This window comes from Lepisma saccharinum, chromosome 11 (assembly GCF_977018435.1).
Source record: "Lepisma saccharinum chromosome 11, izLepSacc3.1, whole genome shotgun sequence".
NCBI lineage: Eukaryota > Metazoa > Arthropoda > Insecta > Zygentoma > Lepismatidae > Lepisma > Lepisma saccharinum.
Window position 1 is genome coordinate 46309818 of NC_139239.1, and position 72089 is coordinate 46381906.

Consider the following 72089-nt stretch of genomic DNA (forward strand, 5'->3'; position numbering starts at 1 on the left):
AGATGAGGTGGTGAATTTTGCCGGAGCTACTACCACCGCCGTCGTGGAGATTAACGTATAATAAATAACAATCATGGAGCAAATCGAAAGTTACGAGTTGCAATCTTTCCCACCCAATCGTCGCACGTTCGCCAATTTGAACGAACCGAACAGGGAGATCGAATACGATGTGGACGTCGGGGATGGGTTCATTCACCCTCACAGAGCTGATTTGTATATCAAGTTTGATGTGGTGAAGAGAGACAACGGGGAAGCATTTAACGCCAATGCAAATTTAAAACTTGTGGACAATTTTGTGCCGCATCTGTTCTCGCAAGTGGAAGTTAGAAAGCATGGCACCGTCATCGATAGGGTTGACTACCCCGGGATTACTTCTACAGCTGTGGGAACACTGAAACTCTCCAAGAGCGATGCGGCATATTACCAGGCAGGGGGATTCGAAGCAGATACAAAAATCAAAACTCGAAGCCACACAGTACTGTTTCCCATGCGCTTGCTTCCAGGCTTCTTCTCCGACTACACGGAGATTATGTGGAAGGGTGGCTTGCGCGTCACTTTTCGCAGAAGCGCCAATGACAACGATGTGCTGATGCGTTACAGCACCTTGGGTGCAGACGGTGCAGCACTTGCCAACACACTACCCGACGCAGCCAAGTGCGTCATCCAGTTCATGGAGCTGCGCATGCCTGTGGTAGAATACGAATCTAACTACGGTCTCAAGTACAAAGCCGATATTTTGAAGAACCCCCAAGTACCCATCCAATTTTACGGCTACCAGTGCGTGCAGAAACCTGCTTCTGGCAGCCATTTTGAATTTGATGTTACTACGCAGTTCAACAGCATCCGGTACGATATGCCAGAGTTTACCGTCGTGCTCTTCCAGACGGGGAAAGATAATAACCAAGAGAAAGATTCTAGCCAGTTCGATAATTGCAAAATTAAGAATGTTTACCTCAAAAATGGAAGGAATGAAGTTTTTCCACGCGAGAATTATAACTTAAACATTACAAACGATGATTACCTGAAACTTTACGAGGCGTACACAGCTTACAAGAGAGTGACCTCCGGCAATGTGGACGTGTACTACAACCCCGACGAGTTCATAGCTCGCAGACCCATGTTTGTCATCAACACATCTAAAAGAAAACAGGTGGTTGTTAACGATCGTACCAACATCAAGATTGTATGCGAGTTCCACGACGCCTTGCCTGCAGATACTCTGTGCAGTGTCATTCTTATTGCAGAGAAAACATTTGTGTATGACGTCAAGAATGAAAGAGTAACTGAACAGTTTTAGATACAAAAAAAAAAATTAAAAAAATAGCACACAATAAGAAATGTGGAATTTTATATACACAAGTACAAACTACAATAAGCAGTTTCCCAGAAGTTTAATTTTGCTGTGCCATGCATGTAATCGAGGAAGTTGAAGTAAATTAAAATTGATTTTTTTTTTCATTTTGCATTGCCTATTACTTTTTGTTGCACTCTGGGCAGGCCTTACTAGTTTGCAGGCGATAGTGGCCCCACGGAAGTGTATGGACCCCACATTCAAGAATACACCTCTTGTCGTCGTGTGCATCCAGAGCAACTTTCCTGACAATATTAGTTGTAAGCACATGATCGACGCTTTGGATACGATGCTCTTTTTGTAGAATGGGCGATTTTGTTCTGAGGCACTCGAGGTAATCCTCAAACTTGAGGTGCTCCCGAACCACTTGCCTGCTTACACCCTTTGCCTTTTTTGTTACAGAACCCTCAGCCCGGATCGCATAGGCTTTGGCACGAAGTCCAGCAAAGTCCACAATCACATCCCCGTCTTTCTCGTCCTTGAGTTTGCCGGGTATTTTTTTGTTTCGGGGCAGAATTCCATACCGGTTTGGCTGGGGATAGCCCGATGTGTCGAAGAGCTTGACAAGAGCTGGAACTTTGGCTATATCACCATACGCATCGGCCGTGCGAACATGGTACACCAAGCTGTCTGTGTCTGTGTAGAGGAGTGAGATATTGTGGTTGTAGTGTGCACGTAGTATGTCGTAATATGTCTCGAACATGCACAACTTGCTCAGATCCAAAACTGCAGCTCCCACATAGATGGGCTTGTTGAGTAGCACCTCGCCCCGGTTCATGTGAATCAGAGACATCTGTTCGTTGTAAATTGTTCGAGATCTGAACAGCGAGCTTGCAACAAGTCGACGACACTGTGTTTTCTTCGTCACCAACCTCACATCAACGCGATTTCGCACATTCTCCATGGTCTTCCCAAATACCGCATTGTTCATTAATTTGAAAAAATCGCGATCAAGTTCCGAAGTGGCAGCAGTGCGATGTTCGGTGTTCAGTTCGATGTACGGCTTCAACCATGGAGACTGCCTGAACAAGAGCACGCGGTGAACTGCTTTGACCGAGACCCCTTGCTGCATTAACCACTGGAGGTTCCGGTAGTGTAGCACATAACGCTTTTTGGGCTCCAAGTCCATGACGAGCTTTGGTTGATCTGAGCCAGGTGGACACTTGAATTCCGGAGCAGGCGAAAGGTCACAGAATGTATCCTGCAGCTTCTCGGGGAAGTCAAGGTCCACCTCGGCAAAAAACCCAAACTCGTCGCACTCTTTTTCGATGTCGTGGTATAAAGGATCAACCCACTCAAACTGTCCTGTTGGGAGTGGCTGCATCATGGAGTGCCCGTAAAGATTATTCACATCAGTGTACATGATGTAGCTTGATGGTTGGGAGCGGTCGTAACCAGTGGCCATGTGCTGATTGTTGGCGTGTGCGAAGCGTTGCGACACTTGGACCATGCCGCCCCGGATAGCTCTCTCGATGAAAAGCATGATATTAATATCGGAGATAAGGGAAAGTTTAACTTTAGTCAGCAGGAGCATGGCCGACCATGCCAGTCCAGGAAGGCTGTAAAAATATACAGGGTCCAGGTTGTAAATGTTTATCGCAGTCGCCCGGAACGCCTGGAACACATCGCCAAGAAGCGTCACATCAAGCTTCAGGTATGCATCGTGGTAATCACCAAAAGTTCGGCAACCCAACTTGACCCACATAGACTGAGCATGCTTGTACTCCTCGTCGGTAATACCTGAACCTCTCAGCTGGCTGTAGAATTTATCCTGGGGAGGCAGCAACTCTTCTTCGAACTTGGAAGGGTCGGTGACGTATTCGTAGGGGTAGACCCCTTTACGTCTGATGAGTGCGACATCTAAGTTCGGGAAACTTGATGTGGTAATGGCTAGTTGGTCGTCTCTGAGCTTCCCAGCAAGAGCATCCAGGCTTGCCTGGAGGAACCTCAGAGAGTCGAGGAACCGAAGCTCGATGCTCCTGTTTTTTGAGTCGCCGGGGATCGGCACCCACTTGCTGACGCTAATATAACGCTCCTCGTTTTGTGCCAGGACATTGATTCTTGCATTGTCGTACCCTAGATGTGTGACCAAGTGATGAAAATCATATCCCGAGCCATTGTGAAAAAAGACCGGTATGAAGCGCGGGTCCCTGGCTCTCAAGTTACACCTGCTGCACCACGGGCCAATGTAGCTTCCGGTCCCATAATGGTCATGGTGGTGGACCTTTTTGTTATCGTCAGTGAAGACCGAGTTGCAAACAGGACAATTTAGAGCTATTTCGTGCTGATGCTTGTCTTTGGGAGACAGAGGCAGCATGGGCTTGGGGGCCAACAGCACCTTCCCTATCTTGATGGCTTCCTGTTGCATTCTCTCCAGGAAGTGTTTGACCGGGTCGGGACCGCGATACACATAGGGCTCGGAGGCAATATGTTGGTCTCGCCACACCACAACATAGGAGTAACTCGAGGCCTCGTGGATTTGGAAAGGAATGGTAGAGGATGTTTCGGGGTTGGGCTCGCAGTTAGACAGAGGTTGAAGAAAGGCCTCGAAGTCTGCTACAATATAGGCAGGATGCTTCACCATAGCACTGTGCCTGCGAAAGCACTCTACTGCACCAGGTTCGGGCAGGATAGTTCGTGCAGGCTTGTTGGTACCACAGTAGAGCATGTGGCGAGCTAGCTTCTCAGCAGCAATGTTGGGACCTCTGATGCGCCGGTAATCCTGCTGTTCTCGATTGCGAAATATAGACAAGCACCTGCGACACACCTCGACGTGGTGACTATCACTGCTCCGTTGGCTCGAAACAAGCCGAGAGAGCGAGCGAATGAGGGTGTAATGGTGATGGGTTTCGTCCTTGATGAGCAGGAGGTTGATTTCTCGTGCCTCGTTGTTGTTGCTCACGTTGCTCACGCGAATGGGGTAGACCTCATGTTTGTTCTCGAGACCGTAAACATTGATGGCTAATTGCAGGCCCAACAAGTCACGAGCACGAACCTCAAACTTGCGAATATGCGAGACTTCTACAGGGTAGGCAATCCCCGCCATTGCATCCTCCAGTTCCAACTCATACTGCTTGTAGTGTGCAACACGGCGTGGACTCTTTTCCCAAGGTATAGGGTGCAATGCTGCCAGCACCGACCAGAGGAAGCATTTGGTGTCTTTGTTCTGAATATTGAGAATAGCTTTTTTTGCTTTAACCTCGGGTGGCAGGGCAATATAGCTAGACCCTGCCAGTGGCAGGAATTTGTTAAGTTTCAAACAAAGTTTGTGGGGGTCGCCACACAGCGAACCGCCCGAGCCTTCAGCCTGATGCTCCTCGTGCTTTGCCACAAGCTCCTCGACAAACTTGTCGTAGATGCTGTCGAGGTCAGTGACATCTGCCTGATGCAGTGTTTTTGCTTTTGTGGCATGGAAGAATTTATATATTTTATCAGACGGTTTCTTATACTTGCAGCATAGCACAGCATAGAATTTAGTGGAGTGTGTGGCCAATGCATCGTTGAGGATGGATATTATCTTAGCTCGCTCGCTCCCCAGAAAACTACGCACATCGCAGAAGCTGTCTGATGTTATGTCAAAGTCTTCTAATAAATGCTCAAACGCAAACCGGTCTGCTTTCTTCGCCAGCTTGACGCGTTTGGCAGGTGGCGATGCATCGAGAGAGGTTACTTCTACCTTTCGCTTGGAAGGTTGCGATAGAGATGTTCCAGTGCTCTTGCAAGTAAGCTGGTGTCGCTTGAAGTTGGGAATAGAAATATTTTTTCCACACTTAGAGCACAGTTTGGTCGCACATATTTGTTTTCCCGGCACACAAGTACGACAGTGCCTTTGAAAATGTTTACTTGACACAGCAGTTTGGCACGTAGGGCAATTTTTTACAGAACGCATAATGCAGAGATTTTTTGGGGGTATGTTATTTAATATCCAATGCTGTGCAATGCAAAATATAATTGTTAACTTTTTTTTTTAAAAAAAATCTTTTTTTGAAATATTCTCTATGACCTTACTTAGGTTTTTTCGCCAAATTATATGCTTCTAGTCTCCTATACTTTGGTGGAGCCCGTTCAGGTTCTATCCCCCGCCATGTGGGTTCCTCTGCCAATCCAGCAAAGGTGAGAAATCAGCGCTGTGCTCCGGCTTTAGACAGCCAATAGAAATTTTGCTTACTTAAACCAATCAGAAAACACCACGTATAAATTATTAGCCAATCAAAATCTCTGTTATTTTAGCTATCATATAAAAAAAATGCAAAATATCCCAGTTTCAATTCGATCCATTTATCTGAATCGAAGAAACCGACAATTCACATATCCCCATATCATTGTATGCTTGCCCTATTAGCACCTCTTTTGCTGTTGTGCTCAATTAGTTTTCACTAATTGGCGATTTTCTTGAAGAGGTCTAATAGAACAAGATACGGCGGTATGAGAAATATGCAAATTTAAAGATATTTTAGCGAATTACGCCGGCATAAGCTAAGTTCGTATTGCTAGAAGGCCTTCGTCGTTGCAAGTCACCTAACCCATTCACTGGCAAAAAAAATTAAAAATGTTGACGTACTGAAAAAAAATAACTTGTCCCACTCAAGCATTCATCGAGTTCCAACATTTGTACAGAGATGGCTCTGTTGTTGTCGCTTATCAAATATATATATAATTTTGGAATATCTCTTAAACGGTACGAGATAGCCAAAATCTGTTTGCAGATTTGTAATGTACACTCGAAGATAAGTAAAAGTGTGAATACAACCTATGCTCGGAAATCCAAAATGGCGACCGGAAGTAGGTTCATCTCTTAAACGGTACGAGATAGCCAAAATCTGTTTGCAGATTTGTAATGTACACTCGAAGATAAGTAAAAGTGTGAATACAACCTATGCTCGGAAATCCAAAATGGCGACCGGAAGTAGGTTCATCTCTTAAACGGTACGAGATAGCCAAAATCTGTTTGCAGATTTGTAATGTACACTCGAAGATAAGTAAAAGTGTGAATACAACCTATGCTCGGAAATCCAAAATGGCGACCGGAAGTAGGTTTATCTCTTAAACGGTACGAGATAGCCAAAATCTGTTTGCAGATTTGTAATGTACACTTGAAAATAAGTAAAAGTGTGAATACAACCTATGCTCGGAAATCCAAAATGGCGACCGGAAGTAGGTTCATCTCTTAAACGGTACGAGATAGCCAAAATCTGTTTGCAGATTTGTAATGTACACTCGAAGATAAGTAAAAGTGTGAATACAACCTATGCTCGGAAATCCAAAATGGCGACCGGAAGTAGGTTTATCTCTTAAACGGTACGAGATAGCCAAAATCTGTTTGCAGATTTGTAATGTACACTCGAAGATAAGTAAAAGTGTGAATACAACCTATGCTCGGAAATCCAAAATGGCGACCGGAAGTAGGTTTATCTCTTAAACGGTACGAGATAGCCAAAATCTGTTTGCAGATTTGTAATGTACACTCGAAAATAAGTAAAAGTGTGAATACAACCTATGCTCGGAAATCCAAAATAGCAACCGGAAGTAGGTTCATCTCTTAAACAGTACGAGTTAGCCAAAATCTGTTTGCAGATTTGTAATGTACACTCGAAGATATGTAAAAGTGTGAATACAACATATGTTCGGAAATTTACAGAGTTCATAGGAATTGTTATTTTATAGAACATTGTCAGCCATAAGGTTAATTCACCCTCTTCTCCTCAAATCGCATTACATACATGTGGAAGACAGAGGTAAAAAAAAATTAGGTTAAATTAACCTCTCTCCGAGAACTGACCCCGAGCGCCCATTTTTAGCGAGCGCTATTTCAGCGAGTGTTTTTGTAAAGCGAGTTGGCAACACTGCTTGTGAGGTTAACATACACCGTGAAAGGCTACGCCTCGCCCGAACACATGTACACTCACACACAAAAAAAAGCTAAAAAAATTATACACCGTGAAAGGCTACGCCGAGTTGGAAACACTGCTTGTGAGGTTAACATACACCATAAAAGGCTACGCCGAGTTGGCAACACTGCTTGTGAGGTTAACATACACCATAAAAGGCTACGCCGAGTTGGAAATACTGCTGGTGAGGTTAACATACACCATAAAAGGCTACGCCTCGCCCAAACACATGTACACTCACACACAAAAAAAAAGCTAAAAAAATTATACACCGTGAAAGGCTACGCCGAGTTGGAAATACTGCTGGTGAGGTTAACATACACCATAAAAGGCTACGCCGAGTTAGCAACACTGCTTGTGAGGTTAACATACACCGTGAAAGGCTTCAAAATATCAGTTGGTGAAATTTTCGGGGGGTGAGTTGGCACCACTGCGAGCCCCACATGATGATTCGAGCCCCAAATGAGGATTTAGAACCGGGCCACCTGTACTACTATTACATTATCAATCAACCATTGCTGCTATATAGATATCAATTTGTAGACTTCCAAGGGAATTGTTGTTGAGTTGAGTTGGTGTTTTAAGTCCACTTTATGCACAGTAAGGCTAATCGGGACTGGACCTACAGTTTAAAGTGGGATCCGAACCACTTTTGCCTCCACCGGGTATCGAACCCGGGACCCCAAGGGAATTGTAATGGGTAATATGTATTATTGGGGGTGGGGGGCAATATCCATATCTTATATACCTGTATTAGGCCTTAAATTGACACTTGGATTCTGGGGAGGATTGAGAATTAAATGTTGGGGGGACACTACATCCAACTCTTCAATATCAGTGTTAAGCCTTCGATTATGGCAGGTATTTTAGTTATACCCTGGAGCAAGAGAAGGAGACGGCTCCACCAATGAACACGTGAGAGTATTGGAATTGCATGGAGGGGGAGGAGGAAGCGACTGCTTTTACCAGCCTCTACTGCTTCGCTCTGCCTAGTCGATTTCCCCCACTTGCCTGACGCTATGCACGACCTTGCTCCAGAGATTCCCGGGACAGAGTATAGGGGCAATTGAGCATTAAATTGAAGAGGTATCCAATTCTTGTGTATTTCTCTTGTCTTAGACTGTTGCGCAAATTCTGGTGTGGGGACTGAGAATTATTTGTTTTGGAGGAGGCAATATCCACTCTTCAATATAAACAGTAAATCTAAAATTGTCATGGAAATTTTGGTGAGAGGATTGAGTATTAAATTTAAGGGGGGGGGGAGATATGAAGGTCTTGATAAAGAGTTAAGTCATGGATTATCAAGGGATTTCTCTAGTAGAGGGAGAGTTCGAATATTATATCACAGACAAAAAACACGTTTTCGGCGCCGAACTTTCGAAAAGAGTAACTATCGCGGGACACTAAGAAAGTATTGATACCCCATTAAATTAATATTCTTGAAAGCCTACAAAGAAATGGATGTAAAAAATTTCTTGCTCACTTCGCTCGCAATACCGTCCTAAGGCAATGTGTGTTTCACGTTTTACTCGGGTGGATGTGAAGTTTTATGCAATCGCTACATTACGAGACATTGACGATATTCTCGATATTGATTAATAAAATCACTTCGTGAAATATAATGCTTAGTGTTGGTATACTGCTTCTTAATTTAAAGCAGGTGCATCATTTGGATGGTGTACTTCTATTAGCAACATTATTGTATTATTGATTTCCTGTATGCTGTAATAGTTGTACTAAGTGCACTTCATATGTTAACACCTTGCACGTTACCCGATAAAACAGAAAAATAAATATTATCAAATTCACATTTATAACTTCTTGGCACAGGACAATGTTACGTTAACAAGTGAAATTTGCATTGAAGATAAAATCCACGAAATTATTGCTATGGATTACCAAAATAATTATATTTACCTCAAGCAAAGGGGGAGAGTTCTTTGAAGGAGGAATCGTATTAATTTCTTGCCCTGAGCTTAGAAATTTCTAGGTAGGGCTCTGTAATGTCTCGTGAAACAATAATTGAATCGGTCATGCGGCTGCAGCGTGTTATTTGTTTGCCCAGGTTGAATTTTCTATCCTAAGATGTGTAACAATTTGTGTTAAATGTGTGGATTTTATAAATCTTATTCTCCAATTCACAAGCACTGTTTAAATGCGTTACATTTAAGCAATCAATGTGCTAGCTTTCCGTTATTTCGAAAAGTGAACAATTAATAAAATAAGGACAGTTCAACATGGTATTGCATTCAAATAAACCCCAACTATTACGTATTCATTCAAACTATTGTGGGGGATTTTGATGAATGATTTGGGAGGGGGGTAATGCATCCATGATCGTGGGGTGATGGGCTTCCCTGTTTAGGGAGGAGGAACAGATAAATTATAGTGTTCAGTAAAGCTAAAAAATGTTACCGTCAGTAGATACGCTGTCGTAATTAAATACTTTATAGATATTCAGCGTAATTTAAATACGATAGAGATTATAACAAGATTTGAGTGGACGAATGACATGATCGGGGCCCGGGAGGACGCATTATATGATTTGGGGGGGCGGATTGCGCCATTGGCCTTGGGGGTATGGGCACCCCTTTATATAAAGCTGCTGATATCAAAACACAGATTGTGATCGAGAATACAGCAAACAGCATCGAATAAAATTAATCAATAGATAGAAACAAGCCGTTCAAGGACTAAGAACGGAAGATTACTACCTGTATCGCTGGCAACGGGTAGCGATACCTGTGGAGTCCAAAGTAGCCGGACGCTTACGTACGTGACATATTCGAGGGGGCTCGACCAATAAACGCGTGAGAGCAAAAGTGAGTGCATGGAGGAGAAAATGCGGTTGCAGCTACCAGCCGTTTGCAGCAACACGTTCTGCTTTGTTCCACCCACTCGCTTTTTCCTCTTCTCTACCGTTATGCATGGTCTTGCTTCACAGATTTCTGAGACAGAGTGTAGTTGTATCAATGAAAACATATTTTAAGCTGTAAAGAGAGGTATGGCCCTATGAATGCAATAATTTCAAGTACATTAGATTATTGACTCCGACGTACACTAATATTTCCCAGTAATTTGAATTAACCACTACAGGACTATTCCGAAATGTTCTTAATAAATAAACAAAATTCAGATCTATTGTATAGATGAATTATTTACAACCAAAAAGTGTAATGTGCCGTGATCAACACCACTACCTTCAGTTATCCTTTCCTCCAATTCCAAGGGGAGTCCTTTCAGGGCTGCCAATATTCCTATCAGCACATATCAACAGGTGAATGACTATGAAGAGCGACGCATAGCGTTACGCAAAATTGGGAAGGAAAACATAACAACTGATGAGGGAAAACGCTCAAAATCAAAATAAAACAAATACAATCCCTTTGAAATCATCATTGCTTAGCTGCATGGCTGGGGAGAGACCTGCGCTCGATCACCAGCTCTAAACTTCGAAGGAGACGAAGAAAGTGAGCGGAAACATCCATCGCGACACTTTAGGTTGCTCTCATACTGAACTAGGCTTCGTGGCGGTTCCTCTCTCGAACCTTCAGGCCACCCTCTGTCGTCAGCGTCCTCGAGCATAAATCGCCTTCGAAAAACTATACAATCGCAGCTATTACGTTAAAAAATCACGAAGACAAAGCGTCCATCCTCATCTTTACCTTCCTGTTTCCTTCAATCACCTTTCAATATCCCTATGTCATCTGTTTCTTCACCTCGGCTAAAACTCAGTGGGCTAATGGGATACTCTGACCCCTCTCAGGTACGGGTATAGTAGTACAAATACGTGGGATATGAAGCTTCGACTGTTATGTACTAAATCATTTGATAGGCTATGGAAAAAGGAGATTTTATCAATGAATAACATCTGTTTCCGAAGAAAGGTCTGCGTCTTCAGTAGGCTTCTTTATGGGCAATTATTTTCCTGAAGATGGTTTATTTTCAAGATACTTTTATAAATTTACATCTTAGTTACAGATCTCCATAAATAAAGGACAGAACAGATTTCCTTCTTATAATTAAATCTAGGCGACTTTTGCAGTTTATTTACATAATATGGATCAAGCTGTCTTATCAGTTATATAAAGACGACCAGGCGCTTGCTTGAAACTTTATGAACGCTCCTTGACATAATGAAGCATGACTTTGACGTGACTGGCGAAGGTTTTAATTATTGACTCCGATCTTAATATAAATTGGACATTATGGTCTGGCTTCAAGATATATGCAGAAATACAAACGCCTATAATTCGTAAAATATTAGAGACATCGACTTGATATCGGGTATGGCAACATATTAGCATGTTCACAGGGCGAAACCTAACCATGCCAGATATCAATAATGAATAACCTGATCAATAAATAATAATCATGGAGACGAAATAATCTGAACTTATTCTTCCGTATGATGGCATGTTGGCATGCCCACAGGGCGAACCTACTCATACGGCAGAATAACATTAAGTCCTGTTGCATTATGCAAAAATTGAAAATATATTACGTATAAGTTTCGAAGAAATGAAACTGAACTATCACAAAGGTTGAAAGAAATCGTAAATTAACTTATTCTCACGCATGGTGACATGTTAGCATGTCCACAGGGCGAACCTACCCATGCGTCAGAATAACAGTAAGTTCTGAGTCGAAATTTAACATTATTTTGTGAAGATTTTATTTAAAATTTCAGAAAACTTCAAAATAAAGTTGAAATGAACTTATTCTTTCGTATGGTGACATGTTAGCATGTCCACAGGGCGAACCTACCCACACGACAGAATAACTATGTCTCTAAGCTAATTTGGGAACGAAGACTGAGTTCTTGAACCCTCCCATAAAGGGAGCTGAGTATTTAAGATGTTAATCCATCGGAGTCGGTGATGAAAATGCCCCGGAATTAGGTTCCGAAGCTGTATTTATATCCTCGCATGTCAAGCAGAGCGCCTCCCGTGACACAAAAGATAAACATAGCTACAGCTGTGATATGCAGAACTAATTTGTGTATAATGGCAATATTCTAAAGATTAAACGGTATGTTCCATAAGGTTCATTTTTCTATGTCTAAAACAACAGTTATGATCCTTAAAGTTTCTATAATATTCTCTACTATAAAGTTGTCACATTCTTAAAAACTTCTTCCCAATGTCCATAAGGCTTATATTACTAATAACTCCAACTGAAATTTAGCTCTTATGGTTTTCATAATAGTTTGATTCTAAAACTGAGAACACATATTTTTGACTAATTGTCAACAATGAAAGATTTTGCTTTCAAGAAGCTTGCAAATAAATTCTAAACTTCTCGAATGACAGAATTAGGTCATTAGTTCAACTATTAAATATCTCATCTTTCATAACGTTTTCATAGTGAATATAAAAAGTAAAATAATTAAGAATAATATTAAATATGACCGAATCTTTGATATGGTTCGGGAGGATCATATCAAAAGTACATATTAATTTGTCAGACTGCAGTACGTGAAAGGTGTAAATAAATAAAGGAACGTGAAATTTCAAGAGGAGTCTCAAGTGGGATGCGTAATTATTTTTAAATGGGTAACTGCATGCGTGTCAACTGGTATAAAACGTGAGATAAAATTGGGGTTATATATAGTGTGAGTGTACGTATCTGCAGTGTGTAGTCTTGGCAAGGTGCACCAGGGGTCCACCCAGGTACTTTTATTCATGTAACCAGGCGCGCCCTGCCTTACAAAGTGATAGTAAATATTATTATTTTTAAAATTTACCTGCCTTACAAAGTGGTAGTAAATATTAAATTTTTAAATTTACTTTATTCAACATTAATTTGTTATGCGGCTATCTAAACAGAACCTAACATACAGATGGCGACATTCTCGTCCACCTTCTGCCATCTAGCGACCTGCAGAATGTGTTTCGTTGCTGCCTTCTTGACACTTGGCAGGAAGAGTGGGGTGCTGCAACAGGGAACAAGCTTAGAAGTCCTCTTAACATGGCTCCGAATCGGCCGATCGTCATTTGGTGCAAGGACTAGACATTCCGCTGCGACATACTTGCAATGTTGTATGTCACCGGTCGAATTGGTCGATTTTAATTACCTAAGACAGGGTTTTAACCTTCTCGACCTTTGTCATCTGTTCTGGGAGATGATGACAGTGTTTTAGCCAATGTTTTTATCGTTTTGAAAAGAGCAGGCTTTTCCACTGTTACTGAGGTAGATTTTTAAACTATCCCTACATTTTTAAACCTTCGGGTTTAAGAAGGCTAGAGAGTTAGTTACTTACTTGTGTCTCCTATGCAGGTCCTTTAGAAGTTGCATTTTTTACCTTTCTGTGATTCTTTATACCACCGATAAACTAATAGGAGCTCTACACCTATTTTTAAAATTTTAAGGTAAGGGTTTTTGATAAGGGTATTTTTCTCCGTATATATTGAAGGGTGCAAAATGGCCATACGTGCCATCAATCACTCAACTAACACAGTACAACTATTCCTTTCTTTATAACAATAATATAATAATAATTTTATTGGGAGACATTTGATACAAAACTATGCTATCACACTGCCTTCGGCTTGGAGATTTATAATCAGCTGAGACATCTATTAGTCAGTGTTATACGTTAACTGTAACTAGTTATATGTGATAAGGGCCCGGGACTTTATGTCCTATAAAAATGTAAAATATGTATGTAATTATGTCATAAAAATTGAAAAATATGTCAGAAAAATGCACAAATACTCCCATGTTTTAGTTTGCCTGCTCCAAAGATGTCCAGGACAGAGTGTACACACTGATACGTGCGTGGCTTAAACGACAAATGATCTTGAAACTCCCGTACTCGATTGCCTATAGAGTAGGAGCTGTAATGTACCGAATGTTATTTTCACTATTGACTAAATGTTGTGAGACGAGAAGAAAGAGATAAAGACATGAGAACAATTGAAACTTGTTTACTTGTTTACGATGATTATCGTGCCCGCACAACAATGACGAAGAACACTTTTCCTCAATAATGTTCGCACGGCTAATTAATTGTCGGCGGGATAAAAAAAATGGGGGGGGGGGGTATTATTGTTCTGTACTATGGCATGGGCTTTTCATTTCTTTGTCCGTAATTTCTTTATCCTGCCATCGATAATATAAACTATCCGTTGCGCTAAAGTTACGAAGAATAAATTATAAAATAACCGATTATATACAAGACAATTACGAAATTATGCAGAAATATGTCTTATATTTAAAAACGCGAAATTGGTAAAATATGTGAAAATATACTTTATCAAGTTCGTCTATTTCGGATAATTTTTATCAGGTACGTACAGATCTCACACTAGTATTCGATCCGATGGCAAATAAAAAATATATTATAAAAAGTCACGGTCCCTAGTGATAACAATACTAAACATCATAATAATATCAACTATGGCATCATATTGTGTAGCTTAACATATTTACTACTAGCATTTTATGTCATTGCGATGCAGTTTGTAAAGGGCCTCGTCCCGGTACTACAGTATTTATTTTACAACTGCACCACTGCTTATTTGGGACTAGATAAATATGTTATGTAAATATTTAATACTTTACTATCATTGTGGCCAGGTTAGCGTTAAGCCTGAAAGTCACATTTGAATGAATTAACCGCTAATTGTCTGTGTCTGCTGTGAATGTTTACAATTTTAAATAAACTTAATATCTGTTCATCCTGCAATTTTCTTTGCGACTTTCTTTTCTTGTGCTTCTCACTTTCGGTCAAAGTAATTATTTATACGTCCAACAAGGTCTGACGTTCCGGCAGTATGATAATATCCTGGCGTCACACATGATGAAGCCTCCCCGATGGCGCAGTGGTAGCGTCGTTGCCTTGTAATCAAGGGGTACCGGGTTCGATACCTGGTGGAGGCACATAGTGGTTCGGATCCCATTTTAAACTGTAGGTCCAGTCCCGATTAGCCTTACTGTGCACAAAGTGGACTTAAAACACCAAATCAACCGACCAAAGTCACACACGATGAGAAGGCTAGTTACAAGGCAGAGAATGCAAGGAGGAAATTATAACAAACTATTTATTAGAAAACAACATTTTTCAGATAAATGTGTTACATATAATCTACAAAAGTAGGTAATGATTTTGTTTATTTTTGTACTTAGCTTTGTCATCACATTGTACAGTCATGGACACTTCTTGGTTGTAACGCTACCAGTGACTTTCAATAGACTCATTACAACATAGAACTGTTCGTGACTGTATATGACACAGAAAATGTCAAGACAAGTATTATTTTTTACCTTTACAGCTAAAGGTATTCCATACAAACTCAACATAAAATTGCATTAGGACATTTACATAACTACACAATTAACAATTAAAATACAATTGTATTATGTACATTTATGTTTTTCAAAACAGAACAAGTATGTTATTTAGCTATACATTACGGAAACAGGGAGCTCCTCTCAGTCCTTCCCATTTCTATATAATAGAAGTGTATAATCAAACTTGGTGCCCAAATACAGAACTAATAGTATATGTTACATTGGTGGAAACAATTTTTACAAAACAAATAATACAAATAAATAGTCCTTATTCCATTCATAAAATATGAAACTAGGTTATTTCTACACTACTCTCTTGTTTTACTCAAATTAAAGCTATGTATTACATTTCCATAGTTAAAGCTTCCATTAAATTCAAGGAACAGAGCAGGAACTTTCATTGTAAAAACCTTAAGGAAACCATACATTTATGCATATTTATAAAGAAGGGTAGAAAATTTGATTGATGAAAAATATAAACTTGCATATTTATGTACGCGAATTCATCTACAGTTAAATAATAGAGAAAAATACAAGTACCTTTCTGTGTTTAATAAATTCGCACCCTCCTCTATTTGTACAATAACTTCTTTGAAATATCTTGGACACATTTCTCAGAAATAGTACGGATTTACAGTAAGTTTATTTTCCTTAACTGTTACTAATATCCAAGAATTACGCGGCAATTTTCTAACCAATATCAATCTCTAAGTTCTTTACACTACTTTTCAAGATTTCATTAATTGTACAAACGCTATCACAGGTTTTATCACAGGTTTAGGTATTTTTTGTTCTTGAATTCTAGCTTTTAAAATATATAATGAAATCCCATTCTTTTATATATATATATATATATATATATATATATATATATATATATATATATATATATATATATATATATATATATATATATAAAAATATATATATAAATATATATATATATATTTTTCGAGATGTTGAAGTTGTTTCCAGTTTGCAAGCTTCTTTGCACACTTTCTTAGAAGAGAAGAATGAACCAACTATTTCTACTGAACTACTTATGAATTTCAATTATTCTTGCAACATCTATGTTCTTTCCTTTGGCCATATCTAATGCTCTTTTATTATCTTGATTTGTGATATCAACATCGGCATCAGCTTTAAGTAAGATTTCAACAACTTGCAAATGGCCATTTTCTGCAGCTAAGTGAAGTGGCGTATTGCCTATCGTTGTTTTAGAGTTAATGTTAGAAGAAGGTAACAATAGTTGAACTACATCTGCGTGACCTTGTTGTGCTGCCAAGTGCAATGGAGTAAAGTGCCCATTATCCAGAGCTTGAGGATTTGCACTTTTGTTCAGGAGATTTTTCACAATCTGTAAATGACTTTCCTTTGCTGCAAAGTGTAGAGGTGTGAACTTGAATTTAGTCACAGCATCAACAATAATCCTATCAGTTTCCAACAGGGCATCGACAATCTCCATGTGACCATTCTCGGCAGCTAAGTGTAACGGTGTATATCTATAATTTGTTACAGCATTAATATCAACCTTGTTAGTAGCCAGCAATTCTCTGACGATTCCTAAATAACCATATTTTGCAGATATATGCAGAGGCCTACTGTTAATTCTGTCACGAGTATCTACATTGGCTTTATTTCTTATTAGCAGTTTCACAGTTTCTTCTTTGCCTCCTTGAGCTGCATAATACAAAGGCGTTTTCTTATAATCACCCCTGAGGTTGATTACCTTATTGAGAACTTTTGAGCCTTCCTTCTGGTTTATCTGGGTTAATATGGTTTCGACAGTTTTAGAGTCGCAGCTTCCACAAATCCGTGGAAAGTATTTCCACTTCTTAGCATCAACATCATCAACAATGAACTTTGCGACTAATTCATAATGCTTGCATGCACTTTTCCAAACTGTCACAATGTGTGATTCCTGATCTTCTGTACTATTCATCTTTTCTATTTGCTCGTTCAGAATTCCAAGAACTTTTTCCAAAACCTTTTCTTCCTCCTTCTGTTCCTCTAACAAAACCCTTATAACTTGTTGCATCAATCCATGAATACTTATGGTACCGCCTTTGTTATTTCTTACCAACAAATATTCCTCTAATAATAATATAACAGATCCCAGTTGACTTTCATCGTCATCTACTAAATTTAGAAGCATTTGTTTAGGTATTCGATCCGATGACAAGTAGGCCATTATATCCAATATTTCCACAGCTTTCGATCCAACTTCCTCATTTAATTTGATTTTGTCTCTGGTAATGAGAAAAGTTGTAAAAGTCGTTTGATCATAATCACTGTTACGTATTTCGTACTCCAGTAGGTCCTTAGTTTTCCTATCATATTGACTTATGTATTCAGCAACTGTGAACTGTTTTTGGTCGTTTGCTTTCTTCACAGCCTTGTCTCTCTGCCTTATGTATGCAGCAGCCTGTTGCAAAGTAAGTGGAAAATTGTGCAATTTCCGTGCTAATTTTGATATGCTTTCACACTGAGAGGTATCCTGTTCTTGCACAGAAAGGAATACTTTCAGAAATTGTCTCGCTTCATCTTCTGCTAAGTTTTCTAACTTATGAACAGTTATCCCATCCTGATCCCATTCTCGTTGAGAGGTAATTAAGATATGATGCTTCTTGACATCTGGAAGTAGGTTACATGGCAAAATGTTTTTCACCTCTTTGTAATTTTCTACGTTGTCGAAAATGAAGAGGGTCTTAGAGTCTGGAAATTGTCTATAGATATCTTTTACTATTGACCCTATGCTTCTATCTTCTCCGTCTTCATCTTTAACCTTGATTTTTGTTTCCTTGGCTAATCTATGGAAAGACCATTTCCCCTTATCCTCATTAGTAAAATCAATCCACAAAACATTCTCATAACATCTCTTGTATTGATCACTCGCGTACTTTGCAACTAACTCACTTTTACCAACGCCTGGTAGACCGCTGATAACAAGTATTCCTCGTCCAATATCTGCAGTAATATTGTCTAATTGTTCCTGTCTTCCAGTAAAAGAAGGACTACTCTTTCTGACCTCAAACCATATCGATTCCTCTTTTGCTTCTTCCTTTCTTTGCCCTTCTTTTAAGATATTGTCAATGCTGTCCAGTTTCTTATCCATTTGCCTTATTTCGTCCTTAATTTCAGAAAAACCCTGCCTATTTTCCGCCTCCAATTTAGAAAACCCCTCTTCAATTTTATTGCTGTTATCTTGAATATAGTTTAGGAGTTCGTTGAAATTGCTCTTTATGAATCCTTCCAATTTATTGAAAGCCTTCCCAGCATCCTCAATTATTTGCATCATTTCTTCTGGGAAGTCTGTTGGTAACTTTTGTTTTCTGCTATCTGACTGATCATTCACAGCAGCTAGTAAAACTGCTCTCAACTCAGTTTTTTCTTCTACGCTTTCCTTCAACGTGTATACGTATTTTCTTTTAGGGGATTCTTCACAGTAATCAGTTTCTAATGAAATTTCTTCAGTCTCGAACATGAACCTTCGACGATAGCCATATTGACCAGTGTTGCTGCCTCTACGTTTCCTCTTCTTGTAGTACTTTTGTTCATTTTCATCATTGTTTACTGTGACCAGTCCTACTTTGTCGAAACATCCTGCAGTATTCAATGGATTTGCATTTTCGTCTAGCAGTGAATGCCCGGCCTTTATGTGAAATAAACAATTAGATGTGTGTCTGTATGTTTTGGACTTCCCGGAGAGAACACCCTTGACGTTTAAATGAGCTGAAAATTCACCTTCGTTGTTTTCTCTTAGGTAACTTATCACTCTATTTACAGCGTCGTGCGCCAACTTGAAAATAGCCCGCTCCCAGCTTTTGTCAGCAGTCACACGAACAAACTGGCTCTCAAAAGCTGTAAAAATTTCTACACCAGATTCTACTAGCACTTCTCTCACTTTGCTCTGATCATTTTTAAACTTATGCAAAAAATTTGTTAGTTTCTTTAGTTTATTTCGGTTAAATTTATTGCCCACAATAGACGCCACATTTGGAATAACGGAAAGCAAAACTCTAAAAGGTAGAACTGATTCACCTGCAACATACTTCCCTGTCTTAGATACTTTATTAATTACATCTGCAACTTTACCAGGTTTGCTGGTTTGGTTTTGTAATCTATCTAAATATTCTGAGAAAAAACTTTCAAATATGCATACATAATTTATTACGAACTCCTTTAGTCTTTCTTTTACGAAACGTATTCCCTCACGATAAGTGTGTTCTCCACTCTTTCTTCCATCATCATTCAGCATCACCTTACTTTCTTCTAGCTGCTGACGCAATGCATCACCTTCTGCCATCTTAGAAAATGACGTTATTTCTGGTAGACACTAAAATGATAAGGACAAATTGTTATTTAGTAAATCTTGGGCGAATAAAACCTTTAAACTATAATTGATAACACTTTAAAATGTGAAAGAAAAATATTAAGGAAACAGACGTGCATATGCAAATTCACAGAAATGTTATTAAGTGTTGCAAAGAGAAATTGACTTCAATTCATTTGTTTGTTTGAGCAGGTGTTTAAAGTCCACTTTATGCACAGTAAGGCTAATCGGGACTGGGCCTACAGTTTAAAGTGGGATCCGAACCACTATGTGCCTCCCCCGGGTATCGAACCCGAGACCTCTTGATTTTAGAATATAAATGAAGCGTTGACACGAGGAAGATTCAACGAGAGGTCAAAATTCGTTAAAATCAATTTCTATATGGAAACACGGAGCCACAAAGAATCTGTACTTTTCTTATTTAGCTCCGCTTTTCTTCAAGTTTTGATAAATTGTGGCAACCCGGATGAATGCTGATGAAATATAATTGATGACACTACAATTTCTTTAAAAACATCAAATTCAACAGCTTCTTATACCTGTTGCATCTGTGATATTTTATATTTAGGAAAAAATGAGTTAAAACTATATTCTATGTATGATAGAAGATTGGTTTCGTCAGTAAACTGTGAATCATTCGAGAATAATTTAGATCGTTGCAGCGTGGAAAGATGTTACGTAGCGGGCGCTAAATGTAGTTAGTGCTATAGAAGAAAAGGCGCCGGAAGGAAGCGATAATCAAAACATAGCAAGTAATTTCCATAAGGAGCTCTTTCCTCGGACGATCTCGAGTTAAAATTCCTGATAAGGGCAGTGCTCGAAGAAAGGGGAATGCGAGGGGATGGTATCCCCAAGCTAACAAAATTTTCGCAAAGTTTCCTCCCAACTGTCTCTTTGTCACCATACTAAAATGAATACGAGCAACCCCCCCCCCCTCCCCAAGCTAACCCCAAGGCTCTACCAAACATACCTCCAGCTAACATTTTACACTTCAAACCCTGCACAAGAGATTCTTGTCAACCGAGGAACCACATCTTAAAGATATAAAACCTCAAACATATTTTAATAGTGAAAGTGGACATGTTAAAAAAAAAAGTGTGGGTGTACTATAAGTTGTATTTAACCTACTTCACAAACTGTTGTATTGTAGCTCGAACAGCCATGATGGAGGCCAGTTCTTATAAACATACGGAATTCAAGCGGGCAGGCGGGAGATTTGAACATTATGATGGTACATTGTGCAGTATTCGGTTGTTCAAACAGAAGCACATGTTATTTCACGATATTTCCTTGCACACGACAAATAAAATTGGCCGCAAACTCTGTATAAATTCTGACGTCACCTGAAACCTACCTATATCTCGTCGAATAAGGAAAGATTTCGGTCCTGTAGAGCGACCATGTATTTCAGTAAGCTTTTGACAACCAACGGTGAAGCCAAGTTATAGGATCAGACTTCTTTTTACATAAAGCTTAGTATATCAAGAATTATTTGTTATTGAACGCACAAGTCTAGAATAGCGAACCTCGAGGAGGGATACACTGATTAACATTGGTGTGCAAATTAATAATGAAGGAGCCATTGATAATATCTGCAGGAGGGCTAAAGTTTTTTTTTTTTTTTTTCAGTTATATGCAGTGGCTCTCTATGCCACTCTATGTTGTAGTCGCTGACAGGGCCGGATACTTTACTATGTAAACTGTTTAACGTAAAATTGATAGTATTAACTTGAAATCTTCGGTGAACAATAAACACAACGACGTTATAGTTAAGTCACAGCGAAAAGAATAATAGTAACTGTATAATAAGTAACGCTGTGTCTAGGCGTCCGAAACTGGGCTACAAATTTCATTCCAAGATTTATTTTCAGGTTAATTTAGCAAACGAAAACTGTTCAGCTTTCGGAAAATTCTCGTCTGTTTTCACCTGGGCCTATTTCAGGAATGGACCTAATGCTGTAGCATCAATAGCACCCACCTTAATCCGTCAGTGGTCGCTGAAACATGTTATTTCAAATAGCGGTGCGATTTGGACACCCTATGGTGAGATTAAGAGACTTGGTGCAAAATCGCACCATTTGCAAGGGTTTGCAATTTATTATTTTTTGTACTTCCAGTTAGAATGGGTAAAATATCCATTTATGGGCTGGAACGTTAAAACTTACATGTCACTAGTTTTCCAGTTACGCCCGATTATTTGAAAACAGGTGAGGTTTGGGCAGATCTCTCCTACATGGGTCAGTCCACGTCAAATTACAGACCATATTTCACAATCCCTTAAAATTTTGACCAAATTATTTGCATTTGTTCCTTCAGGTCGCTTGACCGTGCATGCAAATTTTATGTGAGGAAAACGCACCACTTTCTGAAATAAAGTATTTTGAAAATTTTGGCTTTTAAAATAACGAGTCACGATTTTCGTGTATTTTCTCAGCTTATATATGAGATTCATAGTCGGCATAGCAGTCATAATTTAGGTCCTACAGACGTGCAGTAGTACCAAGACCTAAACTTCAAAATTTGAAAACGTTACAATCATTTCTTTCTTTATTTTGAACATACTATTAATCGATTTGTATATACGTGTATTCGCATAGTTCGTGGAAGGTAAGTTTTATTTTAAGATAAAGTTATGCATTTTGCCCGAGCATTGCCATCTTTTCCATAGAAGCATTGAGTTTAACCCACAGCGATTCTTCACTTTCAGTCAGTATTGGACCTGCGACGTTAAACTTTTATGGGTGTTGTTCAAAGATTCATCGACACACATTCAGTGTAGCATGAACTGTTTTTATTTGTAATTTTAAATACATTTAGTTTGGCAACTGAGCAGAGTTGGTTAACCAAAAAGTTGACCAGATATTGAAAAACTGCCCATAAAAGGTCAAACTATCAGTTGGAGTTCCCCTCCATTCTTAATCAGCACAGGATGTTTCAATGTGAAAGTAAGCTTAATTACCTGGGGCATGTCGAGTATGAGCGATGCTCGTTGAGCAGACAGATCATTTACATGACGGTGTGTGCTCATTGTTCAAAATATCAGTGCCTTTGAGTAATCTGTGTTCAATATGGCTTCTCAAAACAATGATCGGGTGCTTTATTTTTCTCACACTTGCACAACTTTCCATAACTGCGGTGTATATTTGGAATAAACAACACTTTCATTTTAATGCAATCACAAAAAGTGGAAAATTATATTACCTTCAGTTATTTGAAGTTCCTCTGTAATGACGCTATATCGCAAGCCGTTAACAACAAATACTTCTTCATTAGCCGCCATCCTCACACAATTCTCCTCTTGTTACTCTTTGCCTCACGAGATCGAAACACAAAAACGATATATTCTGTCACTTAAGCCTGTACCGAACAAGGTTCAAATTCGCTCAGCGAGCAAGAGAGCAGCGTTCGGCGACCAGAATGAGCGATCACGTTGCTCGCTGAGCGCTCAGATACTCGACGCGTCCCTGACCGTAAGTTAGACAATGCTGGGTTAAGAATCAATTATTACACATTTGCGTTTTCTTAAACAGACCTATTTCACAAAACGCAAAATGATATTACGGAGTATAAACATTTATGCTTTCTTAGAGAGCAAAGGAGAAAACAAGAAAATATAAATAACTCCCATTAGGTGATGTAAGTACGAAATATACAGTATATGTGAAAATGTTACACATATCTTTTGACTACAAACTTTATACCCGCCTTGTGCATCTTTCATACTCCAGGCGATCGTAAGATGGTTTCATTGACCATTCCTTCTTTGTAGGCAACTGTATCTCTACCTGACGATGATATAAAAAAGAAACATTTTTTATTACACAGTTTAGAATCGCGTGAAAATAAAATGTGTGTTGTAAAAGTAGCATTGTCATACAGTAAAAAGTACGTGACGAGGCATTGGCCAAATATCCATTGGTGTCGTGATTCTTTTCATACTTCGTATCGTATTGTTCACGTAAAATTATTAGTGTTGATGTATTTAAGTTAACAGGACCAGAAACAGGAATATATTATTAATCACACCAGGGTTCGTGCGCTTTTGGTGCATCCATTGACGCGGTTAAACGTACAATTTTCGTTTCTCTAAAATGATTGTTTCGGACATTCTCAATTGATGCATGCATTTAAGTGTTTCACACGGAACAGCAGTTGATACAAGTTCCCTTCTATTTTGAAGCAATAAAAGTCCATGATTAGCCGTTTATGCGCTTTAAAGTGTTGCTGGGGTAAATATATTTGCTTCAATTGACACATTTTGTGTTCTGTGGATACCTTGTCAGTGGCGTACAGAGGACTTTCGTAGGATTGGGGGCAAGGTTGATTGATTGAAATCATGTTGATTTAAAGCGCGATTTCAATCAACATTTAAATCAGGTGATTTTTTTTAAATGGCTGATTCAAATAACTAAATAAATAATTTATAGAATAATGTTTATAAGGATTTATTTGTTATTTTATTTACTTTTACTTGCTACTAATCACATCAGGGATGTGACGACCTCATCGCCCAGTGACTTGTTCACTGCAGTTAGTCAACCAACAGAGTGAAATGGTCAACATTTTGCTCTGTTGGGATTTACAGAGCTGTCTGTATGAGCGTCCCACAATCGGCAGAAGTGGGGTATGGTTGGTGGACTACAATGTGATCCTCCCAGCTAGATCTGAGGGATCCGCTGACCAACGACAGGTGCGGTCCTCCATTCATATTGGGGGTTAGGCGTAGAGCTGTAAAAAGACATGTCAAGAAACAGCAATATGAGGCCATGGATGTTCCCAAGGTAAAATATTCCGGAGGTAAAATAGTCCCCCATTCGGATCTCCGGGTGGGGGCTACTTTGGGAGGTCCCTGGACTAAGGATAAGTTCTACATTAGGAATAAGGATATTAAATTAGGCACCTGGTATGTTCTGAGCCTTTACCGGCCTGGGGCATTTCAGTGTACAGTTAATGAGATAGTGAAGTATAAATTAGATGTAGTATCTGTCCAGGAAGTTAGGTGGCCAGGAGAAGGGAATTGTAAAACTAAAAATTATACTTTTTTCTATGGTGGTACTGAAAATCATAATTTTGGAACAGGCTTTTTCATAAATAATAGAATTATCTCGGCTCTTAAGACAGTAGAATTTATTAATGATAGGATATCATATGCAGTTTTACAGGGTAGGTGGTGTAAAATTATTTTAATAAACATACATGCTCCAACGGAAGATAAAGATGATAATACTAAAGATGATTTTTATGCAGAGTTAGAACAGGTCCTTGATAAATTTTCTCAGTATGATATGAAAATTCTGTTAGGTGACTGTAATGCACAGATTGGCAAAGAAGAGACATTTAAACCCACGATTGGTAAAGAAAGTCTTCATGAATTAAGTAATGATAATGGTATAAGAATGATTACTTTTGCAACCTCAAAGAATTTAATTGTGAAAAGTACCACTTTTAAACATAAAGATATCCATAAATATACCTGGTCTTCTCCAGATGGTAAAACTCATAATCAGATAGATCATATTCTCATTGATAAGAGAAGGCATACTAGTATAATTGACGTTCGTACACATAGAGGTGCTGACTGTGCCAGTGACCATTATTTAGTAATTGATAAATTAAGAGAAAGAATCGTAGTGATAAATCATAAGCAACAAAATCTAAAAGTTCTAAAATTTAATACAGGAAAATTTGCTGATGAAAGAATTAAGAAAGATTACCAAATTAAACTGTCAAATAGATCTGATGTTTTGCAGGATTTAAATGATGATGAAAATATAAATGAAACAGATGTAAATAAGAATTGGGAGCACATACGTAATGCAATAGAATCAGCAGCTAAAGAAAGTATAGGATATCATAAACCAAGCAAAAGTAAGCCATGGTTTGATAATGAATGTCATAATCTAATAGAAATAAGGAATCAGGCTAGACTTAGGTGGTTAAATAACTCTGATGATACAAATCTAAGCAATAATAATAGAATTAAGCGAGAAGTTAACCGCACATTTAGAAGTAAAAAAAGAGATTACTTGAAAAGCAAAATTAACGAAATTGAAACAAACAGCAAAAACAAAAATATCAGAGATTTATATAAAGGTGTAAATGAATTTAGAAAAGGGTGGCAACCTAAAGTAAACTTGATAAAAAATAAAGACGGTGATTTTCTAGCTGACCCAAGCGATATTCTAAATAGATGGAAGAACTACTTTAATGACCTTTTAAATGTTCATGTAGGAGATAAATCAGAAGTAAATGAAGTGCACACTGCAGAACCTTTAGTTCCAGAACCTAACTTGACTGAAGTTAAAGATGCTATTAAAAGGTTAAAGAATAACAAAGCACCTGGCATTGATTTAATACCAGCTGAGTTAATTAAATATGGTGGAAATTCGTTAATATGTCAAATTCATAAATTAATTTGTTTAATATGGAATAAAGAAGAAATCCCTCAACAGTGGAAAGAATCCATAATTGTTCCTGTGTTTAAAAAAGGTGATAAAATGAACTGCAATAATTACCGTGGAATTTCTCTACTCTCAACAACATATAAAATATTATCTAACATTATTTTAACAAGACTAACCCCATATGCTAATGAAATTATAGGTGATTATCAATGTGGATTTAAACGTAACAGATCAACTACAGATCAAAATTTTCACATCAGACAGACACTTGAAAAAAAGTGGGAATATAATCAAAATGTTCATCAGCTATTCATTGATTTCAAAAAAGCATATGATTCGGTCAAAAGAGATAAATTATATAATATATTAGTCGAGTTGGGAATACCTAAGAAGCTTGTTAGTATGATAAAAGTATGCACCAGTCAAACAGAAAGTAAAATTCGTGTGGGTATTAATGTGTCTGACAAATTTACAATTCATGATGGGTTAAAACAAGGCGATGCATTATCTCCATTGCTCTTTAATTTTGCCTTAGAATATGCTGTTAGGAAGGTAAAAGAACTAACGAAGGACTAAAATTAAATGGTATGACTCAGTTGTTAGCATATGCAGATGATGTAGACTTACTGGGGGATGATGTGAATACAATTAAGAATAATGCTAAAATATTTTTCAAAACTGCTAAAGAGATAGGTTTGGAAGTTAACAAAGAGAAAACTAAATATATGCTTACAGGCCGAAACCAAGTGTTAGGTAATAATCAAAATCTAATTATTGATAACAACTCGTTTGAACCAGTTTCCAAATTCAAATACTTAAGAGTAATATTAACAAATGAAAATCATATCAAAGAAAAAATAAAAAGTAGGCTTAATTCAGGAAATTCATGTTACTTCTCTCTTCATAAACTTTTGTCTTCTCGTTTAATATCTAAGAAACTAAAAGTTAAAATATACAAAACAGTAATTTTGCCTGTATTATTATATGGGTGTGAAACTTCGTCCCTTACATTGAAAGAGAAACAGAAATTGAGAGTATTTGAAAATAAGATCCTTAGGAAAATATTTGGACCTAAAAGGGATGAGGAGACAGGTGAGTGGAGAAGGTTACATAATTTAGAACTACATAATTTGTATTCATGTCCAGATATTATTAGAATAATTAAATCAAGAAGACTTAGGTGGGCAGGTCATGTGGCACGAATGGGAGAAGAAAGAGGAGTTCACACGATTCTTGTTGGAAAACCTGATGGTAAGAGACCTATAGGAAGGCCAAGACGAAGATGGAGGGACAACGTTGAGATGGACCTAAAGGAAATCGGTAGGGATGGAAAAGAGTATATAGATCTTGCTCAAGATAGGGACAGATGGAGGGCCTGTGTTGCTGCAGCCATGAACCTTCGGGTTTAAGAAGGCTAGAGAGTTAGTTAGTTAGTTAGTGAAAATAAAACACAGAATCATTGGTAAAATCGAAGTAAATATAACGAAAATAACAACAAATTGCTTTATGGAAAAGAAAGTTAAATAGGCTCTATAAATAAAGTGAAGAAAGTGAAAATTCCTATCTTGCACTACATAGGTTACGGTAAATATCGATAAATATAAGTTTAAAAAATATTTTTGAGTGTCTGGTCAGCAACCAATTTTATAAGCAATAGAGTAGAGCGTCGATTATCCGAACGTCGGTCAACCGAACGACCGCTTAACCGAACTGTGTACTCGCTCACTTTCAGATATCTGTAATGAAAAAAGTACGTGACTTAGCTGCTCGTAAGCGTGTAGGCTTGCTTAGACAGACCAAAATAAAGGATTTTTTTAAACGTTAATTTTGTGTACTGTGTGTATTGTTCATGCAAAATGCGTATGTAATATGTACATATTTTTGTTTAATAAACTGTACCACATACTATATATTCCTACTAAAGTTGCCTTTGTACGTTACTTTGTAATACATACTTAAAGAGATGCCTGTTTTTATGAATAAATTTACTGTACAGTACTTCTTTTTGGCAAATAAACATGTACAGTTCGATTATCCGAACAAACCAGTATTCCGAACACCCATGTCCCCCAATTACTTCGGATAATCGACGCTCTACTGTATTTTTCGTATGGCCTGAGAACACACACGCAACTGAACCCTTCCATTTACCTTGCACGTGAGCAGCACGGATATTTCATAGAAGAATGATCATTACAAAGCATAGCTTTCCTTTCTCCTATCGCTCCTCCTTCCAGTATTTAAATCGGTACAGATTTGTGAAACTGCTGCACGTGTTCGCTCACCGTGGGCTACCCATCCGGAACTGGACCCTCGAAGCAGACGACAAACGAGCTCTCCCTAAGGAGTGACGTAGTAACATGGTGGCGGCGTGTTTTCAGCGCAACGCTAGCCTCGCAACTTTGGAAGTCTCGTTTCTGCCTTAAACTGGACGCAGAGAAACGCGAGAACTTGCAGGGGTCATTTTTCCAGTTTGTAGTTTTTAAAATTGTTGTAAAAAAAATTGAGTGAAAATGTCCATTAAGGTGCGTATTTTGAATGTAATTGTAACCATAATCGCGATTTGACGAGAGTGTCGCCGTCAGGCGCACAAAGGGGAAATAAAGTTTGTCGTGGCCATAGGGGCGTTTGCCTCTCTCTCCCCCGGACCTCCCTTAACGATGTCTCTGTCGGTAACGTAACCTAACAAGCAAATTTGAAAAGACGTCCGAAATGCATACAAAAATTGAATTAATAAAACTGAAGTTATCTTTAATCTAAACAAGTCTGTATTGGGATTTTTAAAAAATATGCTCATCCTACAACTTTCATGTGACCAATAAATGACAGGCTCGGGTGTAAAACATGGTAAGTGACATTTTGTTCATTTCTGAGTTTATTAAGATAAAGGGTTAGAAGCTATACTGTAGATAAATTGTTTTCGTGTTGTGTTTACCAATTTCAGAAGGCATCACTGAGTCCAATGCAAATTGTATGACATGGTAATTTCACTCGAAAATTTAAGGATGACACATTTTACTTTGTGTCTAAAACACTACCAAAATGTCATTTACCATGTTTTACATCCGAGCTCTTCAAATGTGTTAAATACTAAAGCGAAAAAAATATGCTTTCACTTACATTTTCAGCTTCCCTCGATTTCTTCCTAATGCTCCTGGTTATGGATTTTCGTCTGACTTAAAGCTTTCTCTATGGCCTCATCTGGAAGAAACAAAATTATTCGTTTACTACTTTGACTGATAAAGGTGTTTCATGCAGATTCCCGTTATTTCGCAAATCAAGGAAGAGAACTGTAAACTGCTTGTGTTCTAGTCATTAAATTTTAAATTTTTAAAAGTTTTGAGCAGAACATTTAATAATAAATTCATTTTTTTCCTATACACATTTTCATACCGTGTAAATGTCATTACGTCAGGCAACTTTTCTTAATTACATTCTTCTGTCTGACGCATCGTTTAGACGGTACCAACCCTCGAAAAACGGAATTTTATTCTGAATCTATATGCAATGCAACAACGTAGCGCAAGTTCACAATTGCCAGTGGTGGATTGACATTGTTGATTGATTAATTTATTTTACTTCGCTTTTCTACCACTTTCGCTAGTCGCAAAAGATGAGGATGAATGGTGAAAAGATGAAATAGATGAATGGGAAATGACAAACATATATGACTAACTCAACACGCGCCCTACGGAGGATTAGACTGGCCGTGAGTCTAGTTTTGGCCGTTTTGACAGTGTTCATTATGGTTTTTTTTTTTTTTTAAAAAAAAATCATCATAAATGACATGGATATCTAAGTTTCCCCTCGCTTTTCTATTGCGCTGTAGAAAGGTAAGCTCTTCACATTTTATGTTCATGCTCTATTCACATAAAGTTGCGTTTTATTTATGAAACAGCTATTTTCAATTGTTTGATCCATAAAAGAAATCAGTTGGCATACATGGAAAATATATGCTTTATGTGAAATAAAATTTGGTATCTAACATTTACTGATCATTATAATAAATTGTAAATCAGGTTCGAGCTCGTATGCAAAGTAAAAATTTATTTACTGACGTACGCATGCGAGCCTTGCTTATCACACGTAGACAAAGGACACACAAACTCCTCCAACTTTCTCCGCCTCGGTCTCATGTTCAAGTTCACTGCACGTTATCATCAAAGTGACTTATCATTCTACTCTCTTGATTTTACTTTCATGTTTATTACCGATAAGAAATGCCTTTCGCAAGCAATATACTCATGCATTATTGTTGCTAGCAGGAAAACTATTGATGCTGGCAACCATCCTTTACAGATAAAAAAGATAGGGAGAACTGTAAAACCTTCCATAGACAAGCATAAGGTCAAATCAGTGGCGGCGATTGGGTTCCAAAACTAGGAGGGCAAGGTGCCAAAACTGGGGGTTATTTCTAAAACTTTCTCCAAATTCACATTACCATTGTTTTATTATACTTTAATTAAATGATAATCACAATTAATTAATAATACTTATAATTAGGGCCCGGGACTTTATGTTATAACTATATTTTTCATTTGGCATCGGATGGAATACTGGGGTGAGATCTTTACGTATCTGATGAAAATCAGCCGAAATAGACGAACTTGATGAGGCATGTTTTGATATATTCTACCAATTTCGCGTTTTCACAACATATTTCTTCAATTTTCTCGTAATAAGGCATATTTCTGTACAACTTCGTAATTATCTTGCATATGATCGGTAATTTTATAATTTATTCTTTGTACCTTTAGCGCAACGGATAGTTTATATTATCGATAGCAGGGTGAGGCACTTGCTGACGAAGAAATTTAGTGTAACTTGTTCTGACAACAATTTTTTAGGCTGTTTTTCAGATTTTATATACACTATCTACCAAAAAGTAATTGGGCACGTGTACAAAATGGTTGTCTCGTGGTGCGAACTCTGTTAGAACCTCGTGGAGCCACCTCTTGCTGCTAACAGCAGCCACTCTGTCAGGCATGCTCTCGACTAGTTTGCGGAGGACGTCCATTGGAATGTGTCGCCATTCCTCTTGCAAGATCTCACTCAGTTGGAGAGATTCTATGAGATTGAGATGACGACTCTGTGCAAGCCAGACCAATCGGTGAACATTGTTGTCGGCATACCACTGCATAGTAGCCTCCGAAACATGCCATCTAACATTGTCATCCTGGAAGTAACAGCGGTCCATTTCGTAAAAACGCCACAAGGTTGGGAGCATTTCATTGTCTAGTATTGTACAGTATGCCTGTGAGTTCATTGTGCCACGAACAACCACCAGTGGTCCCACTAAATGATACTAAATGATTCAAATTAGATACTAAATTAACCACCATCATAGGTGCACAATTACTTTTTGGTAGATAGTGTAGTTATAAAATCTGCTTTTAAAAGTTGTGTTTGTGTATTGATTGCCTAGATTTACCAGAGCTGTAGCGAGCTGCCAATTATGCTTTAGTTTCCACAAAAGTGTAAATCTGACGTAATAGTAAATGAAACTTGGGATAATGAACCTCTCAATATTTCCAGTATTTTCCCTCTACATTCTTCGGTTAATGGGATTCTGACTTCAATTAATACTCCACCCCTGCCCTAGTCGATCTTCCCTTGAAGATACTGACTTCCCATATAATGAGAAATTTGAAAGTACAGTTTTGAATATATTTGGCTATAATGGAAATATTTCTGCATTTTACTGCCATATTTTTAATTTTTTATGACATTTTTTTCCCATTTTATGACATAATTACATACATATTTTACAGTTTTATATGACATAAAGTCCCGGGCCCTACTTATAATTAATGAATTAACTGAATTACTACTACTAATAATACTAATACCATTACCAGGGACGTCGGAACTTATTTCAGAGTGGGGGAGGCAAGTTCTAAAATACACCAACATTTTTTCTAAATACATATATGCCTATATATTAATTAATTGATTATATAACTAATTAATATAAATTATATTAATAATTATATATTTTATTTTTTATATATTCATGTATTCAGATTAAATTAGAGATGCTGCTCCCATCGTCCTCTCCGCTCTATTAATTTAATTGCACAAACAAGCAGCGATAACCAGTCAATCGATACTCTTGACGTATTTAATTGCATTTATTCATACTGTTAGCTAAACTGTGATAGTATGTATACATTGAGGCAATATCAGCTTCATTAAGGTCACATCACGATCTAGAAAAGGTGCTCCTTAAATAAAAGTTCTTAATTGTTCAAGACTTTTTTTAAAATCATATCATTTAAATAGCTAGAACAAATTTAGAAGAACGTAATGACTGAGAATAGAAACCAACCTTTTGAGAAGCCCTTGCATCGCGGGTTTGCGGGGTCCTTATAAAATATACTGTTCTGATTTCAACACGTTTATCGGAAGTGAGCTCCCTACCAAGACTAACACCGAGAAAACTTTCTTAGAATCTCCATACCATTGCTTAAAGCTGAAGCACACGTAGGAACAACATATACTCCCACAGAGGATTATACTGGCTGTGGGTCCAGGCACCAGAGCCCTGATGGTAAACTTACAGTAGACTGTAGAACCACAGGCAAAAGAGCCTGCGCAGACCCTAGAGTCCTGTGCATCGTACTCCCGCGTGGAGAGGAGGGGCAGAGTGAAGCATGCATTTACAACTGTTCAGTAAAACTGGAAAACTTTTCTCAGATACAGAGCACAACTAAGAAAGTCCTCTATTCAACTGAGGCTAGAAGATCACGTGCTTGGGATGGTTCACTTGGACAGGTCTGCTTAACCGACAACACACATTGACAATAGTTTTCTTTTTAATGTCTGGTACATAATGCAATGTATTTGTTTTTAGTATTTCACCTCTGCATATATTATTTTAAAAAAACATCAACTTTACTTACTGTACCAAAACAGTTTTTTGTTTTTTTAAATAAAATTTAGTGGATGGTATTTTCAGAATCGGCAAAAAAATTAAGGAATTTTGGGGGGTCCGGACCCTGGACTCACAGCCTGGATACGCCCTTGCGAGGGATTAGGGTTGAGTGTCCCCTCACCACTGATGTTTCGGGTGATCACACATGCATACTATGCATAAATATTCAGACGTATCCACTGACTTCCATACTTTTTATGAGCAGAGCCAGTAACTATTTGAGCGATTGATTCCAGGATATAGCACCATACTTACGCCAAATATATTGCATTATGTACTAATTAATTTTTATTATGAACATAGACGAACCAAATGTGAAACGCGGGCAGTAGTTTGGGTAGCCGTGAACTAATTAATTAAAACAAGGTAAGGCACATTTTATCTCATAACCATTTCATGTTGTAACACTAGTATATGTGCAACGGGGAACAAAAAATCTCGAGGTCGCAGATTCAAACCTAGTAACCAGCCATCCTATCACATTTTCAAGAGTTCTCATTCCTGTAAGGTTAGTGCGATGTTGCACCTTTAATTAATAGACAGGAACATTTCTCTCCCGTTTTATTGTCGGTTTTTCAACAGTGAAAACTTCAGTAGTAAATAACCTGGTAGTCTGCGAAGGAAAAATTTGCATATTATATGTAGGAATATGGACTACGTAAAATTGGAATCTCCACCCTCAAAATAGTCTCTCTCGTCTCCTATCACCTCCTCACTCGTATTGGGGAGTTACTCCTTTCCAATCATCGTTGCGTTTAATCTAACTTTATAAATAAGTGACGTTAGGGATAACTTTTCAAAACTGTCATGAATTTTCAAGAATGTCACTTTCTACTATTGTTAATTATAATCAACTTTACGTGATTATATATATTTTTGAAAGTTTGGTCAGCAACCAATTTCACAAGCAATATTTTTCGCATAACCTGAGAACACGCACGCAGCAGAACCCTTTCATTTATCTTGCACGAAGCAGCAGGGATATTTCATGGAAGAATGATCATTACAAAACATAGCTTTCCTTTCCACTATCGCTCCTTCTTCCATTATTTAAATCTGTACAGATTTGTAAATCTGCTGCACATGTTCGCTCACCGTGGGCTACCCGCAGTAAAATGGACGGTCGAAGCAGACGACAAACGAGCTCTCTCTAAGGAGTGACGTATTAACATGGCGGGGCGTGTTTTCAGCGCAACGCTAGCCTCGAAACATTGGAAGTCTCGTTTTTGCCTTTAACTGGACGCAGAGAAGCGCGAGAACTTGCAGGGGTCATTTTTCCAGGGTGTAGTTTTTGTTGTAAAGAAAAAAATTCAGTGCAAATGTCCATTCACGTTTGCACTTGCTTTGAAAAGACGAAACTGGCACTTCAAAATATGTTTACGGATCTGTCAGTTCTCCCGGTTCCGACGTTCCTGACCATTCCTACTATTAAGTAGTAGAGATCTACATAAATATAGTATTTATGAAAACAATTGAATTTCATATCTGCAACGTATCTACGAGTTTCTGGAATATTAATGTGTAGATTTACAAGCAGATCACTCTTAGGCAGGTTTCAGGGCCGGCACTCTATATCGAACGATGGAGAGGTAAGTTGGAAGATATCTCTGACGACGTTCTACACGAGATCACATAGAAAAGAACAGTTTATTGACCAGTGTAAAATCCGTCTCTTCTATGGTAAAACGTGGTAAAATAATCTCCAAGCGTAGGAACTTGGCCATACGGTTTGCAACACGCGTAAATACGAGTTCCTGCGAATGCATTGTCCGTGAGTCACGACTACATAAAAGGTGATCTTACGCCATAGCCAGCAGCGTCGACTTGTCGAAATTATTGGGGGGCTCTGATCACTGAAATAAATGAATGAATGACTCACTCCCTACCTTTTTTAAAATAAAAATTACGTCTTCATATAGCAGTTTTAAAGCAGCTATTAGTATATTCCTCATGCAAAAGAAATGTAACATAAAAACATTTAGAAAATGTTTCAAAGTCTTTTTATGTCTTGTGTGTCTGGTCATTTGTTTTTTAGATAACAATTGAAGACTAAAATTGGTAACGCTGTAAGTGCCAAAATAATTCAAACACAGTTTTCCACAGTAAACTGTGAAATGTGTCATACTTTATAATGTGGTAAACGTGAAAAGTGGCTGGTAGCCCTCTAAGTAATTCAAAGGGCGTGTAAAGAGGTCACTAGTGTGAACGTTCTTACGGGCTGATGTGCGGAACGATGCGATTTCCCAACACTTTCGCTTTTGGCACTTACAACGTTTACCACTTTTAGTCCTCAATTAACATTTTTATTGAAAAGTATGTATTTACATTAAGAGGCCAGCCTAACAGTTTTATGCCGGCCTCGGTAGCCGAGCGTGTTGGGTGGTCGACTCAACTCGCTTTGATCCAGAGGTCTCGGGTATCGTACATATCAATATTGCCTGAAAGTTGTATTTACGACCTCAAATTGTTCAGAATTCACTAAACAACATACTGATATAATTGTCATATCAACTCGTTATTTTGAAACTCTTTTTAGTTAAAATGTTAACAATACTCATAATTATATACTTAGTATATAGTAATAAGTCATGCGTTTTGCTGTCTCCGGTCATAGCCCTTCCAAAGTTGATGGTCTAGAACATTTCAAATGTGTATTTAAAGTTAAGTTCATGTGGTACAATTCAGAGTAAACTTTACAAGAGAAGCAAAATAATACATTAGATACAAAAATTATTTGGTGGCTCTGCCATCACATCGTTAACATGGGGGGGGGGGGGGGGGGCTCGAGGCTCCCCAAGCCCCATGGAGTTGGCGGCTATGGTCATAGCCTATGTCATAGAGATGTTCCACCTCACCGCGAGGAAGACCCGACAGACGGTGTTTATGAACTGTTGATCAGTTTCGTTTCCGGAATTCTTTAGTTAGGAAATTTCTCGCGTCCATCGCCAGACCGATATTGAGAATAGGACGCGGATAACGAATTATATTATATAGTATAATATATAGTCTGCCATAATCGCAAGCGTGCATATGAGATGACTGGACGAGCCAAGCAGCGAGGCCTCCCCGAGTAATATGGTCGCCTTGTAATCAAGAGGTCCCTAGTTCGATGCCCGGTGGAAGTACATGGTGGTTCGAATCCCACTTTAAACTGTAGGTCCAGTCGAGTCACGATTAGCCTATCTGTGCATAAGTGGACTTAAAACAAAAAAAACAATAAAATTATATACAGTCAAGTAGCAAAATAGGTATGGATCTGCGTGTATATCGTCTGACAACATTGTGGTTTAGCATACATAGTAACATGCCCAGCGAAATATGTTAAAAGTTGTAAAACACATTAAACAAACTCAACAAAGCGCGAAATAATAATAATAACGAAATACTAATTTCAAACCTAGAGCCTTGTTTTATTCATGATTCTATCTACTTCCTCTCGATCTATTGATCGATCGATTGATTTGGTGTTTTAAGTCTACTTTATGCACAGTAAGGCTAATCGGGACTGCACCTACAGTTTCAAGTGGGATCCGAACCACTATGTGCCTCCACCGGGTATCGAACCCGGGACCCCTTGTTTACAAGGTGACGAGGCTACAACTGCGCCATCGGGGAGGCCCTCTCGATCTAGTCTCGCCTTCCGCGGTCGGAATTTTTTATAATTATGGTTTCATTAATATTCTTACTGATGCCTTCAAAATCTGTTCGACGTAACTAGGTGAGGGGCAAAAGATAAACATTAAGAAGATATTTGTTACCTGTATAACATTAATATCTAAATGCTATTACATGTTTTACTTATATATTTATATACTTTGCGGTAGCTGACGAAAGAAGCCGGACTCCATGGAGGAGTGGTTAACACTCCGCGCTACGACGCCAAGAGTCCCGGGTTCGAGGCATGGGTGATCTTTCTGAGTATCACTTCACCAATTTCATCACTCTTCCTCGTGGCAGAAAAGCGAAGTAAAAATGAACCAAATCAATCAAAGCTGATGAAAGGAGATGGGAAACTGAGAAGAAATAACAGGTCGGGCGAATGTCTGTATTTCATGGATTGCTGGGTTCAGTGTCCTTGGAGGTTGGGTGGGCTCTTTGCCTCAGCGCCTGGAGTAACATTGACTTCCCCGACCCCTTTGCAGTTTCGGCTCTGTTACTAACCAGTCCAATTAGAAATGAAATTTTAAAATCTAATATATTATTACAGTGCTACGTTTTAACCCAGGCTGTTACCAGCTCTAAAGAAGAGAAAGCGATGCATGCAACAATCACACATACAGTTGTTATTATTGGTTCTTCGTTCTTAGAACTATCCTTCCGGAAAATTTTGGTGGAAGGAATTTAAGGACAAGATCGTTGGCGGGGGAGAAATCGGCCCGCCTCCAGGATTTCGCACTCAATTGCACTCATAAATGAGACAGGTGTGGGAGGATGCTTTGCGTAAATTTATCCCCCTACTCGAACAATGAATATAGCATCTTGTTCTGGTCCCGGGTTCGAATCCCAGCCTGAGGATAGGTGTTTTTTGTAAGTGTTCCTTCATTAATTTCATCAGATCATCACTCATCCTCACCACATATCTTTAAATAGATATGTTCCAGTAACTCCCGGGGTACCACATATCTATGTATATAAAGATATGTTGTCATGTTCGTAGTTTTTACGTCATAATGTCGCTATTTTTCGCTGGAATTGCGATTTTCTTCTTTTATATTATATTGTTAACACATATACTGCACCATAAAGGCTCTTGCATGTCTTGTTTTTCCATAAAAAGGGGGGATGGCGTCTTCCTTTGAAACTGAGTCAGTGGCGCATAGACATGTCTTTTGGGGTTACAAGTCGGGCCCTATTGCTCGTATGATAATAGTGCAATTATTTTCTTGTTCCAGACATGCCAGCGATCATTTCCATGTATATTTTGATAATGTCCTGTACTTTGTTGTCCAGTGGCGGAGGGACATTTTTTCTGAGATTTTGGAATTTTCCGGTTCCTCCCCTCCCCCCCCCCCCCCGCATCCATACATACACTCAATGTTCATAAATTGTATGTAGTCCGAATCTATGGTTCATTCCGCGTATAATGATATATCACTCGTCTGTCTAGGGCAATTAGCCTTCGATCTACAGTCATCTAAATGAAAGTCTGCATTTTGCTGAAAAATGGCCCGGTACCGGGGGGCTTACATGGCAAAATGGCCTCGGTAATCAAAAGGTTAAGGACAAGATCCCTTCATTAATTTCATCAGATCATCACACATCCTCATCGTCGCGATTAGGCAAAAGTGGCAGAAAAGCAAAGCTAAGACAAAGACCGAATCAAATTACATCTTGACTTTCGTATTTTGTTTGGGTAGCAGTTGAATTATTTTCGTAATTGCTGTTCACGTTCATTTTATTTTGCATATTTTTTAATAGTTGACGGCATATTTTGCTGTTTTTTAGAACTTATAAATTTTCTGTTTCGATGTAAGAAAGAATGTGCACTACAGTGGATTGCGCTAAGAACCAAAAGGAATAAATAATTATAATAATCATGATGATAATAATAAAACTTACCTTATCTATTCAAGAATTGCAAATATATAATATCCATTCCTAGTCTGAGTACTTTCCTCAGTGGATTTTGTATCTATGGCGTATTTCACTCATGTGTTTGCCGAGTTCGTTTAACTTTTTCTTTCATGTTCTCTTGTATCTTCGACGATAAATTAATCACCATGAGATAACTATAAGAGTTTGTATTTAAATTTGTCACATGTTCACTTGCGGTTATCCTATTCGACACTAAACAAAAGCAACACACAAATATACGCAGGTCTTTTGTCAAAAACACAAGCTTTTACGCATCCATTTTCGTTCCCATAGCTATCTCTACAGGAAATAACTTTGTGCGATGTGAAGGACGCAACAGGCCTGAGCCAACTGAAGGCATGGGCTGAACTGCAGTTGAGGAGGAGACAGTAACGTAATCATCCCAGCTGAGACCACGTTGTGCCATTTGGTTCCATCATAGTTGCCAACTCCTTCCGCTAAATTTCCATATTGCTTTGACTATACAGTCCTTGTTACATTTAAATTCTAATTTAACTTTGCACGAAGACTAATTTGGCAATGGAGGGCTTATATTTTAACCAGGGGCGTACCCAATACTTTTTGGGCGGGGCCCAACCTTTGATACTTTCATAAAGCGTGTTGCAAAATTGTTAGAGAAAAATAATAAAAATAATAATAATAATAATAATATAACAATAACAACCTGCAATCGCAATGTTCCTGTCACTATGTATATCAGACCCGTTACTAGAGGAGAGTCATGCCCCCCTCGAACTACGGTGAACCTATGAAAACCTATGACAATAACGTTGACAATTCTTTTGATTTTGCAAGAATTTCGATTTTGTCATTGTATAAATGAGGTTCAAGAAGTCTCCAGTCTGCAAAACTTAGTAATTTTAGTTTTATAACCACTGATGCAAGGCTGGTCCAGATTTAATCCGGACAGTCATTTTTTTTGTCCGGTCCCAATTTCTTTCTAACTGCATGCGCATCATCTAATTTATAAATACGGGAAGGGGGTAAGAGTACGCACTTAATTTTTATTTGTTAATACCACTTTTATTTTTTTATAAAAAAATACAAAAACGTTAGAGAAATATGTTCGTTAGCCCTTTCTTTAAATGGTTGTAATTGATGCGTCGTAAAAACAATAGAAATGTGGAGAAAGAACATTTGCCTACTGTACTTTTGGACTCCATGGAGGACAAGAGTAGTGCTGAAGTAGTCTAAAAGTACGCACGTAGGACCTAGCAAGGATCACAAGTAAAGGGTCCAGTCCCCCTCATAACCGGAACAAGCCTCGCGTCACCACTCGCACAACCTCTGCACTATACCAACCAGTCTTCATAAAATGATTATCCACATTCTGTACAACACGTACGTACAGCAGGGCCCTCAATACTGATCACCTTATATGTAGATGTGGAGGTAGAGGGACCATAGGTTTTTTTGTCTGAAATTTATGCAGGTAAGTGTGTGTTTAGTATATTTTTTCAAAGTAAAACATTAAATAGTTTTGAGTTTGTGGGAGGATAAAGGACGATATGGTAGGTACGCCATGGTGTCGCTTAGAATCCCTTAGGAGCTGTTATGTTGACTAGCATAAGGGAGGGCATGAGTACGCACTGTATAGAAGGCCAAGAGTTCGCACGTATTCTTGGCCTCCTTTCTCCTTCAGCAATGTTATTTAGTCGTGTCTGTCTTTATCTTGTTATTTATTGGATTCGTCTATACGTTCCCATGTTATTTATCTTCCTCATTCAACACTTATTCAATAATAGTATTATTGGTTAGGTTTGAATTGATATTTTAAGTCCATTTTGTGCACAGTAAGGATAATCGGCACTGGACCTACAGTTTAAAGTGGAATCCGAACCACTATGTGCCTCCACCGGGTATCGAACACGGGACCCCTTGATTACAAGGCGACGACGCCACCACTGCGCCATCGGGGAGGCCAATACTATTATTGAATAGTAGAATATAATAATAATATTCAATGATCTTTACCAGTGTTTTTCTGTTCTCTATTTCAGATTTAACGAAATAGGTAGATACAAACAAACGCGTACAGAAAACTAGCATTTAAAACCAAAAGGAGTACAAAGGTGGTACAAAGGAGAGGATAAAATATAGGGAAAGCAAGAGGTCCGTAGCAGCAGACCAGAAGATAAATTAAACCACACTCAGGAAACGACTGAAAGCTGTAAGAACAACCGAACTTCGGTTGTAGGCTGTATTGTCAAGCTATTCAGTGCATCTTATTTACGAGATGCCATCCTGGAAAAGGTAGAAAAAGAGCTTTCCTCGACGGACGTTTGTCCTTCCAACCCACGTATTTTCATGATGATCCTGCACCCATGAACAACATCTACCGTGGATGAGGTGAACCAGTTCAAGAACAATGATATATGCACCAACAATAATCAACGAGAAAAAACTCAGATCTCGGTTGTCTGCATTAACCCAATGTCAAGACGAGAAAAAGACGTGACAAGGAACAAGCGAGTAAGAAGACCGGAATAATGTCTGGAACACCTACATAAGTAAAACGTTGGTAATAGCATTAGTATATTTAGAATCTCAAATTTGCAATTTAATCTGCAAATGTGAACAATACCACACGCACCATTTGAATGAAGATGAGTTGGGCTACACAACCGACTGTCCTTTTATTAGCCATATTTCTTGAATGCAAAGACGTACATATATGCCCGTCGTTCCCCACCATGGTATGTTTCTACTGTACTTACACGTACGATCATTCTCGTACAAATTTCTGACGTTGTCAGTGCTTTAGTTTTGTTCCTGTTTTGATATCACGTGAGAGTTGAACAAAATTATCAAAATAATAATAATTAATAATAATAGAAATAGGCGCCCAATAACTTTTCCATTATATACTGTAATCCTAGATACAAGTAGTGAGATAAGGGGACAAGCACACAATGAATAAGCTGCAATAAACTACTCAAGATAAGAATGCTATATTTAGCTACATACGTGCGTCGCTCAAAACACGCAACCAGTCTAATCATGGCTAGGACGTGGATGTGTCAACTTATTTGTCCTTTCATCTACGTATTATGGGCCTTAAATGGTTAAAAAATAGAACATCCAAGACTAGTCAGTGGAACCACTAGTATTTTAGTTTGTAATGTATTGAATTTAAAAAACGGATGGTGTACCATGGGCGTCGTCAGGAATTAAAATTTTAAGAGTAGAATTAATAGCATTAAAAATAATTACTGAATAATAATAACTAGAGCCCGGAAGTTTGGCAAAAAGCCTCTTTTTATCTACTGGATATATTGATAAAATTTTTCCGGATATACGTTTTTTATGTTGTTTCGAATGTTTTAGAAGCCTTTTCATTTTGCCTATTTTGCCTATTTGGGACCCCACTGCCTATTTTTAATAATAATGCCTTTTTTGCCTTTTTCAATTAAATTGGACCATTTTTTTAAAAAAAAAAGTGTGTATATAAATTATTTTTCTCCCAAAAAACGTTGTTGGCATTTATTTTTCTTCCGTTTATTATGTGAATAATTTTCGCTTTATTTAAGTAATATTGAACTCACGCATGTTTCAACATTTCTGAAGGAGAAAAGTGTGAGAGAAAAGTATTTCATGCTGAGTTAGGATATTGGCTTTCGGTTAACATTTCCTTGTGCATGATTGACTGCTGAAAACCTGTTGCAGAACATCTGCACAATTACGTCATCACGTCCAGCGTCCGTGTCAGGACGTTATTGACAAGAAACAGCACTAATGCCCAAGGGCCTTTGCATGGATTCCAAAATCAAGTTCTCTATCTTTAGTTTAGTACTGCACTTTGGAGGGAAACGATCGTGTATTTGTCATCATGCCGAAATTTAGAGTGCCATTAAGTGGTAAGTTACATGGTTACGTGCGCGAATTTGGTGAAAATTGAAATCCTCTTCCCAATGTAGATTTTAACATTTTGCCAGAAATTATAGATAAAAGTAAGCGACTTCCAAATGTGCCTTTTTTGTTTATTTTGCCTTTTTTTTCATTTTAGTGCCTATTTTCCACATTATAAATGCCTTTTTGCCTGCCTATTTTAACGAAAATAAATGCTTGAACTTCCGGGCTCTAATAATAACTATTATAGACTAATACAAATAAATCCATTTTATTCCGAATTGTTGTTATTGCTATTATTGTTATACAATGTGGGAGAGTGTTCTGCTTGATCCACCAAATGACTCATTATCCAATAGAATGTTTTACATTTTTGGTACATTTCATACACTTCATGTACTATTTGATTTTGAGTTTTGTTTGAAATGCACAGACAGGCGAGTAGGGACTGCATCTGCCGTATAGAGAGGATTCCAAACCACTTTGTGTCCGTATCGAACCCAGAACCGAAGACGACGTTACCACTAAGCATCGAGAAAGTCATAGTTAGTGTACCGAAGTACATTATTATTATTAGAGCCCGGAAGTTCAGGCATTTATTTTCGTTAAAATAGGCAGGCAAAAAGGCATTTATAATGTGGAAAATAGGCACTAAAAATGAAAAAAGGCAAAATAATCCGAAAAAAGGCACATTTGGAAGTCGCTTACTTTTATCTATAATTTCTTGCAAAATATTAAAATCTACGTTGGGAAGACCATTTCAATTTTCTCCGTCTTGATTGCACATAACTACAAGGTGTTTTTTTTAAGTTCTCAACATTCATTGATAGTCGTCTTGTCAGAGAGAATGTTTTTCATAATAGAAAATGATCTTTCTACTTCGACAGAAGATATTGGAGCATACATAAAACAAGCTAATGTAGCTAGACTCATTTTGGTAACAGCATTTTCACCTTTAAGAATATCACAAATTGTTTTCAATTGTTTCAAGTCGTCATTTGTACTCACTACCCGTTTGCACTTTTCCGCAACAGCTGACCCCTTTCCTCCTGGCACTTCCATCATCTGCTGCATAGATTCCTCGTAGATTTTCATGGATGCTATAATTGTAATTGTCTCTGGCAATGCACCATAATGTGCAAAAATAAACTTGAATAGCACAGGAGTTTTTTCACTTCACGAATTGAAGCTGCTTCATTTTCTGGAAGAGCATCGATCGCCTCACTGATTTTTTCAAGGTTGTTAGCATAATATATAGCTGCTGATATCCAGGTTCCCCATCTCGTCAATACTGGTTGCGGAGGTAAACTAAGCTCAGGCGCAACTTCCTGAAATTTTCGGGTTCGAGAGGGAGATTTCAGAAATATTTTCTTTGTGTTCGAAATCAACCTGTCCACTTCAACAGTCAATCATGCACAAGAAATGTTAACCGAAAGGCAATATCCTAACTCAGCATGAAATACTTTTTTCTCACACTTTTCTCCTTCAGCAATGTTGAAAAATGCGTGAGTTCAATATTACTTAAATAAAGCGAAAATTATTCACATAATAAACAGAAGAAAAATAAATGCCAACAAGGTTTTTTGGGAGAAAAATAATTTATATACTTTTTTTTAAAAAAAAATTGTCAAATTTAATTGAAAAAGGCAAGAAAAGGCATTATAATTAAAAATAGGCAGTGAGGTCCCAAATAGGCAAAATAGGCAAAATGAAAAGGCTTCTAAAACATTCGAAACAACATAAAAAACGTATATCCGGAAAAATTTTATCAATATATGCAGTAGATAAAAAGAGGCATTTTGCCAAACTTCCGGACTCTAATTATTATATTTCGTTATTAGCTCTTACACACCTCGTTCAAGAAAAGTTTTAAAAGTTAGAGAAAATTTTAGTCATAAAATTTACTCTGTGTACTCACATAAAAATCTCATTTTTTATATTTTGGAAACAGTGCATGGGTGAGTGTCCCTTCATCAGTTTCATCATATCATCACTCATCTTCATCGTCGCTATTAGCCAAAAGTGGAAGAAAAGCGACTCTAAATAACAAAAATCAAATTAAAGAAATTCAACGCTATGCCATAAACTAACAAGGAGAAGGAATTCAGTACAGTCATCCGCATGTTACGTATTCTGGTGCTGCTGTTTGGGAGGGAGGATGACGCAGGCATTTTAATCGTGACGTCTGCTCTAGTTTCCTCAAGCCATTCACGCGCACGTGACGGTTGCAAGTGAAGGAAATAGTTCTATAAAACTCGCTCTGCAAGGCTATCATGGATTTCATTGACACTAGTGTTTCCAACTGCAAAGGCATAACCCTGCGCGTGGAAACTTTTAGTCAAGTTGTGCCGCACGTGGAGCAATTTGTCTGTACCCTACCTGGAACAGTGATAAATTCAAAGGGTGGCTCCTGGCTCGGGAATAAGGTAAATTAAAAGTCTCTCCTGAAAAGTTCAATCACTTGGCAGAGCATTCGAACAAAAGCTGAGAAATTTGGCAACCATGTTCACCATGGATTTCTTTAGTTCATTAACGTAAATAGTACTTTTTCTGTCTTTTTCTTAATAATGGTATCAGGGGAGTGGACGGACGACGTAAACTAGTTAGCTACGCCCACCTCCTGACACATAGTGCTTCGGACCCCACTTTAAACTGTAGGTTCAGTCCCAATTAGCCTTTCTGTGCATAAAATTGACTTAAAAACACCAATTCTATTCTATTCTACCACCTCCTACCTTGCAGCCACAAGGCATGAAATCAACATCTACCCCAGATATGCTCTACCCTGCCTCTATATTTTGTTATCCACATATATAAAGTAAAAAAAAAAAAAGTAAGCGGATCAACCGCAGGAATATGTTCCTCATATTTAAACAATGAAATTTTTTTTTACATAAGCATAGGTCGGAAAATATTTGGTTTTCGAGTTCTAGGCTTTCACAACACGTGCTAAGCGGAATATCTTTATCTCCCCAGTTAGTGGACGTTAATACTTTTACGAGATGCAGTTTCTTTTCGATATAGCACTGGACATACATTTTTTACACTTTGAATGAAACAAGCCCCTTTTAAAAATATATATCATAATCAAAACACTAATAACACACTGGGAAAATTAAATCTGCTTCGACAAAAATGTTCACAAAAGTTCAAAATAGAAGACAAATGAACTTCACAAAAATGTCCAAAATAATGGTAACATTTAACTCATATGCGGTAGATGTTTAGAAAGAAGAGGCATGTGAATTACACGACTTATAAGAAGAATTAAATCAATTCCCATGTCACAATATAGGTAAAAATCGAGAATAACATGTAACACATAGTAGTAATGGCAGCATTTTATTCCTACGCGTCAGCAAAAATTCGACGCGACTGGTGTTATGTTACATCCGGTTGTAGCGGGCCACGAGCGATTTTATTGTTGAGTCAGCAGAACGTGTCTGATCACCTTGAAGACATCGGAAGCGGTGGGGGGAGGGGGTCAATGGATTTGTCACGTTGTTTCTTGATGTATGCTAACCTAACACGTGCGTATGTTTGTGTTTGTGTGGAGGAAATGCGCGCGCAACCATTGCGTATGATTCAAAGACATGAAGAAATGATTTAAAGATGGCGCCGAAGGTGCTTTACCCCGAAAGTTTAGCGGCTAAGGTTATTGCTCTGTAAAACAAGAGGCGTCGAGGGTTCGATTCCTGGTAGAGTCAATATTGATCGATTGATAGATTGAGTTCGTTTTTTTAAGTCCACTTTATGCACGGCAAGACTAATCAGGAGTGGACCTACAGTTGAAAAGTGGTGATTCGGACCACTATGTGCCTCCACCGAGTATCGAACCTGGGACCCTTTGATTACAAGGCGACGATGTCAATATTGAATGGTCTCGATTAGCCTGTGTGTAAATAAAGGCAACAAAATGGTTGAGTTCGAAAATCGAGTTGGGTTAGTGGTTAATGTTGTCACCTGGCAATGAAGAGGTCGCGGGTTCGATTCTCTAGGTAGTTAAATTAGGCCAATTGTTTAGTCCCGCCATTATAGGTCCTCGATTAGTCCATCTGTGCATAAATAGTGTTTGAATAAAATCAATATGGCGGCCTTGGGTTAGTGGTTAATGTTGTCGCCTGGTAATGAAGAGGTCGCGGGTTCGATTCTCTAGGTAGTTAAATGAGGCCAATTGTTTTGTCCCGCCATTATAGGTCCCGATTAGTCCATCTGTGCATAAATAGTATTTGAATAAAATCAAAATGGCGGCCGCGTTTTGTGTTTAGCGGCGGCGGCGGCGGCGACCGGGGGCGCGGCGCGGCGCGGGGCGGAGCGGGGCGGCGCGGCGCGGGCGCGGGCGGGAGTTTTTTATTCCGCGAGATGTTTCAACCAAGTGGTTGAGGGTTCGATTCCCAATGTTGGTGAAAATTGGATATTCAATTGTATTTGTTTAAAAGTTCCGATTAGCTTTTTGTGCACAAAGAGAAAATGAACTAATTGGAAATAGGATGTTTATGCTGTAATGAAAGGTCCCCAGGGGTTCGATTCACAATGTCAAATTGGCTGATAATGATGTTGTTTTTAAAATAAAAAAAGAAGTGTGTTGAGTCCCCATTAGTATTTAGGCAGGAACAGATATTAAAAATCAAAACAAAATGCCTTTTGATTACAACGCAAAGACTTTACCGCTAATGTATAAAGATAAATTAGAATCTGTTGTTTTGCCGTGTGGGGCCCCAGTACCGATTAGCTTAAATGCATAAAGAGTAGGTAAAATAAGCAAGATGGCCGTCACTATTGTTTTGTGATCAAAGAGGAGTCACAGGTTCGTTTCAATCAAAGGAGGCAAGATTCTATGTTTCAATTCCATGTAAAAGTCTAAAGTTATGTTTCGATTAACCTCAATGCATAAAGAGGAATTAAACAAAAACAAGCAAAATGGCGACAGATGTGATAAAAGAAAAATTGAATTAGTTTTTTATAGTGACAAGAAAAAATAGCGAATCATTGTTAGAAATAGAATGAAAATAAAGATACTTGCCTTTGCGTGTCCAGCGCTGTGCAGAAAAGCTCTCATGCTTTATCTCCGACAAGTCCACAATACACATTTTTTTTATTGTATAGTTAATTATTAATGTTGTTATTAACACAGATTCTTACCAGTGTGAAGAAAAGCTCTCATGCTTTATCTCCGACAAATCCACAATACACACTTTTTCATTATATAGTTAATTATTAATGTTGTTATTAACACCGAGTTTTACCAGTGTGAAGAAAAGCTCTCATGCTTTATCTCCGACAAGTCCACAATACACATTTTTTTTATTGTATAGTTAATTATTAATGTTGTTATTAACACAGATTCTTACCAGTGTGAAGAAAAGCTCTCATGCTTTATCTCCGACAAATCCACAATACACACTTTTTCATTATATAGTTAATTATTAATGTTGTTATTAACACCGAGTTTTACCAGTGTGAAGAAAAGCTCTTATGCTTTATCTTCGACAAGTCCACAATACACACTTTTTCATTATATAGTTAATTATTAATGTTGTTATTAACGATTGTTACCAGTAAAAATATAAACCATGAGGATTTTTAAAGGGCTGATAAGTGAAAAAAAGCCAAGACATATATTTTATCCCTGTTTATTACCAATATTTACAAAGAGCCGCACACACACACACACACACACATACATATGTAAAATGTTTATATTGTGTCACCAGTTTATCAGCATGTTATTTAACAAGTTTTTATTCTTCAAGTTTGTTCACTCACCCACATAAGGAATTGTGTCACTATCATATCCATTTTCTGCTGCAACCACTGAATTAAAATGTTTCACTATTTTTTCCACAAGCATGTTCTCGCAAAAAACAAACACTTCTTTGGAAAGTCTTTTTCCGTCGATGTTTTGTATAGACAAAGGCTCAGGTTTTGTACATCCATGTAGATGGGAAAGCACAAACTTCTCCTTATTACATGCATGGACAGGGGAAATATCTGTGCAACCGAAACATTGTTCGCGAAGGTCGAGAATGCAAGATTCCACACAGTTTCCAAAATATGATTTCAGATACGGCGACACTGTTTCACACATAACTTTCGCATGCTCGATGCACACAAATATCTTCATAAAGTTCCGCCACGAACTTTCTGCGATGAACACTATCTCCAGGGAACCGTAAGCTGGTTTCTTCCTTATAATGATCTGACGGCGATTGTACAGTGTGGTTATCAGCAATTCATGTTGCTCACTTAGTGGGTAGGAAACACGAGGCTGCTCACCTGGAATAGCGATGTAATTGTCGATTACTGGAAACAATTCCTGAAGAGCGTGCCACTCCTGCAACTGTAGTTCAACACCGGCCGCCCCGCTTCTGTGTAGCCTGACCACAGGTTGGAAATCCAGATGAGAGGAAAGTCCGATTGAGATAACTTTTGTTTTCGAAGCATTCAAATAGTAGACGTGATCAAATAATATCGACTGGCGCATAAGACTAGTTACTTGTTTTTGTTCTTCAGGTAAATGCTGATCGCTCTCTTTCTGAAGAACCCCCTTGAAATTAGTGTACGGTTGAAATCTTTTTTTCAGCGGCATCGAAATAGAGGATTCCATGACTAAGAACTGCGAGATACTGCATGTCGCAGCGTGCAGGTATACATTTGAAGAAATGCGTGGGTGTGTTTTTGAGACGCATGCGCGCGTAGCAAACCAAGCATGTGCTGGACAAAAAAGGTGGAGGGGGCGGGGCATTACAAAGATCAATGGTGAGAGAAAAATCAGCAGAATATCATAAACGTCATATTGAGGAAATATTGGATAACAAATATTAATTAATTTAATTAAAGCATCAACCGCATTGTCGATCTGAAATTAGGTTTATAGACAGGGGGCAAAATGGAAAATATCGACGATGTTCTAGTGTTGGATTGTTTCTGTATTTCCATCGGTATAATCCTCCACCACATTTGAAGCATACTGTTTTATCCTCTTTTTGAATGTAAAATAATCCTGCTTCGGACAGAGCTTCTACAAACGGGAATTCTTTTGATTGCCAGTTTCTGAAAGAGGACAATCTAGCATTGAAAGATCCCATCTCTGGATATTGCGTCATTGTTCTGTAAAGACACAAAACAAGATAAATATTATAAGTAAGCTGTTGTAAACTGTAACGCTACAAAATTATTAATATACTATTAGGACTATATGTAACTTGTATAAAATTTCAAACAGTATTTACTGTCAATATTTTCTAGTATACGTACCGAGTATTATAAATTTAATTTACGAGTCAGCAAATAAGTTGTTATAATATTGTCGTTTTTTATCGGTACTGGGAATAAAATTTGAAATTTATGCATGGGTTTACCAGAGGCTCTATGGAATAAATACAGAAAACAGTAATGCCCACAGTACACAGACCCGTAACTTTGTATCTGATGAGTGTTGTACGTATAGAATTTAGAGTTATTTTCCAAAAATCGCAAATGGTTATGCACATGTGGAGGTTTTCCGTAACTATCAAAAAATTCCCCCCGGGAGTTACTGTCTATGTAAATTGCTACCCAGTGCTTCCCGGGGCTATCTTTGGGATCTGTATTTACAATCAACGCTGCTGGTAGTTCCACATGTACAGGTAATTCATTAGCTGCGAAAACCCCAACATGATGATTGTCAAAGGCTCTATTTGATATTAACCCGTGAAGCAAATTTAAAGTCGACAGCATTGCTGGACACTAAATAGTAATATTGTGCAACTCACCTTGTTATACAATTAATCCAGATGAATATCTCTTTGATTATTAATTTCCATGAGAGCGTCAAATTCAGAGTAGATAACACAAGTCACAGTAGATTCCAAAGCCGATTTGAAGTGGACTTCCAAGCTAACAGCCCCTTGCCGTTGAAGACTGCAGTGGGATATGGCACTTGCAGCTGCGTCTGGTGTTATATCGAAAACAAGTAATGCGTATCCCTGGGGGTATTCCTCACGCGATATATTGTTTCCTTCATCCATATAGTGTATCCCTGTTCCAGAGAATAATGTGTGATATGCTGTTATGTACTTGTTGTTTTCGAAGTCTGGTTGAAGTGGTTTGCCGGGAATTTGGACTCCATCAACATATAAAGTAAAGAAGTTGTAATTGAAATGTTGAAAATTGAATGGGTTTGTAGACAGAGTGCCGTTGAATGCATCGTTGGTAACAAACCCCACAACTAATCGTTTCGGAAGACGTCCAAGTATCACATTGTCAATTGTTTTTGAAACAATATCTTTTGGAATAGTTACAGCTTTAAGTTGTACTCTTGTTAGAGGGTATTTTGCTGTATGTTTTTGCAATATGCGATTGTGACTAAGTTTGATGGATGAACTGACCGATACTTTTCTCACATATAGTGTAGCATCCAGAATTTCCACTTTGCCTTCACTGTCATCTAATCCCATCAAGCAGAAAGTGTTTTTCGAAGGAATCAGTTTTATTCGCATTTCCACTCCATTGATCAAAAATTTCTCTTGATTGAAAATATCAGAATGCAAGTAACCAAGCATATCAAATGTTTTACTCTGTTTTGTTAGTTGGTTACGTTTTGTAAAGCCTTTGTTGTCTTCCGAAACGTTATCAAAAGCGCCTGCTGTATCTTTGTACCACAATGCACTTTGGAGATGAGACGATTTTGCAGATATGTCATAGTTCAGTGCTTTTTCAAAATAAGACCTGTATGGGTGCATGTGAGATGGAAACGAGATGAGTTTGTTATTTAAGTAGATTTGTACTTCGCTGAACATTGCGTTGAGAAAATCATTGACAGGTCCAATTGTTTTATCTGTGGGTAGCAATAACTGACCATTCGCTTTTACAATTCTGGCATCTATATTCAACATTGTGTGTGCTAAATCCATATAATCATCACCATGTCCAGGTATTACAAACTCGGTGGGGGCATTATCTGCCAGAGAACTAACAGGTTTGTATCCGATGGTGTGGTGTTCTAAGATGCTTGTCTGAGTAGGTTTTACCGAGAAAATATCCAATTCACTTTTAAAACACTCACATGATTTCTCCCTAATTAGCGCCATATCTAATCAAAAATATCTGATGTTATTTGAATTTTCTTACGGTTGCGTTTGGTTGTTTTCTTGGTGTTTGTATTGGCACTGGATCTCTTCTTTCTCTGAGCGATCCTTCCAGTTCGCTGTCCCGAAGCAGAGTGATTCCTTTTGAAATGTTTATGCCCCTGATAACCTGAACCAATCATTTCCTTTAGCTTTGTTTCAGCTTTTCTTTTAAGATTTGATCTGGCATCCGAAATTCTGGATTGTAGTGACTGTTTTAGGGGTGTTTTGTCTACAACATCACCTAACACATTTACCCCTGTTTTTAACATTTCTTTCCCTACAGCTTTCGCTCCTTTTTTGATAAGAGGCAAAGCTGACCGAAAAAGTCCTCCAAGAAAACTTCCAATGCCATGTCCTTTTTGATAGGCAGCACCGTAATATATGTTACCCACACCAGATCCAGCTTGTTGATGGTAGTATTGAAAATATGGGTCATTCATAATCAGAGCTTTTCACCACAACGTCTAAAATGAAGTTTCAAACACACTAGTCCGAAGGAGAATGGGATGTGTGCACCAGTGCTATCCCTTAAGTCAATTTCTATTTGTTCGAAATTATGTTTCTGCACTGGGATGTAATGTGGTGAATCGAAAATTTGCACACCATCACTTCCAAAAGTATGTTCCATAGGATTAATGTTTATAATACGTAATAGAGGGGCGACAGCATCTCCCACCATATGTGATTCCGCAATATCTGTGTAAATATACATCTGGGAAGGAATTTCTCTCACAACATTTGGAGGCGAGCGTCCAATTTTTACTTCTGATAGATCATCGGTCGGTTTAAAACCTAATATCCGTGCCAGTTGAGGTGACAATCGTACATTTATGTTTCTCTGCTTGGTAGATATATCAACAGTCACATGTTTGTACGCAGGATGATTTCGGAGACTAAAATTTAATGTTTCAGAATATTTATTGATTTCTGCAACAATGCTGTTTATAGATGCGTAATAACCTTCGGATATTCGAAGTTCGTTCCATTTGATATCATCCATAGATTTATATTGAATATAGTTGTTAAATCTTGTAATGTTTAGTATTGAATAAGGATAATGCACTTCTACCAATGCCATCTCCCATTTGTTGGTGTCCAACTCCACACGATTCTGAAGCTTTGTGGTGTAATTAGTTAGAGTATTACTTGGGAAATATTTCATGGAACTGTTACTAGGCAAAGTAAGGTAGAAAGCGTTTGCTTTTCTCATGATGTGTTATGAAGGTTATTTGTACCACTGATGAGAATACCTACAAAAATTTATGCCTCTCTCTCTCTTTTTTTGACTCCAAAAACGATGCGCTAATCCAACTGTCAAATAATCTGGAGTAACCTTTCCAATGAACTAACAACTTTTTACTGGCTCCTTTACCTTTGGTCGCAAGGATTTTATCAATTTCATGCATATCCGGTAAGCGGACCAATTGCAACTCTTCCGTATAAAATGTTCCATCGATTTTATGTCCTTGTAGATCTTTTAATTCATACACTTGAGGATTTCTTTTCAAAATACGTTCCACCACAAATATTTCTCTTGTCCAATTTTCCATGTAACCTTTGTCAAAGCGTTTTTTGGTTTTTGTTATTCTCACTGTATCTCCTATTTTGAATGGCATCTTCAATGACAATAGTGGAGATGAATCAGATTTGAGTTTTTTGTCATACATATTGTGCCATACTTTCAAAACCTTCTCAGGAGTAACATCTGCTGGTGCCATTTTAATACTCGAGTGAATTTTATGATTATAAGCTTTCAAAAGCTTTGGGAGTACATTAACATAACAGCTGGTTCTTTGCCTAGTAAAATACTTCCACATGCGTTCCTTTAAAGTTCTGTTGAATCTTTCAACAATACTAGCTTTAATATCAGGATTCTTTGTTGTAAAATAAATTACATTTTGTTTCTTGAGATATTCCTGCACAATACTGTTGGTAAACTCACGGCCTTTGTCAGTTTGTAATTTCAAAGGTTTTCTTTTGCTTTGTTTGAAAATTTGCTGGAAAGCCTTTTTTATACATACACCAGTTTTATTTTTTACAGGGACAGCCCAAGCATGCCTGCTAAAAATATCGATAACTGTGAGTATATATCTGTACCCTTTGTTGTGATTCCGCAAACTCTGCATGTCATTCAAGTCAGCCTGCCATTGGTCATCGATATTATGCACAAAATAAAAGTTTCTCGGAAATCGACGCTTTACAGGTCTATGCAAAGTGTATGCAGTTTGCTTTGTCAACCAATGTTTGATTGTTGACAATGGTATGGATTTTTTTACAGCTTTCCATAGTGTTGAAGCTGTAGAATAGGATGCTGGATGAGATGGATTGTACCAGATATTCTCTAATATTTTTTCGCTCATGGTTTGTATCTTGACCAAACTGGAACAGTACGTTTACGTTTGTGCCCTGGAAATGATGATACAAAAGAAATTGGTTCCTTTTCTTCTTCTTCTTCTTCTGCTTCTGTTAATTCTTGTGCCTCTTCTTGGTTAGCTCCGGACAGCGGAACATGGCGTCCGGGGTTGCCAAAAACAATCTGTTGAATAAACTCCTGTCTCCGGTGGTTTCCAATATATTCTTGAGGAATATTAGATAACGCCAGAGCTCTATTGAATAGTTGCCACCCAACAGGATTGCTTGTTTTTCGTGGTCGAATTATATCCGATACTAGATCGACAATATTTGAGCCTTCAATTTTATTATTGTTAATAAAAACTGCCCCATATTTATCCCAATCAATATTACTATTATGTAAAAGACGTCATACAACAGTTCGGCTTTTCTACGATACATACTAGGTGTAGCAGCTAGAATTTCTTCTTTCATATCAGTCAACTTCTCAGTAGATTCTGTAATCGGTAGCGACACAGGTTCTCTTTGTTTTCGAGTAATAGACAGAAATTTTTGAAGCACAATACTGTAACGATTCCATTTTTCATCATCCGAAAGACCTTTGAGATTCAAAATTACTTGCATATCCTGATCCAATTGCGATAAGGATGTAGACGGTGCAGACATAACAGGATGTCTCATGTTATCCATAAATTCTTGAGGTATTATAACCATTTTTTTGGCATGCTCCATGTTCAGATTTTTTTTCACTTAAATAAACTTGATAACACACCTCCTATTAAAGGGGCTAATAACGCAGGTAGAAATCCTCCGTGTTGCACTAGTATCTGTTTCTTCTGCTTTGTAGAGTGTCCTTTGGCAGAGAGATTACGTATCACCTTCTTGTACCGGCTCAATCTTGTTTTCTGAGGTGTTGAAAGAGGAACATTCCCTTTTAGAACATTGTAACAACACTCACAGATTGAATTAACTAAGGAAGAATCAGCAGCTTGTAATATCGCTGTGCGAAGAGCTGGTTTAGCATCCGACAAAACTTGGAGCACTTTAGCGTGTTTCACTCTTGGAGCCATGATGACAGAATAAACGACTAGTGATTATGCTTGCTTTTTTTGTAGGAATATATACATAATTGATATCATCGTCGGGAAATATCCGCGACCGAAAACGTACTTCTTCCGGAGTGTTCTGCTTCAGATCAAACAGCAAATATCCATGGGGTTCAGCGGTGGCATTGTAATATGCATCTTTTATAAAATTTGGATTCTCCGGGTATACTTGTCTAGATAAATAATTAATTTGGGCTCTGTCTCTTGGATTTTTGAAGCATACAATATAATGACTATTTAAAGATATATCCCTATTCCCTTTTCCCTGATGGAATAGATTTTGAGTGATAAAGAAAAGACTAATATCACGATGATGACACCCTTTTGTAAATAAATCTGTGACTCTTTGATCGCATTCCCTCATCTGATCATCGATAATAATAAGATGAGGTCCAGAATTTGGCACAAATTGGTCAATATTAGGCATTCCTTCCCGAAATTGTACAAAACCAGGGAAATCATTGTATGCAGATTGCCATTCCCCGTAGCACACCAAAATATTGTTGAATTTTACATTTACCATTTGGGGTAAACACTGGAGAAAATGCTTCACAAAATATGTCTTTCCACATCCTGATGGACCAGCCAATATTGCAGAGAACGGGTGTTTCCACAAGCACTCCATTTCTCAAACTGTGAAGAATGTTTTAAATTACATATAATATAAAAGTCGAATGTTATGAATATTTTTCTAGTTGTTAGATTTTACTGATACGTTGTATCTTCAAATTACATATATATATATATTATATTGTATTGTATTATATATATATATATATATATATATATACACTTCATCAATAAATAAATATGCGTGTGTGTCTGTATATATATATATATATATATATATACACACACACACATACAGACAATTTTGTTATAGTACAAAATTCATTTTACAACAGCACAACAAATGCCTGATAGCATTGTACGCATGCGCGTTTGTAAACCCCGCCTACATATTCCGAGCATCAGCGTTGTGTTAGATAGCTCTCCATTGTTTCAACAACGATAAACAGCTTGGTGGCCCAGATCAAATTGGTTCTGGAATCTACTGTGACGTGTACCGTCTACTTTGAAGTATAAAAAGGTGAGTTGCACAATATTACTATTTAGTGTCCAGCAATGCTGTCGACTTTAAATTTGCTTCACGGGTTAATATCAAATAGAGCCTTTGACAATCATCATGTTGGGGTTTTCGCAGCTAATGAATTACCTGTACATGTGGAACTACCAGCAGCGTTGATTGTAAATACAGATCCCAAAGATAGCCCCGGGAAGCACTGGGTAGCAATTTACATAGACAGTAACTCCCGGGGGGAATTTTTTGATAGTTACGGAAAACCTCCACATGTGCATAACCATTTGCGATTTTTGGAAAATAACTCTAAATTCTATACGTACAACACTCATCAGATACAAAGTTACGGGTCTGTGTACTGTGGGCATTACTGTTTTCTGTATTTATTCCATAGAGCCTCTGGTAAACCCATGCATAAATTTCAAATTTTATTCCCAGTACCGATAAAAAACGACAATATTATAACAACTTATTTGCTGACTCGTAAATTAAATTTATAATACTCGGTACGTATACTAGAAAATATTGACAGTAAATACTGTTTGAAATTTTATACAAGTTACATATAGTCCTAATAGTATATTAATAATTTTGTAGCGTTACAGTTTACAACAGCTTACTTATAATATTTATCTTGTTTTGTGTCTTTACAGAACAATGACGCAATATCCAGAGATGGGATCTTTCAATGCTAGATTGTCCTCTTTCAGAAACTGGCAATCAAAAGAATTCCCGTTTGTAGAAGCTCTGTCCGAAGCAGGATTATTTTACATTCAAAAAGAGGATAAAACAGTATGCTTCAAATGTGGTGGAGGATTATACCGATGGAAATACAGAAACAATCCAACACTAGAACATCGTCGATATTTTCCATTTTGCCCCCTGTCTATAAACCTAATTTCAGATCGACAATGCGGTTGATGCTTTAATTAAATTAATTAATATTTGTTATCCAATATTTCCTCAATATGACGTTTATGATATTCTGCTGATTTTTCTCTCACCATTGATCTTTGTAATGCCCCGCCCCCTCCACCTTTTTTGTCCAGCACATGCTTGGTTTGCTACGCGCGCATGCGTCTCAAAAACACACCCACGCATTTCTTCAAATGTATACCTGCACGCTGCGACATGCAGTATCTCGCAGTTCTTAGTCATGGAATCCTCTATTTCGATGCCGCTGAAAAAAAGATTTCAACCGTACACTAATTTCAAGGGGGTTCTTCAGAAAGAGAGCGATCAGCATTTACCTGAAGAACAAAAACAAGTAACTAGTCTTATGCGCCAGTCGATATTATTTGATCACGTCTACTATTTGAATGCTTCGAAAACAAAAGTTATCTCAATCGGACTTTCCTCTCATCTGGATTTCCAACCTGTGGTCAGGCTACACAGAAGCGGGGCGGCCGGTGTTGAACTACAGTTGCAGGAGTGGCACGCTCTTCAGGAATTGTTTCCAGTAATCGACAATTACATCGCTATTCCAGGTGAGCAGCCTCGTGTTTCCTACCCACTAAGTGAGCAACATGAATTGCTGATAACCACACTGTACAATCGCCGTCAGATCATTATAAGGAAGAAACCAGCTTACGGTTCCCTGGAGATAGTGTTCATCGCAGAAAGTTCGTGGCGGAACTTTATGAAGATATTTGTGTGCATCGAGCATGCGAAAGTTATGTGTGAAACAGTGTCGCCGTATCTGAAATCATATTTTGGAAACTGTGTGGAATCTTGCATTCTCGACCTTCGCGAACAATGTTTCGGTTGCACAGATATTTCCCCTGTCCATGCATGTAATAAGGAGAAGTTTGTGCTTTCCCATCTACATGGATGTACAAAACCTGAGCCTTTGTCTATACAAAACATCGACGGAAAAAGACTTTCCAAAGAAGTGTTTGTTTTTTGCGAGAACATGCTTGTGGAAAAAATAGTGAAACATTTTAATTCAGTGGTTGCAGCAGAAAATGGATATGATAGTGACACAATTCCTTATGTGGGTGAGTGAACAAACTTGAAGAATAAAAACTTGTTAAATAACATGCTGATAAACTGGTGACACAATATAAACATTTTACATATGTATGTGTGTGTGTGTGTGTGTGTGCGGCTCTTTGTAAATATTGGTAATAAACAGGGATAAAATATATGTCTTGGCTTTTTTTCACTTATCAGCCCTTTAAAAATCCTCATGGTTTATATTTTTACTGGTAACAATCGTTAATAACAACATTAATAATTAACTATATAATGAAAAAGTGTGTATTGTGGACTTGTCGAAGATAAAGCATAAGAGCTTTTCTTCACACTGGTAAAACTCGGTGTTAATAACAACATTAATAATTAACTATATAATGAAAAAGTGTGTATTGTGGATTTGTCGGAGATAAAGCATGAGAGCTTTTCTTCACACTGGTAAGAATCTGTGTTAATAACAACATTAATAATTAACTATACAATAAAAAAAATGTGTATTGTGGACTTGTCGGAGATAAAGCATGAGAGCTTTTCTTCACACTGGTAAAACTCGGTGTTAATAACAACATTAATAATTAACTATATAATGAAAAAGTGTGTATTGTGGATTTGTCGGAGATAAAGCATGAGAGCTTTTCTTCACACTGGTAAGAATCTGTGTTAATAACAACATTAATAATTAACTATACAATAAAAAAAATGTGTATTGTGGACTTGTCGGAGATAAAGCATGAGAGCTTTTCTGCACAGCGCTGGACACGCAAAGGCAAGTATCTTTATTTTCATTCTATTTCTAACAATGATTCGCTATTTTTTCTTGTCACTATAAAAAACTAATTCAATTTTTCTTTTATCACATCTGTCGCCATTTTGCTTGTTTTTGTTTAATTCCTCTTTATGCATTGAGGTTAATCGAAACATAACTTTAGACTTTTACATGGAATTGAAACATAGAATCTTGCCTCCTTTGATTGAAACGAACCTGTGACTCCTCTTTGATCACAAAACAATAGTGACGGCCATCTTGCTTATTTTACCTACTCTTTATGCATTTAAGCTAATCGGTACTGGGGCCCCACACGGCAAAACAACAGATTCTAATTTATCTTTATACATTAGCGGTAAAGTCTTTGCGTTGTAATCAAAAGGCATTTTGTTTTGATTTTTAATATCTGTTCCTGCCTAAATACTAATGGGGACTCAACACACTTCTTTTTTTATTTTAAAAACAACATCATTATCAGCCAATTTGACATTGTGAATCGAACCCCTGGGGACCTTTCATTACAGCATAAACATCCTATTTCCAATTAGTTCATTTTCTCTTTGTGCACAAAAAGCTAATCGGAACTTTTAAACAAATACAATTGAATATCCAATTTTCACCAACATTGGGAATCGAACCCTCAACCACTTGGTTGAAACATCTCGCGGAATAAAAAACTCCCGCCCGCGCCCGCGCCGCGCCGCCCCGCTCCGCCCCGCGCCGCGCCGCGCCCCCGGTCGCCGCCGCCGCCGCCGCTAAACACAAAACGCGGCCGCCATTTTGATTTTATTCAAATACTATTTATGCACAGATGGACTAATCGGGACCTATAATGGCGGGACAAAACAATTGGCCTCATTTAACTACCTAGAGAATCGAACCCGCGACCTCTTCATTACCAGGCGACAACATTAACCACTAACCCAAGGCCGCCATATTGATTTTATTCAAACACTATTTATGCACAGATGGACTAATCGAGGACCTATAATGGCGGGACTAAACAATTGGCCTAATTTAACTACCTAGAGAATCGAACCCGCGACCTCTTCATTGCCAGGTGACAACATTAACCACTAACCCAACTCGATTTTCGAACTCAACCATTTTGTTGCCTTTATTTACACACAGGCTAATCGAGACCATTCAATATTGACATCGTCGCCTTGTAATCAAAGGGTCCCAGGTTCGATACTCGGTGGAGGCACATAGTGGTCCGAATCACCACTTTTCAACTGTAGGTCCACTCCTGATTAGTCTTGCCGTGCATAAAGTGGACTTAAAAAAACGAACTCAATCTATCAATCGATCAATATTGACTCTACCAGGAATCGAACCCTCGACGCCTCTTGTTTTACAGAGCAATAACCTTAGCCGCTAAACTTTCGGGGTAAAGCACCTTCGGCGCCATCTTTAAATCATTTCTTCATGTCTTTGAATCATACGCAATGGTTGCGCGCGCATTTCCTCCACACAAACACAAACATACGCACGTGTTAGGTTAGCATACATCAAGAAACAACGTGACAAATCCATTGACCCCCTCCCCCCACCGCTTCCGATGTCTTCAAGGTGATCAGACACGTTCTGCTGACTCAACAATAAAATCGCTCGTGGCCCGCTACAACCGGATGTAACATAACACCAGTCGCGTCGAATTTTTGCTGACGCGTAGGAATAAAATGCTGCCATTACTACTCACATAACAAGTGTGGACAATCATGGAAATTTATCTTAGCTATTATTAGCTTGGGTCAATTCCAAATCGAGCAACCTGCGAGCAAGTAAGTTAATTCGGCACTTCTGATGGAACCCCAATTTCCAATGTCCCTGTGGCTGAACCAGTACGCCCGTGCTTTTTTATCGCAGGCGTCGTCTTATGATATATTAAAATACAATAGTAGTAAACTCTGGGTTACTTGTGTTCCCTGGACTCCTTACAGAGCTAACTCTGACTTGATGCTACCTTCTGTTCACAGATAGGAAACAATAAGAACGACTCCTTCTATTTGTGCTTGCCTCAAAAATTTCCAGTTCTAATAGTTCCATTGATGACCCCCTATGTAAATTGAATTTTTGTATATAAGTGCTACTATGCTGAATTTATAGGACTGTGCAACATTTCAGGTATACAGAGAGAAAATTGGGGGATCACATTGAAAGGGCAGCAGTTACGCCACTGTTCACCACCATGAGTGCTGACAAAATTTAGAAATAGGATGACTCAGGATACGCTTCAAGCTTGTGTGAAGGTGTCAACTGAGGGGGACGACGAACCCAGAGAAAGTTTCGTCAATAATGTCATTCACAGATATTCTGTAAGAAGGCCTCAACCGTATATTATTGCATGCTATAATATTTTATAGATTCCCATAATCTAATTCTTAAAATGATATTTAATTATACCTAATTACACTTCATTAAATTTCATATTAGAGGTAAGGGCCTCCCCGATGGCGTAGTGGTAGCGTCGCCACCTTATAATCAAGGGGTCCCGGGTTCGATACCCGGTAGAGGCACAAGTGGTTCGGATCCCACTTTAAACTGTAGGTCCAGTTCCGATTAGCCTTACTGTGCATAAAGTGGACTTAAAACACCAAATCAAACAATCAATCAATCAATATTAGAGGTAAAGGGCATTTTAAAATATTAACATTGTTTTATTAGAATTAGAATTTGATGCCTATGACACCCCCCATGAAGTTTCATGTCACCCCGGAGGAAAATGGCAGTATTAAACACTTATCAATATATAGCATCTGCCCATCAGGTCAAATATTTCTAGAGCCACCCCTGTTGCAACCTTCAGAGGTTTCATTGGGAGTTGACCCCTAAACATACTCAGTCACAAAGTCGGCAAATATTCGTATTCATACACACACGTAGACAGTCATGGAAAATTCCTAATCTGTAGAAATACATAATCTTGACCTTGATTTTTTAAAAATGATAAAAATAGATAAATTTTATTTATTTTACAAATGTAGAGATAATTGGCAATCTTTGAGATATGTTATCCTCAAATAATATATATGACTAATAAGACTAATGCATAAGAATGACAGAATCGAGCCTGAGGTTGCTGCACTGCCGCCCCCCCTCTTGAAGTTATCAGAAAGCAAATAAAGTTTCAGGTAAATAAACATAGGAATGATGTGATGAGATTTAGCAAGAGGGAGGGTATCCTTTGATGTTTTAAATGAATACTTGTATTAAAGCTTAATTTTTCATATGTTAATAAGGCACGTATCCAGGAATTCCTTTCGGGGGAGGGCTGAACACCATTTTTTAAGGGATCTGTAGATAAAACCTCACAATTGTATGTTTAAGGCAGTGGTGGCAATTGGGTTCCAAAATGAGGGGGTGCAAGAAGAGTTTACTTTATCTTGGTAGACAAGGCTTAACATTAAGAGGCCATAGTGTGGAAGCAAAAAAATGGGGAGCAACTATCCCCTAAATCGTCGCCACTGTTTCAAGTTGTCACTTTAATCAAGATGTGAAATCGAAACATTTGTCACCACTCGACTCCTCTGTTTCCATGCCGGAACCATCTCATTATGTGTGTGTGTCCATTTCCTCTCATAAGCCATCACAACATCTATGGTGTCTTTGAGTGTTTTTATGAAGCTGTTACACATGAACGGGATGGACAATCCACTCTAGGACGCGAGATTCAAACTGTGGGCTGTGAACTGGACGCAGACAGTTTCCGAATATTTCTCTCCGATTCGAGCCTGAACACCACTACTGTGGCACTCGCAAATGTTCAAATTTGTCTGTCACAGCTTCCGCAGTCTTGTCATATATCGGCACGAAACAAAGGAAGTCTTCTCGAATACGAGTACAGCTGAATCGCGAAACAATTAATGCACAGTGAAAACCCTTTCGTTCCCAACCCATCTAACGTTTCGTCCCCCAATATGATCAAATGCTTACTCATTTATCTCCAGTGACGTGCCCAAGGGAGGGTTGGTGGGGTCATAACCCTATTTGACCCAGTATTCCTTCAAAACAGAACGTCAAAGACAGGAAAAGATGGCAAAATGAGGACTGACCACCAAAAATAGTAGGCCGTAACCCCTCTCCCTTCCGAAAATCCTGAACACGCCACTCTTTATCTCGGACACATTTTTTTTTTAAATCAACTCACCAGATATTTTTTTCATTTTGTATTTGAAGTAAGATGCGTTCTTCTTGCAGGTTTAGATATTGTCCTTTAGGGTGCTGTCGCCTGCCTGCCTTCACACCTAACCGTAACAAAGCCCTAATTTCACATCCTTGTGACTTGGATCTTCACGACTTAGGAAGATTTCAGACCGAAGGGACACGTATTATGGACACGTCGTTTGGATTGAGCAAATCAACAGTAACATTACACAAAAGGCGGCACAAACCTACTCGTACTTTCGACTTGTGAAATCCTCAGGCGACACGGTATGAAATCTCCCTTAGTAGGCCACTGTCATCGTCACCTCGAAGTGGTAGCTCTTATTGATCACAGAAGAAAAAATTCTCCTCAATCGGTGGGAATGCCCTCAGTTTTCTTCTTTCTGCTTTATTTCCTGTGCTTGTTCGTTATGCAGGCTACATCTTACGATTTGACATACACAGGACATGTACTATGTAGACATTTTAACGAAAAATCAGTTGAAGTCAAGGGTGGCTTGGTAGCTCAGTTGGTAGAGCCCTGATTCGGGTCCTGGTAGAGCCTGCAATTTCCACTAAAGTGTAAAATATGTAAAATCTTGTTTTCTCTTCTCGACATTCATAAAATTTCCGGCTGTGTATTTGAGTGTGTGTCGAACCCAGTAGGCTTAAACACAAGTATTTTTTATGACATGAAATTCTCGGACTGCATACACGAAATTTGGCGCTGGCACAACTAAATCATCACCCAAAACTTTGATTTTCAGTTGATCTGTTCAGCTTATTTCTTTTTTAATAAACCGCTACAATACCCGGTACTGCTGAAATATTCACTTTAGAGTTCGTTATATAGGGTATTTGGTCCATTTCTTTTTCGAATCGTTAGATCTTATATACCTACCAATGGACACTGACTGATCACAAAACGACTGGATGAATTGTCACACTTACCTCTGAAGCCTCACTAACCGATTCAGTTGTACAGATCAACCGCGAAATTGAAGCCGCGTGTTTATATCCTCATTACATTCTAGAACGTTCCGCATATAAAAACTATTCGTTAATATTGCCAGTAGTTCGACTCCTTCCTTCTATTATTCAAGAACGTTCCCTCTCGCGCCTTCCAGAGATTAAAAATTACAACGAATCGCCCTACGTGTGGCGCTACCTTTGTTGTGCAGCTTCCAAATGCTGACAAGACTCTACATAGTGCTCAAGTTCGCTGCGACAACACAGAAAGCGCAAGAAAAGTTTATGTGCCATATTATCAACAACAGTGTTATAGAACATTCTCCGTCTTGCCATGATAAGTATTTCTTTCCTTAAATTATCGTCACATTATTCAGGAAGACATAAACCTAATTTTATGTAGTGTAAAATGAAAAAATTCCTTGGGGGGCAGCCCCCTGATCCCCCACCTTAGATACGTGCTATACGTCTTGCCTTGATAATTATTTCTCTCCTTAAATGATCATCACATTATTTAAGAAGCCAAAAACCTAATATATTAATCTAGTGTAAACTGAAAAATTTCCTGGGGATGGGGCTCCAGCCACCAGATCCCCACCTCGGATACGTGCTTTTAACAATAACAGGGTTATAGAACATTCTCCATCTTGGCTCAATAATTATTTCTCTCAAATTATCATCACATTATTCAAGAAGCTAAAAGTCTAATTTTATCTAGTGTAACAGAAAAATATCCTGGGGGAGGGGCCTCGAACCACCTCATCCCACCTTGGATACGCGCTATTAACAATAACAGGATTATAGAACATTCTCCGTCTTTTCTCGATAATTATTTCTCTCAAATTATCATCATATTATTCAAGAAGCTAAAAAAATAATTTTATCTAGCGTAAACTGAAAAATTTCCTGAAGGGGCTCGAGCCCCTAATTCCCAAGTTCGATACATGCTATTAACAAATAAAAGGTTATAGAACATTCTCCGTCTTGCCTCGATAATTATTTATCTCCTTAAATTATCGTCACATTATTCAAGAAGCCAAAAACCTAGTTTTATCTCGTGTAAACTCAAAAAATTCCTGGGCGGGGGACTCGAACCACCTCATCCCACCTTGGATACGCGCTATTAACAATAATAGGGTTATAGAAAATTCTCAGTCTTTTCTCGATAATTATTTCTCTCAAATTTTCGTCACATTATTCAAGAAGCCAAAAACCAAATTTTGTCTAGAGTATACTGAAAAATTTCCTGGAAGGAGTGGTCAAGCCCCTGTACCCGACCTTGGATACATGCCATTTTCAATAACAACGGTACAGAACATTCTCCGTCTTCCCTCGATAATTATTTCTCTCCTTAAATTATCGTCACATTTTTTTTTTTATTTCACACCACAAGTAACCAAGAACCTCATTTTATCATGTGTAAATTGAAAACTTTCGGGGGGCTCGAGCCCCCTAAGCCCCCCCCTTGGATACGTGCCTGATGTTACTGTTCATTATTAGAATTGTAAGGGATTTCGTGTACAGTGGGATCCATAAGTATTACCAAGCAAATTGTCCATCACCACGTTTACTCCCTTTGTTTTATGCAATGAGAGCTCAAGAGCTGACACAAAACACCAAACTATCTTATTATAACGTCTGAACCAGCAGACGTAAAAATACAGTCGTTAAGAACACGTAGGATGGAGATAAAAACCAATGAAAATAGTCATGGACAATTTGCTGAGCAATACTTATAGATCCCACTGTACATAAAATGTATCGATGGAACCCAAATATTTATGACCAAATTATATCTTACAGACACAAATTACTGCTCATCAGAAAACTAACTTCACGATTCCCATACACAAAACAACACTACACGGAAATTCATTCATAGTCAGTAGCGTACGCAGGATTTCGTCAAGGGGGGGGGGTTATTTCTAAAACTTTCTCCAAATTCACATTACCTTTGATTTATTATACTTTAATTAAATAATAATAATAATAATCACAATTAATTAATAATACTTATAGTTAATTAATTAGCTGAATTACTACTAATAATACTACTAATACCACTACTACTATTATGTAATAGAGATCTACATAAATATACCATTTATGAAAACAATAGAAAGAAATTACTTTCTAATCATTCAATTTTTATCAAATCCTGGGAGCATTTTTTTGTTTTTGTTTTTGTTTTTTGTCTGGTCAACGAGGTGAGACATTTTAAGGGTGAAGAAAATCCATAAAACAAGAAAATATATTAAAATAAATTGAAATAATTAAAGTATGGAACTCATCCAAGAAGCTGCGGTGGTCTGGTCGGTAGAGCATCTGACAATTACGCGGGAGATCCGGATTCGATTCCCGAAATTGGTTAGAATTTTTCCGGCTTCTTCCCTGCATAAACGTCCCCGATAATTCACATCTGGATTGTCTCACTGTTCTTACCAACAAAACATTTTCCAATAGTTAAGCTTATTGTCGTTTGAATAATTGTCTAGTCAACAAGGTGAGACATTCAAACGTGCTTCGGTAAATAATACAATGGGAAGGCAGACTGGTGACTGTATACTTGTCCGCCTAGCCTTTGTTTATAAATTAGCCTCTAACAATCGAACCAAGAACTTTCTTTAGTTAATTCTCATTGTTCACACAAAAAAATACATGTTCGTTGAACACTGGCGTACGTAGAGGCATGGCCGATGGTTAGAGGCACATAAAAGGTAAAGGTAAAGTATTCCCCTGTGCATAGCACCACGCCATGAAGGCGTATAAGGGGTGTGGGGGTAACGCCCCACACTTTCTTGATCCGGTCGTGAGTGGGGGTGATGTGATCACCATCACGCCCCTAACCGCCTTTACCCCCAAGGGTTTCCCCCAGGTACCCATGTTATTCGACGCTGGGTGGGCGCCGGGGCCGCTTCCATCGTTAGAAAAGTTCCCGGATTTGAACCGGCCGGGGATCGAACCCGGGACCTTGAGCATGGTAGTCAGACGAGTTACCGACTGAGCCACCGCGGCCACATACTTTTGGCAAATAAAAAAGCAAAATTTCAGTATAAAAACAGAGTCAATTTCGGGTTCAAAATCTGTAAATAAAATTAAATTTCGCTGTTATAGCGGTGAAAAAGCGGTATATAAAATTACATTTTGGTTTTAAAAATGTGAATATAATCCCGATTTAAAAACTGCACTGTTACACAAAATAAACATATCCCTTCTAATAGCACATTAAATCATTACCAGAATATTAAGTTTATTCTTGTATAGGAGTCCATTTTTGCTTTTCAAATATTTACAGCAAAATTAATCAATTTTCCGTGAATTGCATAACACACAGGATACTTCAGACTTCAGAATGTGTCGCGTAGGTATATAAACGGTAAATTTCGTGTTTAAGAGTCTATTTCGCATTTTGCAGTTGATTTCGCATCATTTCGAGACAAAACAGAGTAGGAAAATGCACCTAACACCTTTCAGAAACCTTAAACATTAACATTGCAATGTGTTATTTCAAATTTCGTTTTCTTTTTGTCAAAAACGAAATATGCATGCCTCTACCGATGATGCTACAGCCCCTACCAAAATTTTGAGAAAATAAGAATTTTCAAATAAAAATCCGTTAAGAACTATAAACAATCAAAATGTGAGTAGGGGGAAAAAGAGAGTTCACCAACAGAAAGTGGCGCGTTTTTTGCAGCCTTAACGGAAAATATCGTAAGGCAAACGCGAAAGTGGCGCGCTCAAGGTTGGCAACCTACTGGGCTCTCGCCATAGCCTTTTACGATGGGGGTTTACCAACATCAAGAGTAGACCCAAAAATACAGTTCTGCAAACGAAAATGGGGCTCGGAGTGGGGCTCGCCTTAATGGGTCTTGGAAGACGTCTTAAGACAAATATCTTAATCTTTAAGAAAGTCGACTTCCAGTTTGTCTCAAGAACATTTTCTTGAGATAAATATCTTAAGATGTTTTCCAAGACATTGATTTTCTCGGCTCCTAATTGAGCTAGGATGACGATTTTAGGTTTGTTGGATAGGATTCGACGAGAACTATTCGACTGGCAAATCAAATCGATTCTACCCCCTCCCCCTCTGTATTTTCTACAATACTGATCTATTGCGTGCTGACCAAAACCTCTTTTGAGGCAGGGGGCTCTTGTAACGCTACGTATGTATGTATGTAATGCGATTTGTAGTAAGAGGGGGCCAAAATTTACGACTGGAAAAAATGTTTCTATAAAATAACCATGCCTATGAACCTGTTTGGCTTCAGGAAGCAAGCTATGGAAGTGCCCGTCCAGCCCCACGTCATCGTCGTCGAGCTTTGACGAACTGCTGCCTTCCATGCTATCTAAACTTAACGGTCTGTTAATTATACACTTGAATAGCATTTTGACCCAGTACGACGAGGATGTGGGCAAAACCTTCTACGTATTCAACAACAACTTGAATTATTACCGGTTCCCCATCTCCGGCAAACTTAAGTTCGACGTGAACCCCGAGAACGAAGGGGAGGCCAAGGTTTCCTCCGGCAAGAACATCTATCGCATCAAGTACGATAGGATGGATGCGACTACAACGTACGACGTGTCTGCTGGCGATCGCTTGTACGTGGAGCTCTTGGACGACTACGACAAACTCATCCCTCTCTTCATAGAAATGAAAATCACCTACCCTATAATAAATAACCACACTGGCAGCAATGCCTAACGATATTTTCGGTCACACCAAGCGCGACGACCACGGCGACGAGCTACTCATGCTCGACGTCAGGGTCAAGAAGCTGCGAAGCGACCTGCAGGCCCTGCAGTCCACGCTCAACTCCAGCCTCCAGTCAGAGATAGCTAGAGGCAAATGCTTTTGATATTTAACATTTTGTACCTAATTGTACAACAGTACGTGTGGATTCGACATCTAAAAAAAAATCATACAACAGCATATCTACGTATATAAATAAACACCCCCCCCCAAAAAAAAAAAAATGCGTCCTACAAAGATTTGTATTACATGTAAGAAAAATATTACCAGTGATCATTATGCACGACATAGTCGTACCTGTGCGCCTGGCAAGCATTTAACAGCAACCGAATTGTGTCCTAAGTGTAACAAACGCTTTACAATTGCACATGCCAAAAAGCATATGCCTAATTGCAAGGGTACTGGAGACCCTATGCTGCAACCATCGACCTCGGTGAAAAGAAAGGCTGAAGCAGATTTTTTAAACATATTACCATCTGCCAAACGCGTCAAGTCGAAAACAAAAGCAAGCCGGTTTGCTTTTGATCATATATTAGAGGATTTTGATTTTACCTCAGATAGCTTATGCGATGTACGTAGCTTCCTAGAGAGTGTGCGAACCAAGATAATTTCTATCTTATGTGATGTACTGGCTTTAAACTCTACTAAATTTTATGCATCGCTGGGATGCCAATACAAAAAACCATCTGATGAGGAATACAGCTTTCACCATAATACCAAGGCAAAAATATTGCACTTGGCAGATGTTGCCAACCTCGAGAGTATCTACGACAAATTATTGGAGGAGCTGGTTGCCAAACAGGAAGAACATCAGGCTGAAGGCTCGGGTGGTTCGTTGTGTGGTACTCCGCATAAACTTAAATTGAGTCTTAACAAGTTTGTTCCACTGTCTGGGTCTAGTTATGTTCCACTGCCGGCAATAATTGCAGTCAAGAAGGCTGTTCTAAACATCCAGAATAGCGATTCAAAATGTTTTGTTTGGTCGGTGCTGGCAGCGCTGCATCGTATCCACTGGAAAGATCATCCGCATCGTGTTACCCACTACATGCCCTACGAATCAAAATTAGAAAATGCGATGGCTGGGATTACCTACCCAGTTCAGTTGTCGGACATAAACAAATTCGAGACCCGTGCACACAACTTACTAAACCTGCAACTAGCTATCAATGTTTACGGCCTTACTAAGAATACAAATATTGTATACCCTATTCGAGTGAGCAACATCGAAGGTGAAGCTGTGCAAGAAATCAATTTGTTACTTATCAAGAACGAGACTTGCCATCATTATACGCTTATTCGCTCTCTCTCCCGGTTAGTTTCAGGTCAAAAAAGCAAGCATCATGGTTGCATAGAAGTCTGTCGCAGGTGCTTGTCCACGTTCGATAATCAAAAACCACAAGATTACCAACACATTCAAGGTCCTGACATTGCTGCCCAGAAGCTTGCACACCACATGCGCTATTGTAACGAAAACAGGCCTGGGGTTGCAGTCTTACCCGAGCCTGGTACTGTGGAGCAATTTCGGGCGCATAGTGCTATGGGAGAGCACCCTGCTATTATCATTGCAGATTTAGAGGCCTTCCTTGAACCGCTGTCCACCTGTAAACCCAACCCAGAAGTTTCTTCTACCATGCCTTGTCAAATTCACAAGATCTCCAGTTTTGCCTATGTTGTGGTGCGACGAAATCAAATAATTGCCCCTGAGCCATATGTATATCGCGGTCCCGATGCAGCCAAACATTTTCTGGAGAGGATGAATGTAGAAGTGAACGAGATACGAGAAGTATTGTTAGATTCTGTAGCTATGCGAGACTTAACTCCCGAAGAAAAGCGTAAACACGAAGAGGCTACACACTGTCCAGTTTGTAACGAAAAAATTATTGATACTAGGAAAAATAAGAAGGTTCGACACCACGATCACTTCACCGGAAGCTATATTGATTCTTGGTGTAACGGGTGCAACCTGAAAGCTAAGGACCCGCGCTTCGTCCCCGTATTCTTCCATAACGACTCCGAGTACGATTTTCACCACCTTATCAGGCATCTCGGATACGACGATGCGCGAATTAATATTGTAGCACAAAATGAGGAGCGCTACATTGCCATCTCTAAATGGGTGCAAGGCATAGAACTTCGGTTTCTCGATTCCCTGAGGTTTCTCCAGGCAGGCCTCGATGCTCTTGCTGGGATGCTCAACAACAATCAACTAATTATTACCTCAGCCAATTTCCCGAACTTGGATGCTAGTCTCTTCAGGTGTAAGGGGGTCTACCCCTACGAGTATGTCAGCGACCCTTCCAAGTTCGAGGAGGAGTCGTTGCCTCCCCAGGCTAAGTTTCACAGCCGGCTGCGTGGTTCGGGCATCAGCGATGAAGAATATCAGCATGCTCAGTCCATGTGGCTCAAGCTGGGTTGTCGAAATTTTGGAGAATACCACGATGCCTACTTAAAACTCGATGTAACACTCCTCGCAGACGTCTTTCAAGCGTTTCGCGCAAATGCAATGCAAATCTACAAGCTGGATCCTGCATACTTCTACGGTCTCCCCGGGCTGGCATGGTCGGCCATGCTCCTTCTAACAAAAGTCAAGCTCGAGCTTATTTCCAATGTGGACATGATGCTTTTTGTGGAAAAGCTTGTTCGGGGTGGCATGGTCCAGGTGTCACAACGGTACGCTCGCGCCAACAACCAACACATGTCGACCGGGTACGACCCTTCTCAACCAACCAGCTACATCATGTACACGGATGCTAATAATCTTTACGGGCACTCCATGATGCAAAAACTTCCATTTGGAGGATTTGAGTGGGCTGATCCTTCCAAATTCGACGTAGAAGGTTTCGACGACTCGGAACGATGCTGCATATTCGAGTTTTCCGAGAAGCTGCAGGATGTGTTCTGCGACCTCCCACCAGCATCAGAATTCAAGTGTCCACCTATGTCGAAGCAGAAAAAACTGATTATGGATTTCGAACCCAAAAAACGTTACGGGTTGCACTACCGAAATCTTCGGTGGTTGATACAACGAGGGGTCACGATTACAGCAATTCACCGAGTCCTCACTTTCAACCATTCAAATTGGTTGAAGCCATACATCGACCTCAATACCAAACATCGTACTGCTGCTACCTCGGAACTTGATCGCAAATTTTTCAAGGACATGAATAATATAATATTTAGCAA

The 72089-nt window shown here is 38.5% G+C and overlaps 1 protein-coding gene across 1 annotated transcript; it reads right to left on the minus strand.

Annotated features, from left to right (window-relative positions):
* Nucleotides 1-16482: 16482 nt before the first annotated feature.
* LOC145994766 (uncharacterized) lies at nucleotides 16483-39136 on the minus strand. Its single transcript, XM_083131013.1, has 3 exons — nucleotides 38765-39136; nucleotides 29392-29472; nucleotides 16483-19870 (listed from the first exon to the last, which is right to left on the minus strand). The coding sequence occupies exon 3, from the start codon at nucleotides 19838-19840 to the stop codon at nucleotides 16571-16573; it is 3270 nt and encodes a 1089-aa protein (XP_082987139.1). The 5' UTR covers nucleotides 19841-19870; nucleotides 29392-29472; nucleotides 38765-39136; the 3' UTR covers nucleotides 16483-16570.
* Between the last annotated feature and the right edge of the window lie 32953 nt (nucleotides 39137-72089).

Excerpts from the sequence above, each read along its gene's own strand:
- LOC145994766 (XM_083131013.1), bottom strand. The coding sequence starts at position 19,840 with ATGGCAGAAGGTGATGCATTGCGTCAGCAGCTAGAAGAAAGTAAGGTG.